The sequence below is a fragment of the Muscardinus avellanarius genome, assembly GCF_963383645.1.
Source record: "Muscardinus avellanarius genome assembly, chromosome: 11".
In the NCBI taxonomy this organism is placed as follows: Eukaryota; Metazoa; Chordata; class Mammalia; order Rodentia; family Gliridae; genus Muscardinus; species Muscardinus avellanarius.
Window position 1 is genome coordinate 72071486 of NC_137797.1, and position 69998 is coordinate 72141483.

Below are 69998 nucleotides of genomic sequence, written 5' to 3' on the forward strand. Positions count from 1 at the left end.
CAAGTTCTGGATGTTAAAGACATTAGAGGTATCCACTGCAGTTCTAGGTGCCTGGGAAGATAGCAGTGCCATAAAAAAAAAGATGAGAATCACAGTAAGAGTAGGATTGCGGTAACTATTCTGTTTCGTATTGAAGCATTTTGAGGAGTCTTTGTGACATCTCTGGTAATCAGACAACTGGAATTGTAGGAAATGAGTTTTTGGTTTGTTTGTTTGTTTCTTTGTGGTACTGGAGATGTAACCCAGGGGTCTTGTACCTCCAGGATACATCCCCAGGGATAGTTTATTTTTTATTTTGAAACAGGGTTGCTGAGATTGGCTGCAAACCTGCTATCCTCCTGTCTCAGTCTCCCAAGTACTGGGATTACAAATGTGTGCCACCACACCTGGCTGTGGATAAGGAGTTTGGAAGAAATTGACACTGTGTGTGAGATAATATTTTGTACTTACGTAGTACATTGGTACCCTCTCATTCCCCTATGTTATTAAAAGTAGACAAGAGTGGATATGGTTCCCCCTGTGTGAAGAAACAGGAAGAAAGATAGTCATATATTCAATTGTCTGACTCTTATGTTGGTGTCTGTGTCTCTAGTGATATGTCTCTTCTCTATATATGACTTTGTCTTAGGTTTCTCTGTTCATAGTAGTATGCTTCATTATTAGAGAATTTTTTAAATTATGAATTATTTACAACACACAGTGCTATGTGGTGCAGGATACAAAGTATAAGAGTTGTGGCTTCCAGGAATTTATAATCTGTTTGGGTAGATAATGAACAAAATAGCTGTAGCATCGTGGCTTTTTGTTGTTGTTGCTGCAGTACTGGGGTGGAACCCAAGGGCATTCTACCTCAGAGCTAAGCCATATTTTATCTTTTATTTTGAAACAGGGTCTCACTAAGTTGGCCATGAACCTGCAATCCTCCCGTCTCAGCCTCCTAAGTACTGGGATTACAAGTATGTACCATCACAGCCAGCTCAATAGTGTGGTATTTAAGTATCATATGATAGGTGCTATAATTTATAGAAGTAGCTGTGTCTGCACCTTTGTATAGATATTTGTGAGACTGTAGTATACCATGTGTGTATACTCCCAACCCTTTTTATTTTAAGGTCTCACTAAGTTACTGACAGCCTCACTAAGTTGCTGAGGCTGGCTTGCTATCTATTTTTTTCTTTCTTTCTTTCTTTCTTTCTTTTTTTTTTTTTTTTTTTTTGTGTGTGTGTGTGTGTGTGGTACTAGGGTTGGAACCCCAGGGGCTTTCTACCTCCAGGCTATACTCCCAGACCTATTTTCTCCTTTATTTGGAAACAGGGTCTCACTAAGTTGCTGAGAGTCACTAAGTAGCTGAGGCTGGCTTTGAACCTGCGTGATTCTCCTGTCTCAGCCTCCCAGCGTGGGGATTTCAAGCGTGTGCCACCATGCCTGGCTGCAGTCTACTTTTAATCAATAAGACTGTTGTTTCTTTAGCCTTGCCAAAAGTGCTGGGCCAACCTGATAGCGATATGCAGCCCAGAGAAGAGAGGGAGATTAAGTAGGGAGATTAAGTAGTTTCTTATTTCTCCCACCCTTCGGCACATTGCAGGAAGGAAGTTTAGAACTGTTCTGCCAGCTTGACCCTGTTTGCCAGCTAGTATTCCAGGTTGAAGCCAAAGCCTTTGACTTCATATTACTACAGAAGCTATGGAGGTATAACATGGCTTTAAGTTTGATCAGGAATATTACCCAGAACAAATGAAGCCAAACTTTTGATGTCAGTGGATGAAAATTTTCAGGATCCTTGGAGTCCTAAATAAGACTGAAATTTCCAAATGTTCCCACTTAAGGGAGCACAGTGAAGGTTTCTCTGTATTTAAAGCTCTCTCTAAGCCAGGTTTGTGGCCAGCCTCAGCTACTTAATGAGGTCCTCCACAACTTAGTGAGACCCTGTTTCAAAATAAAGAATAAAAAATAGGGGTGGGGTGTCACTCAGAGGTAGAATGCTCCTGGGTTCCAGCCCTAGTACCACAATAAAAGAATAAAGCGCACTCCATCCGGGAGTGGTGGCACATGCTTATAATCCCAGTACTTGGGAACTGATACAAGAGAATCGCAGTTTTGCAGCCAGCCTCAGCTAGTTAGGCCCTCTGCAACTTAGTGAGAACCTGTTTCAAAAAAATAAATTACCCAGGCATGGTGGCACACACTTGTAATCCCCACTCTTGGGAGGCAGAGACAGGAGGTTTGCGCAGGTTCAAAGCCAGCCTTGCTGGCTTAAGAGACCCTGCATCCAAATAAAATATAAAATAGGTCTGGGAGTGTAGCCTGGAGGTAGAAGGGTTCCATCCCCAGTACCACTAAAAAAAGAATAAAAGGGCTGGTGGTAAGCTGTGTGCGGTAGTGCATGCTTGTAATCCCACTATTTGGGAGGCTCAGACTGGAGGATCACGGTACAAGCACAGCCTCAGCTACTTAGGCCCTTTGCAATTCAGTGAGACCCTGTTTCAAAGTAAAGAATAAAAAATAGAGCCAGGCATGGTGATGCACGCTTGTAATCCCAGCATTCGGGAGGCTGAGACAGGAGGATCACGTTTCACGGACAGCCTCAGCTACTCAGTGAGGTCCTCTGCAACTCAGTGAGACCCTGTTTCAAAATAAAGAATAAAAAATAGGGCAGGGGGTGTAACTCGGAGGTCGAATGGCCCTGGGTTCCATCCCCAGACCCACACACACACAAAAAAAAATAGGGCTGGGAGTATAGCTCACAGGTAGAATGCCCCTGGTTTCCTCCCCAGTACTGCAAAAAAAAGAAAAAGAAAAAGAAAAAAGAAAAAGGCTGGTGATGAAGCAAAGAGGTCAGATGCCCCCGGGTTCAATCCCCAGTTGTGCCAGAAAATAAAGCATTCTAATCTCAGACTAATTTGGGAAATGAAGCTTAGAACAGCAATAACCCCTGTGACTCACAAGGGTGCCGAGAGGACTGGAGACCCCAGTGTCAGGACATTCATGCCCGTCATCTACTCCGCGATATTCAGGCTTGGCCGCCTAGCTGACAGTCACCTGAGGGTCTCCACATGCGGCCCTGTCTCAATGATAAGGGGTAGGTCTCTGATTGCAGTGCCTATAGCTCTACTTAGTGTTTGGAGGAAACATCTCTGATATCCATGGGGGTTTTGTTTGTTTGCTTGTGGAACTGGCAATTGAACCCGGGGCCTCATAATGCTAGGTAAGCACTTTACCACTGATCTACACCCAGCCCTTTTTATTTTATTCTGAGTCAGGTTGTCCCTAAATTGCCAAGGCTGGTCTTGAACGTGCAATTCTCCCTTAGTCTCTTTCTTTTTTCTTTTCTTTTCTCTTCTCCCCTTCCTTCCTTTTCTTTTGTTGTAGATTCAACTACCAGTAGTTGAACCCAGGGGCATCCTACCCCTGAGCTATGCCCCCAGTCCTATTTTTTATTCTTAATTTTGAAACAGGGTCTCACTAAGTTGCAGAGGCTGGCCTTGAACCTGGATCCTCCTGTTTCAGCCTCCCAAGTACAAGAATTACAAGTATGTGCCACCACACCCAGCTTCCCTCAGCCTCTTGAGTAGCTGGTGTTAAGTGTGTGCCACCATGCCCAGCATCATCCATGTTTGTGTGTGTCTGTGTGCATGTGCACGTGTTACCTAGGGACAGTATGCCTCCAAGCCACACCCTCAGCCTCATTCCCTATTTTATTTTGTACTTTTTTTTTTTTCCAGTACTGGGTATGGAACCAGGGGTATTCTATCTCTGAGCTACACCCCCAGCCCTATTTTTTATTCTTTAAATAGGGTCTCACTGAGTTGCAAAGGACCTCACTAAGTAGCTGAGGCTGGCAACAAACCTGGATCCTCCTGTCTCAGCCTCCAAAATGCTAGGATTACTAGCATGCACACTACACCTGGCTCCCTATTTTATTTTATTTTATTTTATTTTATTTTATTTTATTTTATTTTGTGGTACTGGGGATGAAACCCAGGAATTTCTACCTTCAAGTGACATCCCTAGCCCTATTTTTTATTTTTATTTTTTATTTTTTTGGTGGTACTGGGGTTCTTGGAAGCCCTTCTACCTCCGGGCTACACTCCCAGACCTATTTTTACATTTTTATTTGGAAACAGTCTCCTAAGCCAGCGCGCACGTCTGGCTTCAAACCTGCGCGATCCTCCTGTCTCTGCCTCCCAAGTGCGGGGATTACAAGCGTGCACCACCACGCCCGGCCCTATTTTTTATTTTTTGAAACAGGGTCTCACTAAGTTAGACCACAATCCTCTTGTTTCAGCCTCCCAAATGCTGGGATTACAAACTTGCGCCACCATGCCTGGCTTATTTTTATTTTGAAACAGGGTCTCAATAAGTTGCAAAGGGCCTCACTAAGTTGCTGAGGCTGACAGTGAGCATGTGATCCTCCTGTCTCACTCCCAAGTACTAGGATTACAAGTATGTGCCACCACTGGCTTCATCCATATTTTAACAATGTAGATCTTTAAAAATCTCGTGAGCTAGGCATGGTAACACACGTTTATAATCTGTACTTGGGAGGCTGAGACAGGAGGATCCTCAGGTTCATGGCCAACCTCAGCTACTTAGTGAGGTCCTCTGCAACTTAGACCCTGTTTTGAAATAAAGAATAAAAAATAGGGCTGGAGATGTAGCTCAGAAATAGAATATCTCAGCTGGGCGTGGTGGCACACGCTTGTAAACCCCGCACTTGGGAGGCTGAGACAGGAGGATCACACAGGTTCGAAGCCAGCTTCAGCTACTTAGTGAGGCTCTCAGCAACTTAGTGAGACCCTGTTTCCAAATAAAATATAAAATAGGTCTGGGAGTATAGCCTGGAGGTAGAAAGCCTCTGGGTTCTACCCCCAGTACCACCAAAAAAAAAAAAAAAAAAAAAAAAAAAAATAGAATATCTCTGGGTTCAATCCCAGTATTGCAAAAAGAGAAGAAGAAGAAGAAAAAAAAAAAAGAATCTTGTGGGATCCCAGAGTGGTGGCCAATTCCTATAACCTTAGTACTTGGGAGAGAAGCTGAGACAGGAAGATGGTAGGTTTCAGCCCAGAATGTAGTAACTTAGCAAGACATTATTTCAAAATAAAATATATATTAAAAAATGGCTGAGGATATAGCTCAAAGGTAGAATGCCCTTGGGTTCAATTCCTAGTACCACTCACACAAAGATATAATCTGAGGCCAGTCCTTAAACTCAGATTTTTTAGTCTTAGCTTTTAGGACCTAATGTTTCATTAGGCAGTGTGGTATATAAGAACATGAGCTTTCAAACCAGACATACATGTGTTCCAGTCCCTCTTTCACACTTTACCAATATGTGACCTTGGGCAGGTTGCTTAATGTTACTTGACTCAGTTTCCTACTCTTTGAAAATAGGCTAATAATAGTATTTACTTCAGGGTTGTTAGGGAAATTAAATGAGATAATATTTCGGGGGGCCTTAGAATGTTTTAAAGAAAATCATTAGTTCACAAGTCCTAATGTTGCTATGCTAAAATGGGGAGCCTTGGTTAAACTGAATCTGTTTGTCTTCCCAGGTTATTTCCGATGGCTCCTCGGCTCTGGAAAATGAGCATCCTCAAGGTAAGTTTACCTTGTAAACTGAACAGGAGGCTGGATGTGAAAATCAGCCTGATCCTCGCTTGCTTCCCCTAGGAAAATCAAAGCTGGGTCAAACCACATAGACCAGCGGTAGTGCTTCGGCAGATCACCCAGGAAAAATTCTTAGGGAAAGTGGGGATAATTAATATCTTCAATTATGAAATCACTTTAGGGGAAACTTTTGACTTTTTTTTTCTTTTTTTGGTGGTACTGGGGTGGAACCCAGAGGCTTTCTACCTCCTGGCTATACTCCCAGACCTATTTTATATTTTATTTGGAAACAGGGTCTCACTAAGTTGCTCAGAGTCTCACTAAGTAGCTGAGGGTGGCAAAGGTTCGAAGCCAGCTAGGGGAAACTTTTGAGATACAAGGAAAACTTGAATAAGCAACTCTGGACTGAGTAACCATGTTTTTAAAGTCTTTGGTGTGCAAGCTGGGCGTGGTGACACACGCTTGAAATCCCTGTGCTTGGGAGGCTGAGACAGGAGAATCGCACAGGTTCGAAGCCAGCCTCAAATACTTAGTGAGGTTCTCAGCAACTTAGTGAGACCCTGTTTCCAAATAAAATAGAAAATAGGTCTGGGAGTATAGCCCAAAGGTAGAAAGCCTCTGGGTTCCACCCTTAGTACCACCAAAAGAAAAAAAAAGTCTTTGGTGTGTGTGTGTGTGTGTGTGTGTGTGTGTGTGTGTGTGTGTGTGACCACGCCTGGCTAGGGGAAACTTTTGAGATACAAAGAAAACTTGCATAAGCAACTCTGGACTGAGTAACCATGTTTTTAAAGTCTTTAGTGTGTGTGTGTGTGTGTGTGTGTGTGTGTGTGTGTGTTACTGGGGATTGAACCCAGGGGCATTCAAACCTCTGAGCTACACCCTTAGCCCTAGTGTGTGTGTGTGTGTGTGTGTGTGTGTGTGTGTGTGTGTGTGTGTGTGTTACTGGGGATTGAACCCAGGGGCATTCAAACCTCTGAGCTATACCCTTAGCCCTAGTTTTTGAAACAGGGTCTTTATTTTGGAACAGGGTCTCACTAAGTTGCAGAGGGCCTCACAAGTTGCTGAGGCTGGCCATGAACCTATGATCGATCCTCCTGTTTCAGCCTATGTACTGGGATTACAAGTGTGTATCACCACACCCAACTTTTCTTTGGTATTTTCTTTTCTTTTTTTTTTTTTTTTTTTTTTTTTTGGTAGTACTGGGGTGGAACCTGTGTGATCCTCCTGTCTCAGCCTCCCAAGTGCGGGGATTTCAAGTGTGCGCCACCACGCCCAGCTTCTTTAGTATTTTCTGAGTGTTCCAGAAACAGTGCCACAGGATTTGGTCACCCAGCAAGTTTTTTTTGTTTTGTTTTTTGTTTTGGTGGTACTGGGGCTGGAACCCACAGGCTTTCTACCTCCAGGCTATACTCCCAGACCTTTTTTATATTTTATTTGGAAACAGGTTCTCACTAAGTTGCTGAGAGCCTCACTAAGTAGCTGAGGCTGGCTTTGAAACCTGTGTGATCCTCCTGTCTCAGCCTCCCAAGCGCGGGGATTACAAGCGTGCGCCACCACGCCCGGCACCCAGCAAGTTTAAAGCCATTGAATGTACATAGAAATTATGGAAAGGCCTTGAAAGCCCTTGGAATTTATCTGGAAAAAGGAGCTGTAAGCCTCTAAAATTCAGGGAACAGGAAAAGGTAATTCCAATGCACTCCCACATGCCTATTAAAATGGCCTAAGCCTAGGTCATCTTGAAAGAAACAGGATTGACACCTAGAAAGAGGCATCTAGAAACAGGTATCTCTAGTAAAAGATTTTCCCTAAGAACTCTCCTAGGTCTTTCTAGGATGTGTTTATGGCATTAGGGCCAGTGGGTTAAAATAGGGCTGAGTACAAATTTCAAAAGATAGTACAGTGTCAGAGAGCCTAGGACATATTATTAGCAATGTATGTGTTCTCAACTAGAATTTACAATTGTTAAAGGTAGGGCTATAGCTCAGTGGTAGAGTGCTTGTCTAGCAAATGCAAGGCCCTGAGTTTGATCCAGAGCATTGCCAAAAAAAAAAAAAAAAAAAAGAAAACTTTTCTGTTTTTATTTTATTGGTCCAAAAAGTTAGTATGGTCATATTTTGAATTATATGACTGATTCTCTTTAATTGAGTACCACATATAAGTATGTTATCAGTGATTGTTTTATGTTTCTGAGTACATTTGCATTACACCAAGGAAGGAGTTAGAAACTCAGGTGTGTGTGTGTGTGTGTGTGTGTGTGTGTGTGTGTGTGTGTGTTACTGGGGTTGGAACCCAGACTTATTTTATACTTTATTTGGAAACAGGGTCTCACTAAGTTGCTGAGAGCCTCACTAAGTAGCTGAGGCTGGCTTTGAACCTGTGCGATCCTCCTGTCTCAGCCTCCCAAGCACTGGGATTACAAGTGTACGCCACCACGCCCAACTCTTTGAAACTCAGTTTTCTACATGGACCAAGCAGTGAAGAGGACTAAAAATGATTGGGACAACCTGTAAATCTCATGTTTCATTCAAAACTAGCTGGGCTTGGTGGTGCATACTTGTAATCCCAGTACATGGGAAGCTGAGACAGGAGGATCACAGGGGCTCTCAGCAACTTAGTGAGACCTTGTTTCCAAATAAAGTATAAAATAGGTCTGGGAGTATAGCCTGGAGGTAGAAAAGCCCCTGGGTTCCACCCCCAGTAACACACACACACACACACACACACACACACACACACACACACACATTTATATATACAGAATTGCTGGGTGTGGTGGAGCATGTTTGTAATCCCAGCATTTGGAAGGCTGAGACAGGAGGATTGTGGTTTGCGGCCAGCCTCAGCTACTACTTTTAGTGAGGCCCTTTGTAACTCCTGGGATTTGATCCTGTTTCAAAATAAAGAATGAAAAATAGGTGGGGGGTGTAGCTCAGAGGTAGAATGCCCCTGGGTTCCATCCCCAGACCACACACACACACACACACACACACACACACACACACACACACACACACACAATAGAATTGGGGGTGTAGCTCAGAGGTAGAATGCCCCTGAATTCACTCCACAGAACCACACAAAAATAAAAGGAGGCAGCAGCTCTACATGAGGAGATATTTCTCAGAAATGACTACCAGTCGCCATTGTGTTTATTTACATCCTAGAACACCCAGTGATTCTTACCAGGCTCCTGAAAACATTATTGGCGTGGCTACTTACATTTGGAAGTTCTACCATGGTTCATAGAGCATCAAGGAAGTCAATCAGTATGGGTTCAGAGATGAACAAGATGGGTCCTTGCCTTCAGGGACTCATGATATTGAAGATGACCTGGGAACAGAATGGCAACATAGTATGTAAAAAGTTAAAAATAACAAATAAAAGAAGGAGCCAATGTAATCCTAGCACTTGAGAGGCTGAGGCAGGAGATCTCAGGTTTGAAGCCAGCATCTGCAACTGAGACTCTCAGCAACTTAGTGAGACCCTGTTTTCAAATAAAAACTAAAGTAGGGGTTGGGTGTGGTGGCACATACTTGGGAGGCTGAGACAGAGATTTTCTGCATATGGTCAATTAAGATCTATTTTTCACTGGGCATGGTGGCCCACACTTGTAATACCAGTACTTGGAAGGCTGAGACAGGGAGCTCACTGGTTCAAGGACAGCCTCAGTAAGTAGTGAGACTCTCATCAACCTAGCAAAACCTTGTTTCAAAATAAAAATAAAATAGGGCCAGGAGTGTAGTTCAGGGTGGAATACTGCTGGGTTCAGTCCCCAGTGAGTGTCTGTCTGTCTGTCTGTCTGTCTGTCTCTCTCTCTCTCTCTCTCTCTCTCTCTCTCTCACACACACACACACACACACACACACACACACACACACACACACGTTTTTGGCCTGTCATGATGGCTTACACCTATAATCCCAGTGACTCAAGAGGTTTTGAGCCACAGCATTCGGAGGCTGAGACTGGAGATCACAGTTCGGGGGCAGCCTCAGCTACTTAGGAGGCCCTTTGCAACTCAGTGAGACTCTGTTTCAAAATAAAGAAGAATAAAACATAGGGGTAGGGGTGTAGCTCGGAGGTGCATTTTCCCTGGGTTCCATCCCTAGTACCAAAAAAAAAAAAAGTTTGAGCCAGTCTGGGCAACTTAGGCCCTGTTTCAAAATAAGACAAAAAGGGCTGGGAATGTAGCTCAATGTTAAGAGTGTCTTTGGGTTCAATCCCTAGTACCACAAAAGAAAAAAGAAGAAAAGTAAATAGCCTATTCTGATTTTGAAAAGAAACTGAGGATTAGAATTAGGATTTTTATGTAAATCTCCATAAGTTTCTGTCAGGTAATTTAAATTGATTTTTTTTTTTTTTTTTTTTTTGTAGTGGGGATGGAACCCAGGGACGTTCTACTTCCTACTTCCAAGCTACATTCCCAGCCCTATTTTTTATTCTTTATTTTGAAACAGGGTCTCACTGAATTGCAAAGGGCCTCACTAAATAGTAGCTCAAGGCTGGGCTTGGTGGCGCATGCTTGTAATCCCAGGATTCGGGAGGCTGAGACAGGAGGATCACAGTTCGCGGACAGCCTCAGCTACTTAGGCCCTCTGCAACTCAGTGAGACCCTGTTTCAAAATAAAGAATAAAAAATTGGGCTGGGAGTGTAGCTTGGAGGTAGAATCCCCGTGGGTTCAATCCCCAGTACTGCAAAACAAACAAACAAACAAACAAATAGTAGCTCAAATGCTGGGATTACAAGCATGCACCACCATGCCTGGCTCCTATTTTTTTTTTTAATTTGGAAATAGGGTCTTACTAAATTGTGGAGGGCCTCACTAAGTAGCTGAGCTTGGCCATGAACCTATGATCTTTCTGTTTCAGCCTCCCAAGTACTGGAATTACAAGCGTGTGCCACTATACCTGGCTTTTCCCGGTGCTTTAAAATTAATTTAAATCATAAAATTAAAAAATCATACAACATATATATATATATATATGATGGCTGGGCATTTAGCTTGGAGGTAGAAGGCCCCTGGGTTCAATCCCCAGCACCACAAAAATAAATAAATAAATAAATAAAAAAGCTAGCTCCTAACTATCCCACTCTGTGCAGAGACCATGGAATCCAACAATAGTGTGTATACTTCCTTCATGAAATCTCATCGCTGCTATGACCTGATTCCCACAAGCTCCAAGTTGGTTGTATTTGATACTTCCCTGCAGGTGAGTGGAATCCTTTTTTCCTCTTCCTCTTCCTTAAAGCCTCTGGTTCAACACCTCTCATCCTATCTCAGCCCAAAGATGACAGCCTTGTCCTTCTATGGGGCTAGTCTCATGTTTTCCCCAAAATGCCAATTCCTTTCTTACCTCCTCCTCCCTGTGAATTTCCTTTTGTGATTATTACTTTCTTGACTACAGGTAAAGAAAGCTTTCTTTGCCTTGGTGACTAATGGCGTACGTGCTGCCCCTCTGTGGGATAGTAAGAAGCAAAGTTTTGTGGGTAAGCAAAAGTTTCTGGAACATGGTATTATTGACATCCTGTGCAGGCCAGGGACAGCAGCTTTGGGCAATGCTGAGAGCTCTTGTTTGGCCTCTAGGTATGCTGACCATCACAGATTTCATCAATATCTTGCACCGCTACTATAAGTCAGCTCTGGTAAGCAAATTTAGTCCAAAGAAAACCATTTTCCCTGCTCAAGGTCCCTTATTGCCATTTATTTTCCTCCCAGCAAGCTATAAGGGGTTAATGAAATGGGGAGAGTAAGTCTTAAATTCTGTTGTTTCTGCTTCCAGGTACAGATCTATGAGCTAGAAGAACACAAAATAGAAACTTGGAGAGGTACATAGAAAAGTGGGGGTTGTGCAAGGATGGAGGGATGGAAAGCTTCCTGGGAAAGGCTTTTCCACTGTAGTATTTTGTGATCTATCCCTTTTCCTTTCAGAGGTGTACCTACAGGACTCCTTTAAACCACTTGTGTGCATTTCTCCTAATGCCAGGTGAGTTCTAGCTATCCATTTATTCAAAAAGAAGAACAGCCTTGCTATCAGCATAGCTAAAACCTTAAACACCCAAACATCTAAGAAAAAGGCAAAAGAGAGAAAAGATACTTTTCCCAACACGCACATACACACTCTCTTTTTAGTCTGATCTGAACACTGCCACCCTCCCCTAACGACCAGTTTTCTGTGTTTATAAACACTCTATAAAGAGCTATGTAACTCAGCCCTAGCACCATGTACTTACCATTTCCTCCCACTTTCTCATAGCTTGTTTGATGCTGTCTCTTCATTAATTCGAAACAAGATCCACAGGCTTCCAGTCATTGATCCAGAATCAGGCAACACCTTGTACATCCTCACTCACAAGCGTATCCTCAAGTTTCTCAAGTTGTTTGTAAGTTCTCCTCAATCCAGTTCTTATTTCTTACATACTGGGTTAGAGGGGTGTCCAGGGGTGGTTTGGGGCATAAAAAGTCAAGCTAATGGTTCTTTCCTTAGATCACTGAGTTCCCCAAGCCAGAGTTCATGTCTAAGTCTCTGGAAGAACTACAGATTGGCACCTATGCCAATATTGCTATGGTCCGCACTACCACTCCCGTGTATGTGGCTCTGGGCATCTTTGTACAACATCGAGTGTCAGCCCTGCCAGTGGTAGATGAGAAAGGTGAGAGATTAGGAAAAGAAGAGGGAGGGCTCCAGGGGTCGGGAGGCACCGTGAAAATCTGCCTTCCCCTCAGCTCAGCCTGAAGGGCAATTCTGTGGGTAGAGGGGGGTTTGAATGCCAGATCTCCTTGCTGAGCTGCCTCTGTTTCCCTAGGGCGTGTGGTGGACATCTACTCCAAGTTTGACGTTATCGTGAGTGACTGTGGACGGGCTGGGTGGGAGGGAGGGGCAGAGGATGTTGAATGTGAAGAGGGAGAAGAAGGGAGTCTCTTCTCGGGCTCAGGGTCTGGGAAGCTTCCGAGCTTTCAAATCCTATTTGAAAAGGAATTGAATGATTTGGCTGTGGGTTGTGGGCATGGCTGACAATCACCCTGAGCTGTGGTAAGAGTAGGTGGGTCCAGGGCTGGTTCCCCTGCTTCCCTGCAAGCCCTTCCTCTCTCTTCCCAGAATCTGGCAGCAGAAAAAACCTACAACAACTTGGATGTGTCTGTGACCAAAGCCCTACAACATCGATCCCACTACTTTGAGGGCGTTCTGAAGTGCTACCTGCACGAGACTCTGGAGACCATCATCAACAGGCTGGTGGAAGCAGAGGTAGGGAGGCTAGCAACCCCAAAGGCTGTGGGAAGGGGCCTCTAGTGTGGGCTTTAGCAAGGAGGGCAGGGGCTGAGGGACCCATCTTAACTGAGGCTGGTGCTAAACATTCCTTCTCCTTGTTCTGTGCTAGGTTCACCGACTGGTAGTGGTGGATGAGAATGATGTGGTCAAGGGAATTGTATCACTGTCTGACATCCTGCAGGCCCTGGTGCTCACAGGTGGAGAGAAGAAGCCCTGAGCAGAGGGAAGGGGCCGGGCAGCATCAGGGACATGCCCCATCGCTGCCTGCTGGAAGCTGTAGGAATCAGATGAAACCTTGGGAGAATTGACTTTTTCCTGCTTAGGAGCCCCCCTACCCTCTGTCTGGGAAGGAGAAAAGGTTTTTAGTCTCCCTTATCCTCATACATACACTTGAGAAAAACTTTCAGCCTAGCCAACCCTAGCCCCTGTCCTCTTAGACATAGACCCTTTGGGGTAAACGACGGGCTCTGTGCTCCGCAGGCCAGTTCTGATCTCTGGGAGATCCCTAGACCTACCCTGCCTCTTCCTTTGTCTCCGCCCCGACCCTGTCCTAGGATAATAGCACACACACAAAATCTCTTCCTAAAGGTATTTGTGTTCATCCTATTTCATGCCGTTATGAAGGAGGCTGAGGCCATTCAGTGACGTTTCTTCCCACAATTCGAGTGTGGAGGACTGTGGGGAGGAGGGCCTTTGGGTTCCTGTGTTGTATGAATATGAAGTGAAATGGTTTGATGGAGGAGGATGGCAAAATTGGTTAGCCAAGGTTATTGCTTTTCATGGCAAAGCTAATTAAATGAAAAAAATCTCATTATGGTATTACAGTGTTTGATTTTGCAGTTAATAGATATTATTTCACTAACCTACTCCATATGGCTTCCACTACTCACTAATTAATAACACATATCTGTGTGCCAGATATCATTCTTAGCCCTTTACCTATATAGATTGTGTGTCACCCAAAATGCTTAAGACCATAAATGTTTTGAGTCTGGGATTATTTCAAATTATAGACTTGTGAGGGGGGTGGTATTGGGGATTGAATTGGGTGTGCTCTACCACTGAGCTACACCCTCAGCTCTTATTTTATTTATTTATTATTTTTGTGGTACTGGGGATTGAACTCAGGGACATTCTATCTCCAAGCTACACTACCAACCCTATTTTATTTATTTTTTATTTATTTATTTATTTATTTATTTATTTATTTATTTATTTATTTATTTATTGTGGTACTGGGATGGAACCCAGGAGCATTCTACGTCTGAGAGACACCCTCAGCTTTATTTTTTATTCTTTTATTTTGAAACAGGGTCTCATTGAGTTGCAAAGGGCCTCACTAAGTAATAGCTGAGGCTCTCCTTGAACAACCTTGATCCTCCTGTCTCAGCCTCCAAAATGCTCAGATTACAAGCATGTGCCACCACACCCGGCTCATTCTTTATTTTAAAACAGGGTCTCAACTAAATTGTGGAGGGCCTCACTAGATGAGGCTGGCCCTGAACCCTGATCCTATCTCAGCCTCCCAAGTACTGAGATGATAAGTGTGCACCACCATGCCCGGCATTTTTTGTTTTGTTTTGTTTTGCTGAGACCTGGGATCATGGGTTTAAGGCCAGCCTCAACACCTTATTGAGACCCTGTTTTGTTTTGTTTCGGGGTTGTTGTTGTTGTTGTTGTTGTTGTTGTTGTTGTTGCTGCTGCTTTTTGCTTTTTTCTGGAACTGGAGATTGGATCCAGAATCACTGGACTTCTGAGCTACACCCCCATCCAAGATTTTTATTTCTTATTTGAAAGCAGGGTCTCACTGGATTGCTGAGAGTCTCGCTAAATTGCTAAGATTGTCTTTGAACCTATGATCCTCCTGTCTCAGCCTCCCAAGTACTGGGATTAAAAGTGTACACCACCATGCCTGGTGAGACCCTGTTTTAAAATAAAAAGGATTTGGGTGTAGCTTAGAATGCTCCTAGATTCAATCCCCAGTACCACATGTGCTACACATACACATATACAATAAACACTTAGAGAATAATGCCAGGTATAGTGGTGCATGCTTGTAATTTCAGTACTTGGGAGGCTGAGGCAAGACGATCACAGGTTTGCGGCCAGCCTCAGATACTTAAGCCATCTGCAACTTAGACCCTGTTTCAAAATAAAGAATAAAAAAAAAAAAATAGAGCTGAGCGTGGTGGCGCACGCTTGTAATCCAGCATTCGGGAGGCTGAAACCGGAAGATCGCGGTTCGCAGACAGCCTCAGCTACTTAGTGAGGCCCTTCACAACTTAGTGAGACCCTGTTTCAAAATAAAGAATAAAAATAGGGCAGGGGATGTGGCTTGGAGGTCAAATGCCCCTGGGTTCCAACCCTACTCTCAAAAAAATAAATATAGTGAGACAGGAGGATCGCAGATTCACAGCCAGTCTCAGCAACTTGAGAGGCCCCTCTACAACTTAGTGAGACCCTGTTTCCAGATAAAGTATAAAATAGGTCTGGGAGTGTAGCCTGGTGGTAGAAAAGCCCCTGGGTTCCATACCCAGTACCACCAAAAAACCCCCCAAAAAAACAAAGAATAAAAAATAGGACTGGAGGTTTTGTTCAGAGGTAGAATGCCCCTGGGTTGAATCCCGAATGCTGAAAAAAAAAAAATAGAGCTAGGGGTGTAACTTAGAGGTAGAATGCCCCCCGAGTTCAATCCTCAATACCCGGAGAAAAAACAAACAAAAAAACTAGAGAGTAGGGAACAGAGAAACAGCAAGACTATGGTTCCTCATGAGACCCATCCCCTGTGCTTAAAAGGTGTGGACTGAAACAGTAGTCAGCACCAAACACCACAAGGACTACTAGACTGCGGGGTGTGAGCCAAGCTCTGGGTGCTATTTCACCACTGCCTTGCAGGTAGAATACAACTTCCCATTCAAACCAAGAGCAATTCCTTGGCTGTCCTCCCACTGCACCTAAGCCTTCTGATGAGCCCCAAGACTTTCCTCTCCAAGCCAGGCTTCATGATGAGAAACCATCGCAGCACTTGCCAGTGCTTAGCCCTCGGTGCTGCGCCCCAGCTCTCCCTGCTTCTGCACTCACCTCTTCACAGCTCTCTCAGCACATTCCCAAGCCTGGGGGAGGGAGGCTTCCAAGTTATTAGAATTAAGAGTATGTGTGGGGGTGGGTCCATGGTGGGAAGGACAGATGTTTCCTTATGTCACATTCCTTCATGAAGGAAGATTTGTCTAGGGAGGAGGCAAGAGCTTTAAAAAGCTCAGATTTGAGGGATCCAGGGTAGAAGGAAGCACCTTTGAGGAGAGCCATCAGCACAGCTGGTAGGTGCATGGAATCAAGGGGGAGGGTGGACTGGTTAGAGGATATTTGGATTCTCTCTACAGGTCCTTCTTAGGGAACAGAAGGCTTGGGTTTGCTGGGCATGGGGGTGCAGGCCTGTGATCAGATTACAGGTTTGCGCACAGCCTCGGAAATTCAGTGAGGCTCCCATCAACTGAGACTCTGTTTCCAAATAAAATAGGACTGGGGTTGTAACTCAGAGGTGGAATGCCCCTGGATTCAATCTGCGGTAACACACACACACACACACACACACACACACACACACACACACACACACGCCTAGGTTTTGTGCTGCTTCTCAGTAAGTCCCATCTCCATCCCACAACAGCCACTCTGGCCCCCATCTTCTTAAAAGGAGAGATATGTACCCAAAGGGCTCCATGGGCTTTTGTGGAAAATTGAGATCTCTTGCTTCTATTTCCCTCTAAAAGCTAACCAGTTAGAGGACAGAGCTGAAGGAAGGACTAGGATAAAATGTGGGCCCCTCACAGGCTTCTGCTCTTACCCATTCCTCTCAGGAGAGGCAAATTGTCCCCTATTCCTGAGGAACCATTGACACACACACTCTTCCCCTCCCTGCACCCCTCCCTTCCACTAGAGCTGCTGCCATGGTTGCCAGGCATGGTTGCTAAGTCTTTGCATGGAAGGGTTGGCGTGGGCTGTGCTGCCACTAACATTACCATGGTGAATCAGGGGACACCTGGTAAAGGCTTAGGGGGAGGGATCATGTGGATGTAAGCAACAGTCTCCTAGAACAGAATGAGCCCAAAAGGTGAGCCCCACTTCAGACAGGGGCTGAGTGATCTCTACATCTGGTAGCAGTGAAGGGGAGCCCTGCACTGGAACTACAGGCCACTTTTATCATTGCAGTTGCTAGAGGGATTTGTTTTGCAAAGGGACCCCCCCCCCATCCTCCTCAGCAAGAGTGCAAGTGCATAAGCACTCTCTTCCATTCTCCGGAAGGCTAGGCAGAGCTGTGTGGGTACAGAACAGTGTAACCCCCAGATCCTGGCTTCCCGACTGAGGAAAGAGCCTGCTGCTAGGAGTGGTGGGGGCTCCATGGGTACCCAAGGACAAATACCTAAAATGAGGGTCGGTGGAGCAGCTTAGGTGGCCAAGACAAGATTCCACAGCCAGCCTTACCAGCAGCCCTGAGCCTGGGCGATGAAAGGTGAGATAAGTGTGTAAGGGGTCACCCTCTTTGAGTTAGGGGAGCAGCTCTCCCCTAGAGTCTCATAAAAGCTTCCTGAAAGCCACCGCCTCCTCTCACCACTGCTTGGGAGCTGGTTACTCATCTCATCTCTGCACCCGAATGCCACTGCCGCTAAAAATAGCCCCCCCAGCCGCGGCCCAGCCCCTCCTGCACCCCAGCCCTATGGAAACCAGCAGAATGGCGGCAGGGACCTTGAGTTCTGTTCTCAGCCACTCCCCACCGGGAAACAAGTCCAAAGCAGGAAGTGAGGGAAAGAACCAGACAAGCAGGAAAGTAAAGGGTTACACGGGCAGGAAGGTTGAAGAAATGGGGGGGCACTGTCAGCTTGACAAAAATCTGAAGTTCCTCCCCCGCCCACTCCCATCAGGCTTGGGGGACAAGAGCAGTGGGAAGGGGCGTCCAATCCCGGGCCCCAGGGGGCGGCCGTGTACATGGGGGAGGTAGCGGCGCGGAGCCGGCCGCGCCGTGTCACATGCGCGCGCGCACACACACAGACAGGCACACACGTGTGCCTGGGTATATATAGTTCCCAGCCCCTGGGCCCGGCGCTCTGCAGTGGGCGCCGGCTCCCTGGGCTGGGAGGGGGCTCCCGGGGCGGGTGGGAGGGTGGGGGGCCAGGGTGGGGTGGGGCAGGATGCTGGATGGCCCGCTGTTCTCCGAGGGGCCCGACAGCCCCCGGGAGCTCCAGGATGAGGAGTCTGGCAGCTGCCTCTGGGTGCAGAAGTCCAAGCTGCTGGTGATCGAAGTGAAGACTATTTCCTGTCATTATAGTCGCCGCGCGCCTTCTCGACAGTCCATGGACTTCCAGACCAGCCCCTGGGCTCGCGGGCCCCAGAGCCGCACGTGAGTTAAAGAGGGGTGAGGGGAAGCAAGAGGTGGGACGAGGAGTGGGGTCCAGACCTCCCCGCAGGCACCAGCGAGCACCGCTGGTCCCCCGTCTCTTTCGCGCGCCTCCCTCCCCCATCCCTCGAGGGCTGGAGCCTGATTCATTCAACGTTGTTTGGGGGGGACAGGAGTGGGCGTGAGAAAGGGCAAGAGGTGAGATGGGGCAGGCGCTGTTAAAGTATGCATGGAAAGATGACGTGGAGTCCCACTTCGACTTCAGCCCTCGCATACACGGACGTGCACACGCGCACACATTCACACTTACCCCTCCTTGTGGCTGCCCCAAGTGGTCTCCAATGCTCCCAGCTCCCCGGACCTCAGCTCCCTTCCCCCACAAACTGCTCACCTGGGTTCCTGCTCATTGTCCCAGGTGTAGGCCGCGCCCGGGATCCCCTGAGCCTCCGCCCCGCCGCCCCTGGGCCTCCAGGGTCCTGCAGGAGGCCACCAACTGGCGGGCAGGGCCCCCGGCCGAGGTCCGAGCCCGGGAGCAAGAGAAAAGGAAAGCGGCGTCGCAGGAGCGGGAGGCCAAGGAGACCGAGCGAAAAAGGCGCAAGGCTGGTGGGGCCCGACGGTGCCCCGTGGGTCAGCCCCACCCGGAGCCCCGGAACGCCCCTCGAGTGGCCCAGCCGTCAGGGCTCCCCGTTCTCTCTCGGCCGGGGCGACTCGGGCAGGTGGGGCGAGCGCCGCGTCCATCCACGCAACCGCACAGCGACCCCGGGGCGGTGTGGGTGGGGCCCTGGGGAGGCCAGAGGCCAGGGCCCCCCAGCTACGAGGCTCACCTGCTGCTGAGAGGCACTGCAGGAATGGCCCCGCGACGCCGCTGGGACCGGCCGCCGCCCTACGTGGCTCCACCTTCTTACGAAGGCCCCCACCGGACCTTGGGGACTAAGCGAGGCCCCGAGCTCCCCCAGGCGCCCGCCTCATCAGCCTCGGCTCCGACCCCGGCCAGGACAGAGGGAGGGCGCGCAAAGAAGAGGCTGGATCCTCGGATCTACCGGGACGTCCTCGGGGCGTGGGGTCTCCGGCAGGGGCGGGGTCTCTTAGGGGGATCTCCGGGCTGTGGAGCGGCCAGGGCCAGGCCCGAGGCCGGCAAGGGGGCCTCGGATAAAAGCTTGGGCCTAGCTGCCGCTGGCCTGAACGGCGGTGGCGACGGCCTTTCCCAAGCCAGAGCTACCACTGGTAGCCCAGGCACGGAGCCCGCTCCTGCCGGGTCTGTGCCTGCCACGCCCGGCCCCCCGCGGCCGGCTCCCAGGTCCAGGCACCACTTCAGGAGCTCAAGGGAAGAGAAAGAAGGGAGAGAGCACGTCCGGCTGCCCAAATGTTGGATTCCCTCCCCTAAGCAGCAGCTGCCCCGGCAGAGCCAGACCCTCCCCAGACCCTGGGCTCCAGGAGGCACGGGATGGAGAGAGGCCCTGGGCTGTAGAGAGGGCACCGGACCCGAGGCCCCGGAGGGGTGGAAGGCGACCCGCCGCGCCCACACCCTGCCCCGCAGTTCTCGGGGCGCCGCTCGTGGAGAGGGTGTCTTTGTCATTGACGCCACGTGCGTTGTGATCCGGTCCCAGTACGTGCCGACCCCTCCAGCCCAGCAGGTGCAGCTGATGCCCTCTGGGGAGCGGCGCGACGTGGGGGATGCCCCGCGGCAAGCCCCGCCCGGCCGGGAGGAGGGCGAGGCGTCCGCGCCGGCTCCCTCGGCCTGCCGCACGCCGCCGCTGAGCGGTCGCCGTTTACACCCGCTGGGCGGGGGCCGCGGATGCGAAGCCGAGGGCCGGCGCCCCGGGGACTCCTTGCTGGAGGAGCGCGCCCCCGGCCCGCCGGGGCCCCCGGGCGAAGCGAGCCCGCGGGACGCCCCCACGCCGCCCGGGAGCCCCGAGCGCCGGGCCGCGGGCCGCGCCCCGGGGCCAGAAGTGGCCGCCGCCCCGCGGCGCGCGGGCGGGGGCTGGGCGCGGGCCCCCGGGCCCTACGCGGGGGCCCTGCGGGAGGCCGTGTCGCGCATCCGCCGCCACACCGCCCCGGACTCGGACTCGGACGAGGCTGAGGAGCTCGGCGTCCAGAGCGGCTCCTCGGATGGAAGCGACACCGAGGCCGCGGGCGCCTCCTGGCGGAGTGAGAGGACCCTGCGGGTGGCTGGGCACAGCCGGCCACAGGATGGCGGGAAGACAGCGGAAAGGAGCAACAATATCCGAGAGATTCTAGATGCCGTCAACCAAACGGAGCAGACCCTCTTCGGGGCGAAGGACCCCAAGGGGACCCCGCAGGGAAGCAGGGAGAGGCAGTGAGGGGCCCTTCTTGTATCTGTGTCCATCCTTGGGCCCACCGGCCTCCCCCTCTTCGCTTTTTTCCTCCGTTCTCTCCCCGTACCCATTCCCATACTTGAAGTATAGATGAGAGGAAAGGGAGCATGTGCCATTTATGGTTGCTTCCAGAGAGGTGAGGGTGAACAGATGTGACGCCATCTTCAGCAGAGGTGGATTCACAGGGCCTAGCCAGGGTCAGCCAGTCGGGCAGGGATGGGGCAGGAGGACAGGGGCTGGGCAGGGTGAGAAGCTATGCAGAGGCTTTAGCCCTACAGACAGGGTGGCCAGGCAACGGAGGGGTTCTTGGCAGAGAAAAAATGGGCTCAGAAGCAACCAGCAAATCTGGCTGGAAGAGGGCTCACCTCCTAGTCGCAGCTCTTGGGTTTCAGGACCAACTCTGCCATCTGCTTGCCAGCTACTTTAGGCATCCCGGGTCCCTGGTACGAAAAACGAGGGAGTTCTATGTGCCCTCCTTCCATCTCTGCAATTGCGAGGTCTTTGGGAAGGTCTGTATCTCATTTCCACCTCAACAAGCCAGGAAAGAGCTTTGGGAATGGGCGGACCGGACCTGAGTGTTCCCAGCAGCCTCCTCGCCTGTATTCACCCTCAACTCGGGAGATGGTTTAGGGTTTGAAGAAGAGCTGGGTGGACAGGGACCCCTATCCCAGTCTACACCAGGTTAAGGTGAGGGCTCCCCAAGGCAGGGCAGGATAGACTCTGGTATGTTCCTGGCCTGTGGTGGTCCGAGCTGGGGAGGGAAGGCAGCCAATGAATCAGCTTGGGACCTCTTTAGGCCTTTCCCTTTGCCTCCACCCCCATGGCCCCTAGTGATGCTCTGACGCATTGCTAAGGTTTCTCAGCCAGGTGGTATGGCCCACCCAACAAAACCCTAGAATCTACATCTCTGCCTCTTCCAGAAACCCGCCAGGCTTAGGGTGTAGGTGTGGGTGTGATACTCGCTGTAGCCACCATGGGGCGCGCGCAGGTCGCGGATTTCCTCGGTTGCTAGTTCTTGAGTCCCCCACGCCACCCCAGCTCGGCTTTGCGGGTTCATCAGATCCCTAGCTACGACGCGCTGTCGCCTTGCGGCCTCCAGCCGAGCGAGGCCGGGAGCAGGCCTCCGGCCTCCCATACTTTTGGAGCGCGCCGAATCCCTGCTTGTATTCATCCACTCTAACCAGCCTGGGATTCAAACACTGGAAAAAAAAAATTTATTTTTTTCCCCCTCACCGATCCTGGACACCTCCCGTCTCTGCCACTTACCAGCCTTGTGAGCTTGGCCAAATTACATCACCTCCCTGAGCCTCAGTTTCCTCATCTGTCAAATGGGGGTTTATAAACACCTACCTCGCAGGGTTGTTGTGAGGACTTAATGCGGTAATGTATATAAAGCGCCCTGCACAGTGCGTGGCACACAGTAGGCGCTCAATAAATCTAAGCTTCCCTTTGTCCAGCTCTGGCGTCTTTCTTTCGCTGACCCTTTCCCCGGAGTGTCCCTCCCCCAGGGCTCTGCATGTGGGGGGGCCGGAGGACTCCTTTCTTCGGTGGGAACTCCTGGCCCACCTGTCTCCCCAGGCCGGGACTCTCCCTCGCCCCCCGCCCCACCCTGCCGGCGCTTCCCCCCGCCCCCCATTCCGGGCAAGGGCTGAGTCAGCCCGGGTAAATTTAGCCGCCGGCTGGACAGGCGCGGGGGCTTCGCCCAGACTCAGTCGCCGGGCCCCAGCCCCGCCTCTGTGCCCACTCCCACCGAGTCTGGCCAACCCCGGCTCCCGCTCAGCGCTCAGGTCCTAGCCTGGCTCTCAAACCACTTACTGTTTTAGTCTCCAATTATGTCGACGTCACTCCTTACCCTAACGCGAAGACTCTGGGCGGGACGCGGAGGGGGCAGGACTGCCGGGAGGCTGGCCGTGGTTCCCAGGATGGGGGTCTCCTCCTTAGGGTCCCGAACCCGAGGGGAGAACTCCAGTCCTGGCTTCCCAGGAACGTCCACCCCAGCGCCCACCGATCCCAAGGAGTCCTGGGGGGATGGGGGGAGCCGAGTCACCTTGAGTGGGGCTCAGAGGTTCCTGCCCTTTCTACCACCTGCTCTGCGAGTCGTCGTGCTGGGCTTCAGGATAGAGACGCAAGGCCTTGCGTGACAGTGGGGCGAACAGGCACAAACCGTAGTGCTGAGCAGTGTGTGTGTTAAGTACTGGACGGAGTCAAACAAGGGGAGTTGTCATTTTACTCTTTTTTTTTTTTTTTGGTACTGGAAATTGAACTCAAGGACATTCTTCCTTCAAGCTACAACCCCAGCCCTACTTTGTATTTTGATTTGAAACAGGGTCTCACTAGGTTGATGACAGTCTCACTACTTCCAGAGGCTGGTCTTGATCCTGTGATCCCTCTGTCTCAGCCTCCCAAGTACTGGGATGACAGGCATGCACCACCACGCCTGGCTAAGGGAAGTTGTATTTCATAAGATCCCAGAAGGTTCTGTGGAAGAGGTGGCATCTGAGAGACAATTTGGAGAAAAGAGCATTTTATTTATGTATTTATTTATGTGTTTGTTTATTTATTTATTTATTTATTTATTTATTTATTTATTTATTGTGGTACTGGGGGTGGAACACAGAGGCTTTCTATCTCTGAGCTATACTCCCAGACCTATTTTATCTATATCTATAGATATAGATATAGAGATATTTTTTGGTGATACTGGGGTTCCTGGAAACCCTTCTACCTCCGGGCTACACTCCCAGACCTATTATATGTATATATATATTTTTTGGAATCAGGGTCTCTTAAGCCAGCAAGGCTGGCTTCTAACCAGCGCGATCCTCCTGTCTCTGCCTCCCAAGCCCGGGGATTACAAGCCTGCGTCACCACGCCCTGCCCTATTTTATATTTTATTTGGAAACAAGGTCTCACTAAGTAGCTGAGACTGGCTTCGAACCTGTGCGATCCTCCTGTCTCAGCCTCCCAAGCGCGGGGATTACAAGCGTGCGCCACCACGCCCAGCAAAAAGAGCATTTTAAGTAGAGAGAACAAACGCGTTGATGGTGCCTGCCTGTAAGTGTATGGCCTGTAGTACTAGCTATTCCAGAAGGTACGGCAGGAGGATTCCCTGAGCCTAGGGCAACGTAGGGAGATCTCATCTGAAAATACAAAACAAGAGACAGAAGCGGGGGCATGGTGGCGCACACTTGTAATCCCAGCATGTGGGAGGCTGAAACAGGAGGATCTCCATTCAAGGACAGCCTCAGCTATGTAGTGAGGCCCTTTGCAACTCAGTGAAACCCTGTTTCAAAATAAAGAATAAGAGCCGGGCGTGGTGGCGCACGCTTGTATTCCCAGCATTCGGGAGGCTGAGACCAGAGGATCGCGGTTCGCGGACATCCTCAGCTACTTAGTGAGGCCCTCTGCAACTCAGTGAGACCCGGTTTCAAAATAAAGAATAAAAAATAGGGCAGGGGGTGTAGCTCAGAGGTCAAATGCCCCTGGGTTCCATCCCCAGACCCGCAAAAAAATAAAAAATAAAAGTAAAAATAAAGAATAAAACTATAGGGCAAGGGTGTAGCTTGGAGGTAGAATGCCCCTCAGTATTCCATCCTCAGTACAGGAAAAAAAATGGAGGGAACAAACTAGAAAACTAGAAGTGTGGGTGCAGGAGCAGGGTATTTAGAATACTATTCAATGGTCTAGTGTGTCTCCTATTGAGAGGATAGTCAAGGGGACTGTTAGACCAGGAAGGAGTGAGAACTGAGGCTGACCCTGTGAGCCTGGCACGTGTGTGTGTGTGTGTGTGTGTGTGTGTGTGTGTGTGTGTGTGTGTGGTACTGGGAATGAAACCAGGGGCTTTCTACCACAGGGTCTCACTAAGCTGCTGAGAGCCTCACTAAGTAGTTGAGGCTGGCTTCGAACTTGCGTGATCCTCCTGTCTCAGCCTCCCAAGTGCTGGGATTACAAGCGTGCGCCACCACGCCCGGCTGAGCCTGGTACTTTGGATCCTGGGGCTTGGGAAGAGGATGGGCTTCAGGCTAGGAAGGAAATTAAAGAAGCCCAGGGCCCAGAGGCAGGCAAGTTAATCACCTTCTCTGGGCCTCAGGGTCCTCAGTTACAAAAACCAAAAAAGGACTAGAAAAAGTACTTTTCTCCTAGTCGAGTGTGGTGGTACACTCCTGGAATCCCAGTACTTGGGAGGCTGAGACAGGAGGATCCCAGGTTCAAGATCAGTCTCAGCAACTTAGCAAGACCCTCAGAAACTCACTGAGACCCTTTTTAAAAATGAAATAAAAATAAACAGGACTGGGAGCATAGCTTGGAGATAGAATGCCTCTGGGTTAAGTCCCAATACAAAAAAAAAAAAAAGGTATCATAAAAGTTCTATTCTCATAAGGTTATTGAAAACATTAAATGATTCAATGTGCAAAGTACTTATAAGAATGCCTGGTACACCGTGATGTCTAGGTATTAACCCTGATTATTTCTCTGCAGGGCTATTTCATTAGTGATGGAGCATGGGAACAAGAGGAGGGAGAACAGGGAAGTAGAAGAGGAAAAAGAGCAGCAGCAGTCACATCCAGAGGAGCCCTGGCACGGGCCAGTGGGTTTGCAGAAGAGCTCAGTGGATGCAGGGCTCCTATCCCAGTCTCCCAGGTTTAGGTGAGTGCTCCCGGTGGTTAGGGTGTCAGAGCAACAGGTCCCTTCTTCACGAACTTTCTCCATTTTTGCCAATGGGTAAAGTCAGCACCAGCTGCCAAAGTTCTGGGGAGAAAGGAAGAGAGAAGAAAGAGGAGGAGCAATTGCAGTTCTGGGGCCAGCAACTGGTAAGCCGTATCTCAGGCCCGCCCTGCAGGACCCTGTGGGTGGGAAGCTGGAGGCTCCCTGCTGCGAAAATGACTTCTAAATCTGGCTGTGTCTGCCAGCCGGCCAGCCTCGCGAGCCCACAACCACCCCCTACCTTGGGACAGCCTCACGGTTCAGGAGTGGGGGCAGCAGATGTGGGAGGACATGGTCAGTTCAGGACAGCAGACCTTAGGTTACTGCAGGACCTTGTGACTCTCCCAATGGGGCTTTAGAGGAGCCAAGAGCCTTCTCCCTCTTTCAGACTCAGGAGAGTCCTGAAACTCAAGATCAGCTACAAATGGGTAAAGGACACCGAGAACCAGGCCATAACTCTGAGCATCAGGGTCTGGAGTGCGTGTGCGTGTGCGTGTGAGAGAGAGAGAAAGAAAGGGGGGCAGGAGAGATGACAGCCGAACCCCAGGACTCGGGAAGTGTGCAGTGTGTCTATGAGAAATGGTGTCGACGTTCACTCAATATTTCATTTGTTCACTTGTCCAGCAAACGTGTATGCAGCTGGGTGCATCGGCACCTGCCTATAATCCCAGCCACTCAGAAGGCTGAGGCAAGAGGATGGAAGGTTAGCAGCTAATCCTAGCCATTTAGCAAGACCTCATCTCAAAATAAAAATAAGCCAGAGCCAGGTATGGTGGTGCACGCCTATAATCCCAGTACTTGGGAGACTGAGATAGGAGGATTGCAGGTTTGAGGTAATCCTCAGCAATTTAGTGAGACTCTAAACAACCTAGAGAGACTTTGTTTCAAGACAAACAATAAAATAAAAAGTACCCATTAAGACGTAAGACTAGCGGGGTGTGGTGGCGCATGCTTGTAATCCCAGCATTCGGGAGGCTGAGACTGGAGGATCGTGGTTCGTGGACAGCCTCAGGTACTTAGTGAGGCCCTTTGCAACTCAGTGAGACCCGGTTTCAAGATAAAGAATAAAAAGTAGGGCAGGGTGTGTAGCTCAGAGGTCAAATGCCCCTGGGTTCCATCCCCAAGCCCCCCCCAAAAAAATGATGTAAGACTATAGAGCCAGCTGTGGTAGTGCATGTTTGTAATCCCAGCATTTGGGAGGTGGAGACCAGAGGATCACAGTTCCTGGATGGCCTCAGCTATTTAGCAAGACCCTTGCAACTCAGTGAGACCCTGTTTCAAAAATAAAAAGACTAAAAAATAAGGCTGGGGGTGTAGCTTGGAGGTAGAATGCCCCTGGGTTCCACCCCTAGTACTGGAAAAAAAAAAAAAAGATGTATGACTATAATGTACCAACTAAAAAAAAAAGTTCTGGGTTATGGCTCCAAGATATCAGTGCCTCTGGGTTCAACCCCCAGTGCCTACATAAATAAATATATAAATAAATAAGCTGGGGCTAGCTCAGTGGTAGTATACCCCTGAGTTCAATCCCCAATTCCAAATAAATAAATAAATGGAACTGAGGGTGTAGTGGTAGAGTGCCCTGAGTTCAATTCCCAGTATCACACACACACACACACACACACACACACACACACACACACACACACACGTGCGCGGGCCCAGGGCACAGAAGAGACTCAGGTGCATGGTCTACTTTCAAGACGCCCCCATTCTAGGCTATGTGTGAGGAAACCCACATAAGCAGGCAGCACAGCATCTTCATAAAGGCATTCCTTAGGGCACAGGAGAGCAGGACTTGTAGGGAGTGAGAATATATCCTGGTTTCTTCTGTGAGACAAGCTGCTGGGGGTGCATATGTTAGTGAAGGCAGAGCAGCCTGCACGCTGTCCCTGCCTCTGTTGACGCAGGGTGGGCGCCCTTCCTTGAATCCCCCGAGTGTTTTTGTGGATGGATGTGCTGCACATGCGACCATTCAGTGATCCATCTCTCTCTGCATCCCACTTATCTCCTGCCACCCACCCGACTCACCGGCCACCCATATGGACACCCTTCCACACCCACCTCCCATGCATCCATTTATTACTCATCCCTGCAGTCCACCCATCCATCTATTCATAATTTAGCGAGGGCATCTGTTGCGCTGACTCAGTGCTGCAAAGGATACCAAGATGAAGAAAACAGAGCCAGTGTCCTCCGGGAGCTGAAGCCTAGAGCACAGGGCACGCAACACACATGAAAACCAGCAATGGGGCGGCCCCACCAGCTCAGTGACAGCCCCACCAGCACAGGGCTTCAGGACCAAGGCCTCTCTTGCCCTGGGAGATCAGAAGAGTCTTCACGGAGGAGGGGACATTTGAGACAGACTTCAACAGGGAGATGGCGAAGGGGTGCCTCAGGGTGTGGGAGAGCACATGGCTTCCCTGGGGAGCAGAAGCCTGGGAAATGCACAAGTGGAGAGGGGTGGGCTTCTGGGGAGATGTGTGGGAGCCACACCGTTTAACTGATTTTCAAACGCGAGGATAACACCTTTGACCTTTAACCATGCACAGTGGCAGTTGACATGGTTCTGGCAGGAGAATCACTGGAGCCTAGGAGTTCCAGGACAGCCTGGCCAACATAGAGACCATGTCTCAAAACAAGCAACGAACAAAATCATTTCAGCTTTAGTGAGAGGAATGAATGGAGAATCAAGTAATAGTTATTGAGCTGGGAGCATTTTAGTCCCTTCTTAGCACCAATGTGATTTTTCCTGACACTTGATTATGACCCCTTTTTTACCGGGGTGCCTGGAAACCTTTCTACCTCCAGGCTACACTCCCAGACCCATTTTTATATTTTTATTTGGACAAGGTCTCTTAAGCCAGCAAGGCTGGCTCTGAACCTGCGCGATCCTCCTGTCTCCGCCTCCCAAGCGCGGGGATTACAAGTGTGCGCCACCACACCCGGCTGATTATGATGCTTTTGTGTGTGTGTGTGTGTGTGTGTGTGTGTGTGTGTGTGTGTGTGTGTGGTACTGGGGTTTAGACCCAGGGGCATTCTACCTCTGAGCTATACCCTAGCTTCATATTTTTTAATATTTGTTTTAAAACAGGGTCTCACTAAGTTGCAGAGGGCCTCACTAAGTAGCTGAGGCTGGCTGTGAACCAGATCCTTCAGTCGCAGTCTCCTAAGTACTGGAATTATGAGTGCGCCACCACACCTGGCTCCTTTTGGGTTTATTTGTTTGTTTTGTTTTTGGTACTGGTGGTTGAACCCAGGGTGATCTACCTCTAAGCTACATCCCCAGGCATTTTTTTTTTTTTATCATGCAGGGGGTTTGAACCAAGGGGCTTCCTACTTCTGAGTTATCCTTCCCCAGCCCTATTTTTTTTTTTTTTTGGTGGTACCTCTGGGCTATATTCCCAGACCTAATATATATATATATATATATATATTTTTTTTTTTTTTGTGGTATTTTGTGGTATTTCTGGGCTATATTCCCAGACCTAATATATATATATATATATTTTTTTTTTTTTTGTGTGTGTGGTATTGGGGTTCCTGGAAGCCCTTCTATCTCTGGGCTACACTCCCAGACCTCTTTTTACATTTTATATTTGGAAACAGGGTCTCCTAAACCAGTGCGCATGGCTGGCTTCAAACCTGCGCGATCCTCCTGTCTCTGCCTCCCAAGCACGGGGATTACAAGCGTGCGCCACCACACCCAGCTACTATATTTTTATTTGGAAACAGAGTCTCACTAAGTTGTAAAAGCCTCACTAAGTAGCTGAGGCTGGCTTTGAACCTGTGAGATCCTCCTGTCTCAGCCTCCCAAGCGCTGGGATTACAAGTGTGTGCCACCACATCCTACTTGTGTGTGTTTGTGTGTGTGTGTGTGTGTGTGTGTGTGTGTGTGTGTGTGTGTTACTGGTGATGGAACCCAGGGGCATTTTGCCTTTGAGCTGCACCCCTACCCAGCCCCCCCCCTTTTTTGCGGTACTGGGGATGGAACCCAGAGACATTCTACCTCTGAGCTATACCCCCACCCCTATTTTTTAAATTTTTTACTTTGAAACCGGGTTTCACTAAGTTGCAAGGGGCCTCACTAAGTAGCTGAGGTTGGCCGCAATCGTGATCCTCTGGTGTCAGCTTCCCAAATGCTGGGATTACAAGCAGTGCCACCATGCCCAGCTTCTGCACTGTGCCGATATTTTTTTCTTTATTTTGAAACACAGTCTCCCTAAGTTGTAGAGAGCCTCACTAAGTAGCTGAGGCGGTTCACGAACTTCAATCCTCCTGTCTCAGCTTCTAAGTACTGGGATTATAAATTTGCACCACCACACCCAGCTTTTTTTTTTTTTAATCCATTTAAACCAGGTTTTGCTCAGTTGCTGAGGGTATAAGTTTCTTTTTTATATACTTTTTTTATTGGTGCAATGTATTCATACATCATAATGGTATAAAGAAAATACTTTTGTAGACATACATGCACACATCGCCCAGTTAGCCCCTACCCGATCCCCACCCCAGTTCCTCCCCATCCCTCCTTCCCATGCTTGGCTTAGTGGTTGACATCTAGTTTTATAGCAATTTATCCAATATTAACGATGATAATCTCACAAAACAGTTTCATTTGTCTGATACCAAGCTTTTGATGACTAAAAGATAACAGTTCAATATTTTTTTTTTGCTTTCTTTCTTACCAGAGAATATTTTTTTCTTTTTTTTTTTAGGTGAAGCTATCCTACATTTATTTATTTATTTTTCAGAAAAAAACCTATCCTGATATGGAATATGGACTCTAGATACCCAAAACAATCTCGAAGAAGAACAAAGCTAGAAGATGTATATTTTCTGATTTCAAACCATATAAAGCTACAATAATTGAAACAGTGTAGTACTGTTCTAAAGGCAGATATATAAACTATTGGAGTTAAATAAAAGCTTAGAGATAAATTCTTCCATATATTGTCAAGTTATTTTTGACAAGGTTTCCACGAACATTTGGTGGTGGAAATAATAATCTTTTAAGTAAATATTGTTGAAAAATAATAATTACATGAAAAAGAATAAAATTGGACCCTTACCTAACACATATACAAATATTAACTCAAAATAGATAAAAGACCTAAATATAAATCTTAAGACTATAAACTTTTAGAAGAAAATCTGGGTCATAAAACCTCACAACATTAAAATTGGCAGTGATTTCTTGGATATGATTTCAATGGCACAGGCAACAGAAGAGTATACAAACTCCCTAAAAAATAAAAAAAAATAAACAGAGTTAAATGTTACTGATAGAATGGGATAAAATATTTCCAAAAGCTATATCTAAAGGTATATTAATATTCCAACTAGAAATCCTAAAAATAGCAACAATAAAAGCAAACAATACAATTTAGAGATAGGTAAAAGACTAACATAAATAATGAATCTCCACAGATAACCAATCTTAGTTGTCTGTTGGATGGAAAATCTTGTTTCTCTGGTTCTGGTGTGTGTTACCTATTTCTTCTTTGTAGTTAATCTCTTTGAGTATTTTCTCTAGCGCTGGTTTTGAGACATAAATTCCTTCAGTTTCTGTTTGTCGTGGAAGCTTCTTATTTCCCCATCTAATTTTTTTTTAATTTTTTTTATTGGTGCATTATATTCATACAACTTATTGGGGTAAAAAACTTGTGTGTACAAACAAACATGTACTCATCGCTGATTTAACCCCTACCCAAATCCCACCCCATTCCCTCCCTGTCCCTCCCTCCCTTGCTTGGCTTAGTGATTGATTTCGATATGTTTAAGTACATTGTGAGCTTTAGAGATTTTCCTCTTCCCCCCTCCTTTCTCCTCATTTAGGTTGTCTTGTTTGCTCCTCTTTTCTCCCAAAGGCTCACATATTAGGGAAAGCATCTGATTTCTTATTTTTTGTGCCTGACTAATCTCACTTAGCATAATGTCCTCCAGTTCCATCCATTTCCCTGAAAATGATGTAATTGAGTTTTTTTTTGATGGCTGAGTAAAATTCCATTGTGTACATATGAGGGTATAAGTTTCTGAGGCTGTCTTTGAACCTGTGATCTTCCTGTTTCAGCCTCCCAAGTACTGGGACTACAAGTGGGTGCCACCACTCTGGCTCCTTTTTTTTTTTTTAATCCGGTACTGGGGATGGAACCCAGGGGCATTCTACCTCTGAGCTATACCCCCAGCCCTATTTTTTATTCTTTATTTTGAAGCAGGGTCTCATTGAGTTGCAAAGGGCCTCACTAAGTAGCTGAGGCTGTCCAGGAATTGCCATCCTTCTATCTCAGCCTCCCAAATGCTGGGATTACAAATGTGCGCCACCACGCCTAGCTATCTGTATCCTTTTGGTGTTAATACTTTGTGGAATCCTCTGCTGGACCATAGCTAATCAAAGGTGGGGCCTTCGAGTTAGTTCTGTATTACCTCCAAGCCTGACACAGAGCAGGTACTCAGATAATACTTGCATAAAGAAAAAGCAAATGATAAAACTGTCTACAGGAACACTGGCACAATGATTCAGTAACAGATAGATAGGAGGAGAGATGGCTTCTGCCTAATGTGATTCCCCTCCCCCCCATTCCAGAGATGACCCTGCCTTCTGTGCGAGGGTCTGTCCAGGAACTCTCCCAAGAGGCACCACAAGGTGGCGCTGTTCCAGCCATAGCTCCAAACTCTGCTAGGGTCCCTAGCGTTTCAGCTGGTGAAGTGCCCAGCCAAGAACTGTCCAGGAATCCTCCAGACATCTTCCAGCAAGTCCTGTGAGAATGAAGAGCCTGAATGCAGCCAAGAGGATAGCTGGCAGATACCACCTCACAGCAAGTACAGGCTTTATCGATCCAAGCATTCATTGATAATGCCTACCATGTGCAAGGTACAATGTTAGGGTCTTATAAAAGCAACAGAAACCAGAACACAGTTCTTGCCTCAAAGACCCAGCAGTCTGGTCCTGCCCAAGTCTTTTTTTTAATTTTTTTTTTTTTTTTTTTTTTTTTTTTTTTTTTTTTTTTGTGTGTGTGTGTGTGGTACTGAGGATGGAACCACCCAGGGGCTTTCTACCTCCGGGCTATACTCCCAGACCTATTTTATTTGGAAACATGGTCTCACTAAGTTGCTGAGAGCCTCACTAAGGCTGAGGCTGGCTTCGAACCTGCGCAATCCTCCTGTCTCAGCCTCCCAAGTGCGGGGATTACAAGCATGCACCACCACGCCCGGCTCCAAATCTTCCTTTCTTCTCTCTCTTGTGTATACACACACACACACACACACACACACACACACACACACACACACAGCACTCAGTTCCCAGGGCCAATCCCTTTGACCTAGGAAGCCATCTACTCTTTGGTACTTCTTGGCCCTGCTCATATGTCCAATCCAAGTTTCTCCCTGAGGTTGCTGCATGGCCACATTAGTGCTGGTGCCTGGGATGCTCCTTCCCTGGATGCTCCCTCTTGCCCTTCCCCTTAGCTCCCTGGTATACCCTCTTCTCCCATGCCTTCCCAGTAGGTGCACAGCAGCTCCGCCAGCCCTGGTAGCTTGCGGGGCCTCTCTGGAGTAGACGTGGAGTATCTAGGGCCTCCTAATGCCCTAGAGCTCTGGCAGCTACAAGGACACGAGGGTGGATCCACAAGAGGCTCCTTTGAGATCCTAGTGCCCCTCTGCGGTCTGAGGGCTTGGCCACCAGACCTGTCTCCTGACCTGCCCTGGGAAGACCAGGCTTCGCGTTGTTGGATACAACTCCATTGTGGCGGTGGCTGTGGGAGACACTTGGTGGTGGAGCACTATGGGACATTGTCCACTTTCCCAACGTGCTCCAGGGCCCATCTTAGCCCGTGGCGGGTTTGGAAGGGAGGGAGGGCTGGTGCCGAGAGTGGGAGCCAGGCCCGTTGAGGCCCCAGGAGTGAATGCTGCATTGTTGGCCAGGCCAGAGTCACAGATAATTACCTCAATTAGTGACAATGGGAGAGTAATAAATACAGGCTTAGTGTCTCCTACCCCACCAGGGCTCCGAAGATTAATCCAGGCTGGCGGGCGGGCCCTGAAAGGCGTGATGGACAATTCATTAAACTCCCCAAACGCGGCACAACCTGGGCGTGAAGGCTGAGTTAGCCCCCCGGGGACCGCGCCTTTGTCCCGATTGTGTGTCTCCGCCACAGCAGAGCCGAGCAGCCCCCAGAGAGTGGGGAGGTGAGTGGGGCTCCCCCGGCCAGGCCAGGCGGCGGGGGGATTAGGCCTCAGTCCGGCCCTGGTTGCCCTGGCACACTGGCCCGGCCTGGCTGGAATGTCCGTGGGGGGGAGCCGGCCGAGCGGAGGGGCGGGGCCGACAAGGTGGGGTAAGGGGGGCACACAAAACCAGGGGCAGGAGGAGTTAATTAGACGCCAGCGGAGGAGGGCGAGGGGCCACAATAGGGCCGAGGGGCCGCCAGGGACGGCCCCTTCACTTCCGAGGATTAATAGGGAGGAGGGAAAAGGGAGGGCTTTGGGCCTGGGGGAGGAGAGCTGGAAGCTTTCCCGGGTGGCACTGCCCCCTCTTGCCCAGGCAGCCATCTACTTGGCAAGTAGCCGAGGCAGGAGGCTCTGCTAACCTGGGCAGGTGCCCTCAGCATCCCAAGAATGGCTTTCTTACTCACATGGAACCTACCCAAGGAGGACAATTGGGCAGGGAGGAGGAGAGAAAGCGCCTCCTCACTCTGCTTAGGGGCCTCGTCCTCAGCCCCTCTTGCCCACCTCCCCATATAAACTGCTTTGCGGCAGATGCAGGAGCCTAAAGCTGTACCTTTCCAAGAGGGCTGCCAGGTTAGAGCCAGGACCTCCTGGGGGTGGAGCTGGAGCTGATGCTGAGCACCCAGGAGTAGAGGTGGCGGCCCCGCCCGGGCATTTGCTCGTGCATGCAAGTGTACCCGTTCGCAGGGCCTCTGGCAGGCCCTCGGGAAGGCCTGCTGAATGAATGAATGGATTTCCGTTTGGCTGACAGTAAAGGGGTTCGAGGAGGAGCAGTGGCACTGGGCTGCACTGTGACCGGCACGGCTGGCTCCTTCATTCTAAGTTTCCAGCCATGGCCAGGGAAGGTGGAGACTTCATCTCTGAGGAGATGAGCAAACGTCCAAGGAAAATGGAGTAGAGTGGCAGTGGCTCTTCATCTGGAAAAGTAAAAAAAAAAAAAAAAAAAAAAAAAAAAAAGGCTGCTGGAAGCCCCATTTCCTCCCGGGTCTCAGGAACAGGGCAGCCCTGGCTCCTCCAGAGGAGCCACCCCACCCTACCCCCTCCCAGGGGTTGACAGGGGAGCGAGTTGGCGGCAGTTCCCTGGGCATATTTATAACCTGCTGCTCGCTCACCAGCGTCTGCTTTTAGCCCAGACGGGGGAGGGGGCAGGAGGGTGGTCTGTCTCATGCTGGGCGCCCTGGCTGGGTGTGGAAAGAGTGAGTAAGGGTGAGTGGTGGGCAGCGCTGCATGGATATTCCTGCTCACGCCACAGCCAAACAGCTTATTTTCTCCTCATTTTGTTATTTTTCTCTCTCTGGCCTGGAGAGGAGAACCAAGCTAGCCTGGGGCGGGTGGGGGGACCCTAGGGTATTTGCAGTCCCACTGACAGGGTTTTTCCAGGGTGCGTGTGGCAGGGTGTGTGCGGGTGCTGGCTTGCTGACCCCCCTGGGACTGTGTGCTGCTGGTGTCTAGGTCCTCTCAGCTTTTCCGCTCCCCCTGGGATATTTCAGTCCCTCACTTACTGAGGCCAGCCTTGTATGCAGGGTCCCTGCCAGCCTCAGATTCCCCCTGGGTGTGTGGCACCTGACGATCAGAGGTGGGTGGAGCCAGAGCATTGGGCATATTCCTGGTGACACTGTCCTGCGGCCACCGCTCTGGGCTCTGAGAGCTTTGTAAGACTCTTTCTAGGCATGCTGTTTTTCTCCCCAGGATCTACCCACTCTAGCCCTGAACTAGAACAGCACAGATGATCATAATAACAAAGCAATTAGCTCCTGCGCAGTTCTTTGCAGATTCTACAGCCCTTTGACTTGCTGTTTTCCCTAATGTTAGGGGTGGAACCCAGGGCCTTGCTCATGCTAGGCAATCTCTCTACCACTTTCCCCAGCCCTTTGACTTGGGTTTTTCTTTTCTTTCCTTTTCTTTTGATTAGTGTATGTTCTGTTAGGGCTCAGCCTTATTCTGCACTTTTCTGCAGCCCCCCTCTTAGAAGTCACAGGCCCTGGAAAAGAAGGGCCTCCCTGGTGAGGGCTTGGGTATGAGAATCTGTCCTTATGTGTCATGTACACACATGAAGAGGGCTTTACCCTTCAAGAGCCTTCATTGCACTTTCCCCATGATACTGGCCTTATCTGTTGATGTGCTAGATTCCCTGGCTGGACTGTAAACTTCTCAAAGCAAGAACCATGGATTGGCTGGGCATGGTGGCACATGCGTGTAATCCCGGTGCTTGGGAGGCTGAGACAGGAAAATTATGGATTCAAACCTACGCTTGAAAATATAGCATGCTTTCAATCCGGACGCGGTGACGCACGCTTGTAATCCCTGTGCTTGGGTGGCTGAGACAGGAAGATTGCACAGGTTCAAAGCCAGCCTCAGCTACTTAGTGAGGCTCTCAGCAACTTAGTGAGACCCTGTTTCCAAATAAAATATAAAATAGGTCTGGGAGTATAGCCCAGAGGTAGAAAACCCCTGGGTTCCACTCCCAGTACCACACACAAAAAAATTAAAGAACCATAGCTTGTACATTACTGTATCTCTGGCATTTGGAATATGCCCAATACAGAAGGGGTTCACTATCAAATGATCCAAGCCAGAGCTGGGTGTGGCATCCTGGTTCCAGAACAGACCCAGCAAGTAGTGAGACCCTGTTTCCAAATGAGAAATAAAGCAAGCTGGGGGTATAGCTCAAAGGTACAATGTCTCTGGGTTCAAAACCACAAAACAAAACAAAAAAGCCCAAGACTTCACGGGCATGATATCATCCAAACCTCATCCTCTCCCTAACCAATAAGTAACACTAACCATTCCTGTTCAATGGTCAGGGCACCAGAAGTTGAGAAGGCAAGAGATGTGTTGACTAGTTAGGGCAGAAAAAATTTCAGTGTTTTCCCTTGCTCTTCCTCCAGCTCGTCAACACCCTAACTTCCAGGCCTGAAAGCTCCATTTCTTAGTTAGGAGTTAGATGAAGCTGGTGTGGTGGCGCACACTTGTAATCCCAGTACCTGGGAGGGTGAGACAGGAGGATCAAGGTTCAAAGCCAGCCTTGGCAATTTAGCAAGACTCTCAGCAACCTAGTGAGACCCTGTTTCCAAATAAGAAATAAAATCAGGTTGGGGGTGTAGCTTAGAGGTAAAATGGCTCTGGGTTCAATCCCCAGTACTAAGAAAAAAGAAAAAAAAGAGAGGAGTTATGTGACAGTATTTAGAGACAGCTGCCAGCTGTAATCCCAGCTCTTGGGAGGCTGAGACAGGAGGAATGCAATTTCAAGACAGCCTCAGGAATTTAGCAAGACCCTGTTTCAAAATTGAAAAAAGCAAGCAAGCAAGCCAGGCATGGTGGCACACGCTTATAATCCCAGTTCTTGGGAGGCTGAGACAGGAGGATCACAGATTCAAGACCAACCTCAGCTACTTAGTGAGGCCCTCCACTACTTAATGAGACCATGTTTCAAAATAAAGAATAAAAAGCCGGGCGTGGTGGCGCACGCTTGTAATCCCCGCGCTTGGGAGGCAGAGACAGGAGGATCGCGCAGGTTTGAAGCCAGCCGCGCGCGCTGACTTAGGAGACCCTGTTTCCAAATAAAAACGTAAAAATAGGTCTGGGAGTGTAGCCCGGAGGTAGAAGGGCTTCCAGGAACCCCAGTACCACCAAAACATAAATAAATAAATTACAAAATAAAGAATAAAGCCGGGTGTGGTGGCGCACGCTTGTAATCCTCGTGCTTGGGAGGCAGAGATAGGAGGATCGCGCAGGTTCTAAGCCAGCCAGGCTGGCTTAAGATACCCTGTTTCCAAATAAAAAAATATAAAATAGGTCTGGGAATGTAGCCCAGAGAAGGGTTACATCCCCAGTACCACACACACACACACAAATTATTCAAAATAAAGAATAAGCCGGGGTGGTGGCTCATTTGGGAGGCTGAGAGCAGAGGATCACGGTTTGCAGACAGCCTCAGCCTCATTAAGTAGCTGAGGCTGTCCAGGAATCCAGATCCTCCTGTCTCAGCCTCCGGAAGCTGGCTTTTTTTTCTTTTTTCTATTTTTTAGTGTGTGTGTGTGTGTGTGTGTGTGTGTGTGTTGAACCCAGGGCATTCTATCTCTAAGCTATACCCCCAGCCCTACTTTATTACATTTTTATTTATTTATTTGTTTTGGTACTGGGGATGGAACCCAGGGGCTTTCTACCTCTGGGCTACACTCCCATCCCAGACCTATTTTGTATTTTATTAGAAACAGGGTCTCACAGCCGGGCGTGGTGGCGCACACTTGTAATCCCCGCGCTTGGGAGGCGGAGACAGGAGGATCGCGCAGGTTCGAAGCCAGCCGCGCTGGCGTAAGAGACCCTGTTTCAAAAATATAAAATAGGTCTGGGAGTGTAGCCCAGAGTTAGAAGGGCTTCCAGGAACCCCAGTACCACAAAAAAAAAAAAAAAGAAAGAAAAAAAAGAAACAGGGTCTCACTAATTTGCTAAGAACCTCACTAAGTAGCTGAGCTTGCTTGGAACCTGTGTGATCCTCCTGTCTCAGCCTCCCAAATACTGGGATTACAAGTGTGGACCACCATGCCCGGCTCTATTCCTTATTTTAAAATAGGGTCTCACTAAGTTGTGGAAGGCCTCACAAGTTGCTGAGGCTAGCCTCAAACTGTGATCCTTCTGTCTCAGCCTCCCAATACTGGGATTACAAACGGTGTCACCACGCCCAGCTTTTATTTTTTATTTTGAAACGGGGTCTCAATAAATTGCTGAGGGTCTCACTAAGTTGTTAAGAGTGGCCTTGAACCTGTGATCCTGGTTCAGGGTCCCAAGTGGTGGGATTATAGGTGTGCACCAGGGTCACATCTCTGTAGAATGTTCTCTACTGGAAACCCAAGGCTTTTCAGGGGCCTCCTACCTGGGATCCATAAGGCTTTCATCCCTCCCCAGGCTGCCCATCAGAGCTGAGACGGTGCTGGCTCAGCAATAGAGGGAAAGAAATGTCACTGTGGGGTTGCACAGGTCCTGGCTCCACTTTCCTATCCCACACATCTCCAAAGGCCAACAGAGGTCAGAGTTCAGACTCCAGGGAAAGATGGGAGGCAGGGACAACAGCACAGGAGTCCAGGGAAGAAATTCCCATGCTGGCTGGGACCAGTTGCTGCCCTTGGAGGGGAGGTGCTTCAGCAGCTCCCTGCCCTCTGGTCCTCTCCTGGAGGGGAGGGGGTAGAATTAGGGGCCGACTTTAGAGCTTAGGAAAGGGTTAGTGTCTGTCTGGAGTTAGGGTTAAGGCTAGGGTTGATCTAGACTGGGGACATAGGGAGGATTAGTTAGCATAGGCTCTGGGTAGGATTAGCACTCCTGCTGATGCTGGTGAATATGCACAGAGGTAGCCTGTAGGTGTCCCTAGTAACAGAATCCTCATCCAGGTTCTTAGTGGGAATGGCCAGCTTAATGGTTTGGTTATGGGAACACTTGGGTTTCCCTTTGGTTGCACTGGTTTATGCTTAGTCTGTATTTGGATTCTAAGTTCTTCTCTCCCACATCATCTCTAAGCTTTTGGGTCCAGGACCACAGCACATTGCCCATTTCCTGGATCCTCCCGAGCCCAAGGTTGGAGGCTGGAGCCCTAACAAAGTGCTTCCCTGACAGATCCTTCAATGCTGCCCAACGCCCTGACTGGTGGAGGAAGACAGGCTTTAGGAAGCAACAGCTGTTCAGTAGGGCAAGAGCACCCTTTCTGCTTGGGTTTCTCTTCCTCCTGTTTGGAACTTGGTCACAGCTATCACTCAGTTGTCTTGTAGGGAAGAAAGCAGGCTCAGGGTGTGTTTAATCCATTCATCAAGTGGGGCACTTGTCTTTATCATATTTATAGCTGCTGTTCAAATAGGAAGAAGAGCCCTGCAGGAAGTTTTGGCTGCTGACCAGGTTTTTCTGTCAGAAGACTGGATCTCAGCCAGGCATGATGGCGCACGCTTGTAATCCCCACGCTTGGGAGGCTGAAACAGGAGGATCGCACAGGTTCGAAGCCAGCCTCAGCTACTTAGCGAGGCTCTCAGCAATTTAGTGAGACCCTGTTTCCAAATAAAATATAAAATAGGTCTTTGAGTATAGCCCGGAGGTAGAAAGCCCCTGGGTTCCACCCCCAGTACCACCAAAATAATAATAATAATAATAATAATAATAATAATAATAATAAAAATAAAATAGAATAAAAAAGACCTGGATCTCCACTGGCCTCATTAGGGTCATGCAAAAGTCAGAATCTCAGGGTCCAGCTGGGCATGGTGGCGCACACTTGTAATCTCAGTACTTGGGAGACTGAGACAGGAGGATTTGCAGGTTCAAAGCCAGCCTCAGCAACTTAGTGAGGCTCTCAGTAACTTAGCAAGACCCTGTTTTCAAATAAAACATAAAATATGGGCGTGGTAGTACATGCTTTTAAGCCCAGTACATAGGAGGCTGAGACAGAAGGATTGGGTTCCTGGCCAGCCTCAGCTACTTAGTGAGGCCATCCACAACTTAGTGAGACCTTGTTTTAAAATAAAGAATAAAAAATAGGGCTGGGTATGTAGCTTGGAAATAGAATGCCCCTTGGGTTTAATCCCCAGCAAAACACACACACACACACACACACACACACACACACACACACACACACACAAATATGCCTGAGGATATAGCCAAGAGGTAGAAGGCCCATGGGTTCCATCCCCAGTACTACAATACATACATACATACATACATACATACATACGTACATAAATAAGATAGGGCTGGGGGGTGTAGCTCAGAGTTAGAATGTCCCTGGATTCAATTCCAACACAACACACACACACACACACACACACACACACACACACACACACACCTCTCAGGATCTTCTTGCAGGACCAGGAAATCAGTTCCCCAACGATGCACTCTATTTGCTTAAGAGAAGTAAGCACCTAAGCCTAAGAGGTAGGGGACACCATATACCATGTTATGTTTTACATTCAAGGAAAAACTACCAAGTCATTGATAAAAATAGAGATTTTATTCTGCAGAGGAAGATATTACATTGGTGGGGGCGAGGAGCCACTAATAGCTACAGTGGAAGGAAATACTGATTCCGGTAGGCAAGGCATCTCTGAGAAACAGGAGAGGAGAGGAGGTTGGAGGGCAAAAAGAGAGTGGAGAGCGACTGAGTTGGGGTGAAGGTGGTCTCTGCAAACCAGGCTGGAACCCAGCACAATAAATAGTTTTTATTTACAACAACCAAACTCGTGGCTTTGTATCCACGTTTCAGTGCAAATTATTTACACACTGATGAGGAGGCAGGACAGGAAGGGGTAGGAGGTGGCCCAGGGAGGCAAGGCTCACAGCTGTTCAATGGCTCCACCACAGAGGCTGGGAGAATGGAGGCCTTTCTGCCCCCTCCCACCCCCGCCTCATTTTCCACATCACCACAGCTGCCCTTTCCCCTTGGACCCTTCCCACTTCGGCTGCAGGTGAGGAGGGGAAAGGCCCTGATGCTTAGGTGTGTGTTCAGGGTTTGTGCCCTGGGCTGGAGAGTGGGCAAGGGCCTCCTAGGACGCTCCTAGGTGTACTGGGAGAAAAAGAGGACGAGGGGGGAGGAGAGCGGCAGAGGGCCCTGGGTCAGGCAGGGCAATGCCTTCAGGACCTGACCCCCTAGAGCCGGGGACAACACCTTCTCTCGCCGCTGCCTCCCGGCCAGACAGTGGGCAGTGCAACGCGGGTCTCCTGCAGGGAGGGAGGGAGGTAGGCTGGGGCAGGTCCATCAGGATGGCAAGAGGGTTCTTGCCGCCCCAGGCAAGTGGTTTGAGGAGTCCCCAGGTAGGAGGAGGTGGGCGAAATGTATGAATCGCGAGGAATGTGGCTTGGAGGTACTGGGGTGGGCAAACCTCAGGGTCTTGAGCGCCAGCAAGGCGTGGGAGGGCTGGAGGAGGGCGACCCCGGGGAGTCCGCGCCGCCGGTCACAGGCACTCGTGCAGGACGCGCGTGTGCGTGCAGTTGCGGCAGCTGACGTGGCAGCACCAGTGGAAGGTGCAGTTGCAGCGCTCGGTGACGCGCTGCGTGCGGGTGCGGTGGCCCCGGCCGCAGCAGAGCAGCTCGCAGCCGTCCAGCGCGGGCGACGAGCTGTTGCAGGAGCGGCCAGCCGTGCCCGCCGTGCCCAGGCGCCCGCTGTACGTGCAGAAGTTGGGCGACTTCTCGAAGTAGACGAGGTCGTGGGGGGAGGGCGGCTTGTGCGCGGGGTCCTCGGGCTCCAGGCGCAGCAGCTCGGCCCGGGAGGCGCGGTTGCTGCCGCGGTTGCCGTACAGGACGCGGGAGGCGCCGTCGAAGCGGTCGCGCAGCACGTCCCCGACCGCGCGCAGCGTGGGCAGCCGCATCCAGCAGGTGCGCACCGTGCACGAACCAGACATCCCGTGGCACTTGCACTCCTGGCGCATCTCGGAGAACACCGTCTGGGGAGGGGAAGAGGGAAAAGAGGCGTCCCAGGACGGTCAGCCAGAGCCCTCCTCCCAGGTGCCGCCCCCTCCCGGACGCCTCGGGGCCGCTGCGAAGGCTCAGGCTCCCCGAGCCCGGGGCGAGGGAGGGCGCAACGTCCCGCTGAGATCTGTACACTTGGCCAAACCGAGTGGGTGACGCCTGGCCTCTCGGCCTATTTATTATTTTTCCTGTCTCTGCCAAGGAAGGGCCGTATGCAAACCATTCGATGCGTTGCATAACTTGCGACCTCTTCCGCTCTATCTGCCCCCGGCCGAGGCATCCCTTTGCCCCCGGCCACTCCCCCCCCCCTTCTAAGCCTCCCGCTGCCTCAGGGCGCCCGGCCTGGCCACCGACGCTGCTCCCCCAGCGCGCGGTTAGCCCTGCCACCCCGCTCCGGGCGCGGGGGGCGAGGCCGGCTCACCGTGCGGCCCGCCTCGTTGTTGTGAAGGTTCATGAGGAAGCGCAGGTCTCGCCCCTTCTCCCCGGAGTCCACGAACTCCCGACCGAAGAGGCGGCCGAAGTCGATGTTGTCGCTGCAGCCGCCCCAGTGCCAGTCGGGGCCCCCGGGGCCGCGCCGCCGGTAGTCGCACGTGCAGGACTCGATGGAGCCTTCGGAACAGGAGCGCGCCACCGAGTGGGTGACGCCGGCGGAGGTGATGGCGAAGATGAACGCCGTTTCCCGGCAGCCTGGGGTGCAGGGAGCGGGACCTGTGAGCGTGCGGGGCGGGGAGCCCCACCCCGGGCGAGCTGGGCCCGGCAGGGTTGGGAAGCTGATCTTCAGGTCTCCCCGAGAAAGCGAGAGCGGGGCGCGCACCCAGGGCACACCCACGGCCTCGCCCTGCTGTCTCTGCAGGGCTCCTCTTGGCCCTAGAGTGGACGTGGAGCGCCCCACGGGAGAAAAGCACGAAAAGTGGGGAGCGGAAGAGCTCTGCCACGCCAAACCCTCTGCGCAGCCCGCAAGCTTGTCTGGGCGCGAAGCAAGACACTGGCCCGTAGAGAACAGCTTCCCAGGAACCTGGAGCGAGCTGGGGCAGCGGCGGTCAGCGGGCGTGCACGACGGGGGATTCCCTGCCCCGGGCCAGTGGCGCACACGCGTGAAGCTGCGTGCCCGGGTGCGCGGCTGCAGAGCGCCGGGAGAGCCTGGCCCGGAGCTGGCGCCGGGCGGCGCGCGGAGCGGGTTTATGGTGCGGCCCTGCGGCGCGCGGGACGTTTTCCCCCACTCCCCCACCGGTGCCCTCGGCGTGACCCTGCGCTTCCCTGGTCCCGGAAGCGTCGCCTTCCTGGGCACCCACCTCGGTTGACGATCTTGCCGAAGAGGTGGGGCCCGGGAGCGGTGGGGCAGTTCCAGCGGCGGTTCCGGAACTGCCACTTGCACTCCCGCACGGCGCTCTGCAGCCCCCCACTCACGCTGTGCAGTATCCCCGGGTTCTGGCGGATCAGCCGCCGCTGCTTGCGGCTCAGCAGTTGCAGACTGGGCTCCAGCACCAGCTGCAGACTCTTGGAATCGGTCAGCAGGTTCGTGGAGGAGGCTATGTTCACGATGCCCCTGGTGAGACGCATAATGGGAGTCAGGGTGCGGAAGGGGACCAGCATCCTAATCATAAAGCCCACGCCACCTGTGCTCTGAGGCTGCGTGTCCCCCAGGGTGCAGCCGGAGATCACTGATAGGTAACAAGTCCGCGCTCCCAGCTTACTCTTTTGAAAGAACTGGGCAACCAGACCTTTGAGTGCCCAGAGTTGTGGGGCCACTCCAAGCCCTGGGTCCAGGAACTGGACCCAGGAGACATGAGGGAACTTGGGGACCGCGTGTCTACCAGGCTCTCCCAACGTCCTCGGGTCAGCTCCAGGAAGGAAGTCCTGGCCTGCAGCCCCTGCCCACCCAGAGCGTGAAATGCCTAGCAGACGCCCTCTCTTCTTGCCTCCTTTCTAAACCAGCACCTGGCCCTTCCTTCCCAACGTGCGGAGCCTGTGGTGCAGCTACCAAGGTGAGGCTGGAACTGGGGCTCAAAGGGGGAAGGGCGCTGCTGGACGGGAGTGGGCTATCCGCCTCTGCAAGCGATCAGTGGTTCCAATTCCACAGAAACGGAGTCTCGGGCCAGCTACCTGCTAGAGCACCTCTCGGTGTGGTAGCGCCAAGTCGGAGCTGGGGCAGTGTCTGTGGGCTAACGGGTCCCAGAACATAAGAGCTGGCTAGGGCTGCCCCTGGCTCTATCCCAGAAAAAGTGGAGATCCCGCACCAGCTCACTTACCACCATCGGCCACTGCTGTTGGCGGCCAGGGCAGCGGGCAAAGCGGCCAGCGCCAGGAGCAGTGAGGCAGAAACCCAGCTGGGCAGCAGCGCCCAGCGCCCCATGGCCCGCCCGGCCGCCTCTGCTGCAGGTCCCGCGGCTTTGGCTGCGGCCCGCGACGGTGGGACCGGACGCGTCGGTGGTGGCCGCAGTGGCGAGAGTGCGCAGTCTGGCTTTAACAGCCCTGGGGGCGGTCGGCGGGCAGCATGGCTCGCGGTCCCGGCAGGTGGGCTGAAGCGGCCCCGGCGGGCAGCACCGCCTCTTATACTTGCGGCGCGACCGGAGTGACGAGAGGAGGCTGCCCCGCCGGCCGCGCTGTGGCACCAGGGCGCAGCGGCCAGGGGCGCAGACAATGGGCGGCCAGCCGGGCCGTGGCTCCCGCCCGTCTGCGCAGAGCGCCTCCGGGCCGGCCGTCGGGGCTCACCCCCGCCCCCTGCCCAGTGGCCCCCGCCTCCGGGCCGGCACTGGCCCCGACCCCTCCCCTCGGGACGCCCTCCCACGCGCGCCCGAGCCCGTCGGGGGCCGGCATCCGCCAGGGGGCGCGGCGGCAGATCTGGGGGCGAGCCCGCCCGCAGCCCAGACTGCCCCTCGGGCGGCGCGGCGGTCCCCTCGACGTCACCCCGGCCCCGCCGCTGTCCCTGCTCTCCCCCTTCCTGAGTGGCGGAAGGAAACCTGTGGTTCTGGCCTGCGACTCTGAGGAGATGTTTCCCCACCCAGGAACCCCCAACGTCTGGACTGAGAAGGAAAAGGGGGAGACGGGCGTGGGTGGGGCTGTGGTCTGGGAAATCCCGGGGACGCGGGGCCTGGGCTGACCAGACGGAGCCCGGCAGTGCAGAGAAACCTGAAGCACGTGGGCCGGAGGAGAGGGCAGAGGCTGTGTGTGTGACAGTGTGGGTGCAGGTGAGAATGTACTTAAGTTCTGAGGATGCATGCCCCTGTGTATTGGCATGTTCAGAAATTCCTAGTTTTTGAGCCCAGTATGGTGGCTTACACCTGTGACCCCAGTACTTGAGAGGCCGCGACAGAAGTATTGCAGATTGGAGGACAGCCTCAGCAACTACAGCAACTAGTGAGACTCTCATCAACCTAGCGAGACCCTGTTTCAAAATAATAATTAAGAGCCTGGTGTGGGGGCGCAGGTTTGTAATCTCAGCGCTTGGGAGACTAAGACAGGAGGATCTCACAGGTTCGAAGCCAGCCCCAGCTACTTAGTGAGGCTCTCAGCAAATAAAGTATAAAATAGTAGAAACGTCCCTGGGTTCCACCCCCAGTACCACCAAAAATAATAATAATAAAAAATAGGACTGGGGGTATAGCTCACAGGTAGAATGCCCCTGGACTCAATACCCAGTAATCTCCCTCTCCTCTCCTCTCCTCTCCTCCTCTTCTCTTCTCTTCCCTTTTCTTCTTCTTCTTCTTCTTCTTCTTCTTCTTCTTCTTCTTCTTCTTCTTCTTCCATCTCTCCATCTCTCTCTCTCTCTCTCTCTCTCTCTCTCTCTCTCTCTCCTAGTTTTAAGGAAAAAGGTTAGAAACTTTTTGCAAAGAATTTTGCAATTTAGCTTGGGTTAGAAAAGATCAAGTGCCGGGTATGGTAGCAGTACTTTGGAGGCTGAGGCAGGAGGATCACAGGTTCAAGACCAGCCTCAGAATTTATCAAGACTCTTAACAGCTTAGTGTGACCCTGTTTCAAAGAATGCCTCTGGACTCAATCCTCAGTACAAATTATAATAATAAGTTTTTCAGAGTCACTGCCTGGGGCAGTGTGTCTGGAAGGAAGAGACCCTGGAGCTTTAGAGAGGAATGAAGGGTGTCTGGAGTTGTTTGGAGGTGGGCGGATGAGTGTGTGCTGGGGTGAATAAATATGTGTGTGTCACCGTGACCGTATGTACCTTGTGTCATCCTATGGTGTGTGGTCTGTGAAATGTGTCAACCTGTGCATGACACTGGGGAGGGAGCTGAGTCTGCAGTGAAGAGGGAATAAAGATGGGCCAGACCTGAGTGGCTGAGTTGCTACAGCCAGGCTTAGACAGGATGGGAGTGGAGTAGGTGTCAGTGTGAGGGAGGGAGGACTGGGAAGAAAAGGGCTGTGGCTGAGCTGAACCTACAGTATGATATCTGTGCCTTCATGTCTTTGCTTCTTTCTGGTTGTTTCTGCCAAGTGTCTCCTGCCTTTGAAACTCTTTTTTTTTTTTTTTTTTTGCAGTACTGGGGATGGAACCCAGAGGCATTCTATCTCCGAGCTACACCCCCAGCCCTATTTTTCAGTCTTTTATTTTTATTTTTTATTATTATTTTTGCAGGTCTGGGGATGGAACCCAGGGGCATTCATCTTCCAAGCTATACCCCCTGCCTTATTTTTTATTCTTTATTTTGAAATAGGGTCTCACTAGGTTACAGAGGGCCTCACTAAGTAGCTGAGGCTGTCCACGAATCGTGATCCTCAGGTCTCAGCCTCCTGAATGCTGGGATTACAAGTGTACACCACCCCGTTCGGCTTTCATTTGTTTATTTGTTTGTTTGTTTGTTTGTTTATTGGTGGTACTGGGGTTCCTGGAAACCCTTCTACCTCTGGGCTACACTCCCAGACCTATTTTCTGTTTTTTATTTGGAAATAGGATCTCTTAAGCCAGAGTGGCTGGCTTCAAACCAGGCGATCCTCCTGTCTCTGCCTCCCAAGATCAGGGATTACAAGCGTGCGCCACCACATCCAGCTCAGTCTTTTATTTTTGAAACAGGGTCTCACTGAGTTGCGAAGGGCCTCACTAGGTAGCTGAGGCTGTCCATGAACGGTGATCCTCCAGTCTCCGCCTCCCGAATGCTGGGATTACAAGCGTGCGCCACCACGCCTGGATCTTTCTACTTTTGCCACACAGTGATAGTCTGAATGCCTGAGGTAGTCTGATGCATTGTACACTTCTCTCCCAGGGACTTCAACTCAGTTTAACAACCACAGTAGCCTCCAGGTGAAGAAGTGCTGTTAGCCAAGCATGGCTGCACACATCTGTAATCCTAAGATTTGGGAGGCTGAGACAGGAGAATCACAGTTTTGCAACCTTCTGCAACTTAGCGTGACCCTATTTCAAAATAAAAAAATTAAAATAGGACTGAGGGTATAGCTTGGAGGTAGAATGCCCCTGGGTTCAATTCTTAATACAACACATACACACACATACATACACACATGCACACATGCACACATACACACATACACACATGCATGTGCATGCACACACACACACACACACACACACACACACACACACACACAGTGGCTGCTGTTCCCTATGCGGGGTATGGGGGCACTGCCAGCCTGGTTATCATGCCCCACCATCACATAGAAATGGACCCTGGAAGGAGGGAGGTTCTTCTTTAAGTGTCTTTCCCATTTTACAGAAGAAACCGGAAGTGAGGCAGCTGTCCAAGGTCACAGCTAATGGATGGATGGTAGAGCCAGATTAAAATCCAGACCACTCTGGGCATGGTAATCCCAGTATTTGGGAAGCTGATAGAAGAGGATCTCAGGTTAGTTCTTGCAGCTAGCCTCAGCTACTCAGTAAGGCCCTCTGCAACTTAGTGAGACTTTGTTTCAAAACAAAAAATAAAAGCAGGTGGCACACATACTATTGTAATTCCAGTACTTGGGAGGCTGAGAAAGGTGGATCACAGGTTCATGGCCAGTCTCAGCTACTTGGTGAGGCTCTTCAAAACTTAGTGAGACCCTGTTTAAAAAATAATGAGCCGGGCATGGTGGCACACGCTTGTAATCCCCACACTTGGGAGGCAGAGACAGGAGGATTGCGCAGGTTCGAAGCCAGCCTCGCTGGCTTAAGAGAGCCTGTTTCCAAATAAAAATATATTAAAAAAATAGGTCTGGGAGTGTAGCCCGGAGGTAGAAGGGTTTCCAGGAACCCCAGTACCACCCAAAAAAAAAAAAAAAAAAAAAAAAAAAGACTGGGCATGGTGGCTCATGCTTGTAATCGCAGTGCTTGGGAGGCTGAGACAGGAAGATCACACATGTTCGAAGCCAGCCTTAGCTACTTAGTGAGACCCTGTTTCCAAATAAAGTATAAAAATAGGTCTGGGAGTATAGCCCAGAGGTAGAAAAGCTCCTGGGTCCCACCTCTAGTACCACACACACACACATACACAAAAATAATGAATAACAGTCATGGTGGCACACAGTTGTAATTCCAGTACTTGTGATAGGAAGATCACAGGTTCTAGGACAGCCTCAGCAAGCAGTAAGACACTCACTAACCTAGCAAGACACTGTTTTAAAATAAAAATAAAAATAGGACTGAGGGTATAGTTCAGAGGTGCCTGTGGGTTCAATCTTCTGTACTGGACAGAAAGGAAGAGAAAAAAAGAAGGAAAGAAAGAAAGAATCAGTATGCTTTGTCTCACCATTCCAAGAGGAATTTTTTTTTTTGTACTGGGGATTGAACCCAGGGGCATTCTACCTCTGAGGTACAACCCCAGCCCTAATTTTTAAATATTTTCTTTTGAGTCAGACATGGTGGTGCACATCTATAGTCCCAGTATTTGTAAGGCTAATTGAGGATTGCAGGTTCGAGGCCAGCATCAGCAAGTTAGGAGGCCTTTTGTAACTTAGTAAGACCCTATTTCAAAATAAAAGAATAAAATTGGGTTGGGGGTATAGGTTGGAGGTAGAATGCTCCTGGGCTCAATCCCCAGTGCCACAAAAATAAATAAATAAAAATAAACAATTATTTTTGGTGGTACTGGGGTAGAACCCAGGGGCTTTCTACTCTGGGCTACACTCCCAGACTTATTTTTATATTTTATTAGAAACAGGGTCTCAGCCAGGTGCGGTGGCACACACTTGTAATCCCAGTACTTGGGAGGGTGAGACAGGAGTAACACAGGTTCTAAGCCAGCCTCAGCTACTTAATGAGGCTCTCAGCAACTTAGTGAGACCCTGTTTCCAAATAAATTATAAAATAGGGTATAGCCTGGAGATAGAAAGCCCCTGGGTTCTACCCTCAGTACCACCAAATAAATAAATAAATTTTAAAAAATAAAAGAAAGCCGGGCATGGTGGCACACGCTTGTAATCCCAGCATTCGGGAGGCTGAGACTGGAGGATCGCGGTTCGCGGACAGCCTCAGCTACTTAGTGAGGCCCTCTGCAACTCAGTGAGACCCGGTTTCAAAATAAAGAATAAAAAATAGGGCAGGGGGTGTAGCTTGGAGGTCGAATGCTCCTGGTTTCTATTTCCAGAACCACAAACAAAACAAAGCAAAACAAAAAACCCAAACCTGTATAATCCTCCTGTCTCAGCCTCCCAAGTACTAGGATTACAAGTGTGCACCACCATGCCCAGCTAAAATAAATAATTTTTTAAATTTTTGAAACAAGGTCTCACTAGGGTGCTGAGAGTCTCACTACTTGCCAATGTTCTCCTCCAACCTTCAATCTTCCTGCCTCAGCGTCCCAAGTACTAAGATTGGAGGCATGTGCACCACACCAGGTTAGGAGAAATTTCTTCTTCCTCATTTCCCAGAAGAAGAGGGGAAAGAGGGAAAGGGCTCTAGGTCTGGGTCACACTGTCTATGACTTGGCTCAAATTTTCTATTTTGATCAAATGATCACTCCATCAATTGTTCCCTCTTTCTTCATATATTCCCCTCTCTACTGGGAACAGAGCCATCAACATGCAAACATGCTATAATGTCTTCCATTTGAAAACTCAAAAACTGGCCCCACATTACCATTCAAGACAGTCCCATTTCTTTGCTTTCTTTCACTACAAAACCCAAAAGTTGCTTTCGTTAGTAGTGCAATTTTTTTTCCCTGTTTCTACCTCATTTGCACCTTTGTGTTCACTACAATTCCTTTTCAAAACCATACGTGAAGCTGGGCGTGGCAGCACAGGCACACGCCTGTCATCCTAGTACTTGGAAGGATAAGACAAGAGGATTTCAGATTAGAGGACAGGCAGCCTCATCAAGTAGTGAGACGCTTAGCAACCTAGTGAGACCTTGTTTCAAAATAAAAATAAAATAGGGATTGGGGGTGTAGCTTAGAGGTAGAATGCCCCTGGGTTCAATCCCCAGTATTACACACACACACACACACACACACACACACACACACACACACGTAAAGAAAAAAAAGAAAGAAAGAAAAATTTATGAAAGCTGGGTATGACAGTGCACATCTGTAATTCTAGGACTTGGGAGCCTGAGACAGGAGGACCACAGGTTCCAGATCAGCCTTAACAATTTAGTGTGATACAATCTTTTTCCTTTATTTCTTTCTTTTGCATTGTTCTTAAATCTGTTTCCAAATAAAAAATAAAATACAGCATGGGGTTTAGCTCAGAGGTAGAATGTTCTGGGTTCAATTTCCAGCATCAAAAAAAAAAAAAAAGCCAATGATAAGGATCTTACTTGAAAGGCAAAGTCTTTGCAGTGGCCTACAAGGCCACATGCCATCTGATCCTGTTCCTTCCTCATACTCCAGTTTATTGCCTACGACTCCCTCTCATGTGTATTCCTTCCCTCTAGTCACACCGTTGGCCTCCCTTGAACTGTACTAAGCATCTAAGCATGCTCCTTTTATTTTATTTATTTATTTTTGCAGTATTGGGGATGGAACCCAGGGGCATTTTACCTCTGAGCTACACACCCAGCCCTATTTTTTATTCTTTATTTTGAAACAGGGTCTCACTGAATTGCAGAGGGCCTTGTTAAGTAGCTGAGGCTTCTGTGAACCGTGATCCTCCCGAATGCTGGGATTGGAGAGTGCGCCACCACGCCTGGCTAGCATGCTCCTTTTTCACAGTCTAGGCATCTGCTTTTCCATCTTCTGGATGCCCTCCCTCAAATAGCTCCACACGTGTACACACACACACACACACACACACACACACACACACACACACACACCACCCGGCGTCTCTCTCTCTCTTTTTTTATTCTTTATTTTGAAACAGGGTCTCATGAAGTTGCTGAGGGCCTTTGCTACGTTTCTGAGGCTGGTCTTGAACCTGTAATTCTTCAGTCTCAGCCTTCTAAATACTAGGATTATAGGTGTGAGCTACCATACCCAGCTTTCTCTCTTCTATAAAACTGAATGTCATAGACCCAGGCATGGTGGCACACGCTTGTAATCCCAGCATTTGGGAGGCTGAGACAGGAGGATTGCAGTTCACGGCCAGCCTCAGCTACTTAGTGAGGCCCTTTATAACTCAGTGAGATCCTGTTTCAAAATAAAAGAATAAAAAATAGGGCTGGGGGTGTAGCTTGGAGTGGAGGTAGAATGTCCCTGCGTTCAATCCCTAGTACCACAATAAATAAATAATCAAAATAAAGAATCAAGCCGGGCGTGGTGGCGCACTCTTGTAATCCCCACGCTTGGGAGGCAGAGACAGTTGGATGGTGCAGGTTTGAAGCCAGCCGCTCGCGCTGGTTTAGGAGACCCTGTTTCCAAATAAAAATGTAAAAATAGGTCTGGGAGTGTAGCCCATAGGTAGAAGGGCTTCCAGGAACCCCAGTACCACCAATAAATAAATAAATAATAAATAAATAAAAATAGAGAATGAAAAATCGGCCAGCATGGTGGCCATGCTTGTAATCCATGCTTGTAATTTGGGAGGCAGAGACTAGAGGATCACAGTTCACAGACAGCCTCAGCTACTTAGTTAGACCCTCCTCAACTTAGTGAGATCCTGTCTCAAAACAAAGAATAAAAAAAAAAGTAGGGCAGGGGGTGTTGAATGCTCCTGGGTTCCATTCCCAGACCCGCAAAAAAAAAAAAAAAAAGGGCTGGGATAGGGGCTCAGAGGTAGAATACCCCTGGGTTCAATCTCCAGTACTGGGGGGGGGGGGAGAATGTTGCCATTAATCTTTTTTTTTTTTTTGCAGGTCTGGGGATGGAACCCGGGGGCATTTGACCTCCAAGCTACACCCCCAGCCCTGTTTCTTATTCTTTATTTTGAAACCGGGTCTCACTGAGTTGCAGAGGGCCTCACTAAGTAGCTGAGGCTGTCAGCAAACCGTGATCTGCTAGTCTCAGCCTCCGAATGCTGCGCCACCACGCCCGGCACTATCAAACTTCTTTATCCTTGCTTTATTTTTCTCTGTATCTTTGACCACAGATAACATTTTTGGGGGGGAGTAGTACTGGGAAATCCAAACCAGAGCCTCACACCTGATAGATAAGTGCTCTGTCATTGAGCCACGTCTCCAGCCCAACCACCCGAAGGTAACTTTAAAGGTTGAAGTGGAAAATCAGTAGCAAAACAATCCCTGGAATAGGGATAGGAAAGAGATGCTGGGGAAAGGAACTGCTCTGACCTTGAGATCTGTGGAGGTACCAGGGGACCAGGGCAGAGGAACCTACTTCTTTAGAAGCATCAGGAGGAAGATTCACCAGCCCCAAGTAGAAAAGGGAGTAAATTTCAAACTAGGGTAATCTTTGTTGGGGTCAACTGCTGAATGCGGGAGGGGGGGGGGGGCTTCCTTGGAGATGAGCAGTCTGGCTGCAGGCCCTTTGGCGCCTCCAGGTGGTGGCCTGTGGTGCTGCAGCAGAAGGCAAGCGAGGCGGAGGTTAGGCCGCACAGCTGAGCTCACCGCGGCGGGCGCATCCATCCCTCCCGGGCCTATAATTTGGGTTCCCCGGCCTGGCCGCCCCTATCAGCGGCTTAGCAACTGATGAGTCACCCGAGACCCCGGGCCAAGGCAAACATGGGGGGAGGAGGATGAGAAGGTTCCCGAGGCTACGACTGGCTTTAGCCACCGCCTCAGTTCCTTGATCCCCCAATCTCCAGGGACCCCTACTCTTTTCTTGACCCCCGCCCTCCAGGGCTACAGTGTTCTTCCCACATTGCTCTGCCATCCAACCTCATGATAGGAAGAGCAGCCTTCTACTCTTCTCATGGAGGGGAAAGGAGACCAGCTCACTCTCCCTCTCCCCCTGCAGGGATGACAGCCCCCTACATTCCCCTCTCCTTTCACGGCCCCAGCCCTCCTCAAGGTCTCTCTGGTTCCCGCCCCTCCCCTTTCCTGGAGCTGGCCGCGTGCTTGGGGTATTAGGCAATGGGCGTGCACCGCAGCCCTCTGCAGGCCCCGCCTGTCCCACTGCCTTCTAGCTGCCTGCGGGTCAGTGCTGAGGCCAGCTGGTCGGGCTGAGGGCACTGTGGGCCAGCGCAGGCCACCCAGTCGGCCTGTCTGTGGTGTCCTACCCCAGAGTTAGGCTTCAGCAGGGAGAAGGAGCAGGAATATGGGTCCTTGGACTTGCAACAGTCCACCCTGGGGAACCCCTGGTCACTGAGAAGTAGAAACCTATGGTAGTAGTTCTGGCTCCAGCCCCTTCTCATCACCTACTGTTTACTGGAGTCTTATCAGGATAGAACCAAAAGGCAAAACCCAAATCAAAGCCAGTGTGATGGGGGCACTCTTGTGATCCCAGTACTTGGGAGGCTGAGACAGGAGGATCTGGGTTCTCATCCAGCCTCAGCTACTTAGTGAGGCCCTTTGCAACTCAGTGAGACCCTGTTTCAAAAATAAAAGAGTGAAAAATAGGACTGTGGGTGAGCTCAGAGGGAGAATGCCCCTGGGTTGCATCCCCAGTACTGCAAATAAATAAATAAATAAATAAATAAATAAATAAATAAAGGGCTGGGGGTGTAGCTCAGAGGGAGAATGCCCCTGGGTTCCATCCCCAGTACTATAAATAAATAAATAAATAAATAAATAAATAAATAAATAAATAAAAAGGCTGGGGGTGTAGCTCGGAGGTAGAATGCCTCTGAGTTCCATCCCCAGTACCTCAAACAAAACAAAAGTAAGACAAAATTCAAAGCTTGCGGGGAGACTAGAGATTTGTGGAGAAATACAAATGTCCATGAGGTCCCCATGGAGTAAAGAGATAGGAAGCCTCAGCTCTCTCCTCTAGGGACCTGGATGGAATTCCAGACAACAAGAAAAAGGATGAGGACGCTGGTAGTAACCACTGAATTGAGATGTAAGGGTAGAAACGACCGAGACAGTTTGCAGATTTGGGTGGCCTCAGCAGCCTCACATGGTTTGGAAGGAGAGTCTGGAGCTCTTGGGGTCCTTTTCCCCACCCCAGAGGGGAATCAGAGGAAAAGCAAACATCAGTGGCTCTGGGTGCCCAGTGTCAAGGACCATGGCACTTTTACCTCCCCAGCTGCCCAGGGTCTGGCACATAAAGATTGACAGTAAGCCTGGCTCAGTGGTGTGCATCTGTAATTCTAGGACTGAGACAGAAGGATCATAGGTTTAAGGACAGTCTCAGCAAGTCATGAGACTCATCAACCTAGTGAGACCCTTTTTGAAATAAAAAGGGGGCTGGGAAGGTAGCTCAGAGGTAGAATGCCCCTGGGTTCAATCCCCAACAACACACACACACACACACACACACACACACACACACACACACACACACGTGGCCAGCAAATACCCCACAGAATAACTTCCTGGTCTCTGTTAGACTGCTGTGCCCCCTGGCCAGTAGTGCCCCCTTCCGGCAATGCAGGACCTGCAAAGACCTGAGGCCGGCGCCCAGCAGGCCTTTACCACCACCAAGAAGGGGTGATTGTGGCTGTGGGTATCAGCCTGGTGCTTCTGCTTAGTGAGAGGTGGTCCCTTAGTCAATGTGCCTTGGGTGTGCAGGGCCATTGGTGCCTTGGGCTGCGGTCTGGCAGGGGCTGGGGGCGGTTGGGAAGCCTGGGGCCCCTCTCTGGCAAAAATAGTCCACAGTGGTTAGAGCTCCAAGGGTGAGTCAGGCGGGGGTGCGGTGGCGCCTAACCCCTTCGCTGCTGGAGCTCATGACTAGTTTTGCCTTGCCAGTGTACCCCTAGATCAGGTTCTTTCTGGTCTGCCCTCGAGCTGTGATTAATTTGGGATTCCTCAGCCCTCCTCAGCCCACAGTGAGACAAGTCCAAGAAGCAGGAGCAGGAAGCGGGCCACCTGAAGGGCAAAGCCAGTAATCCCCGGAAGGGCTGGAGACTTCTGTGGGAAGGGACACCTACGAGGGGACGTGAGTGCCATGAGTGCGGGGGGGGGGGGCAGGGTACGGAGCTTTCAGACTACCAGAGCCTTTTGGCTAGGGCCAAATTCCCAGGCCAAAAGGGGCAGGTACAGGGCTGAAGGTGGGCGGGCGCCAGGCCACAGAGCCTGCCTCCCCTCTCTTCTAAAGGCTCCAGGTGCCCTGCAGTGCATTCACGCTGTGGATTCTACAAAGGACTGTCCAGCGCCTGAAGCCAGAAGATAGTCCAGCTCCATTTCCATCTTGTCCAAGAGCTCTCCAGCCACCCTGCTGAGAAACCGAGGCAAAGAAAAATGAAGGTTCTGGCTCCCTACTTTGTCAGGCACCCTCCTTACTTGACGACCCCAGAGCAGGTGAGAGGAACTCGGGCCACCTCCTCTTTTGGCAGGGAAGAGCCAGAACTCGGGCGTCGGGGGAGAGGGTGTGTGTGTAGCTGGGAAGAGGGGGAGCGTTGCGTTCCCCTGGTCAAGGGGTGGGGTGGGGTGGGGATGCCCCGGGCTCGGGGAGGGGCCGCAGCTCCTTTCAGCCTCAGCAGAACGCCCGGGAGCTGGGCGAGCAGAGCCCCCAGCGCTTCGCTCGCTCGCCGGGTGCTCTCTGGCTCTCCCGATCCTCCCCCCTTCTTTCCTCCCTTCCTCCCCGCGGCCGCGCGGCGCTGGGGAGCCGCGCAGAGGAGTGGCCGGGCCCTGGAAGAATGCGGCTTTGCCGAGGGGGCAGCACCCGACGCAGCCTGCCCACCGTGTAAGCAGCCTGAGCGGAGCCCGGCGCCCAGTCGCGCGGGGGGCGGACTCTGCGCCTGAATCGCTGGAGGTACTTGAACCTGGGAACGCAGGGAGGGCAGGGACTCGCACGCGGAGACCAGACAGGCAGGCGGGTAGTGGGACGGGCAGACAGACAGACAGACAGACACGCACTCACCCACAAAAGCACAGGCGCTGAAGGAGCCAGAGATAATGCTTGAGATAAGCACAGAGAGTAAAGGAGCGTCCAGATTTATTTAGAGCAGTGAGCAAGAGCGAGGGGTGGGGACCCAAGGCTGGCGCTGGGGACCAGGCGGCGGGCGCTGAGGAGGGGAGCCCAGGGTCCAGAGGAGGCTCAGCTGGCCCGCCGATGCCTACGGGAGGGCACCAGGGTCGGCTCCTGGCTCTGGCTGCACCCCGAGCCTCTCCTATTTCCTGGGGGTACAGTGGGGCGGGAAGTGGGGTCTTTGACCTTTCTGAAAGAGCCTGCCTGCCATTGCTGGCACCTGGAGGTGACACCCCCCAGGTGGTGGGGAACCCCCTCCGATCCCGCCCCCTAGCCCTGCCAGGGCGGGGAAGCCGGTCTGGGGCCCTCCAGAGGGAGCAGTGGGCGAGGTCGTGGAGTGAGTGGGAGCCTCACTGGGGCAGTTGCATGTGAGTGTGTCTGTGCGGGGCCTTGGCTCTGACGGGGCAGGGGTCCAGGACTCGGAGGCCTGGGCTGTGAGGCCTGGACTCTTCCTCTTTAGTGCCCCAGGACTCCGGAATCTTAGGGTGATTCTTATTGTTTTGTTTAGAGAGGGTGGGAAGGGTCAGTGGGTGGCACCGGTGGCTTGGGAGAAGTAAGGCACCCTTCAGGTCCTCAGGGAGTATTCCAGGAATTGAATCAAATCCCCCCATCTTTAAGGCGCTGGTCGACCTGCCCACCGGAGCCTCCGGGCTTGGACATGCTGGAGGAGCCCCAGCCTCGGCCTCTGCCCTCGGGCCTCGCGGGTCTCCTGCTCCTGGCCTTGTGCAGCCGGTGAGCAGTCCTCCCACCCCACCCCATCCCTGTCTTCCAGCCCGTGGGAGAAGCGCCGACCTGGGTGGGGGAGTTGGGAGGGAGGTGCGAGGCCTCGACCAGGGAACCCAGCCGTCCGCCTTCTCTGTTGGCAGGGCTCTGAGCCATGAGATTCTGGGCCTGAAGCTGCCGGGCGAGCCGCCGCTCACAGCCAACACCGTGTGCTTGACGCTGTCGGGCCTGAGTAAGAGGCAGCTGGGCCTGTGCCTGCGCAGCCCCGACGTGACGGCGTCGGCGCTGCAGGGTCTGTACATCGCCGTCCACGAATGTCAGCACCAGCTGCGCGACCAGCGCTGGAACTGCTCGGCGCTCGAGGGCGGCGGCCGCCTGCCGCACCACAGCGCGGTGCTCAAGCGCGGTGAGCGGGGGCCGGGGGCCGGGCGGGGCGGGGCGGGGCCGGGGGCCGGGCGGGGCGGGAGGGCCCGGGAATTCCCCAGCCGCCGGCCGCCGCCGTCTGGGCCTCGGAGGGCTCCTCCTGGCTTCCACCTGCACGCTGCTGGCCAGGCAGCTGGTCCCGGCTCCCCTAGCCTCGCCCCCCTTTCCTGCCGCCTCCCAACTGCACCTGTGAGCAAGAGGTGCCCCCAGCCCTTGAAGCTTCAAAAGCCCCTCCAGTCCCTCCCCCATTTTCCCTCCCCTCCCTCTCTACCCGGACAAGCCCAGGCGGGCGTCCCCAGCGGAGGTGGGGTGACGCCCCCAACCGTTTAAGGGTTAAACCTGCTCCCCTAATTGCTGGGGTTCCCAGGAGCCAAAGCTGGGAACAAAGACCCTGATGGCTTTGAAGCTGGGGGGCAGCCCCCTCCTGGTTCTGTGGGGGCCCCAGGTGTCACTCACCTGAGCAGGTGAGGAAGGGCTGGAGGGGCTGAGGACAGGTCACTGCTGGCCTGGTCTGGAAAGCGTGGTCTCCAGGCATCATGCCTCTCCTGTGCCTTGCTGGAGTTTACTCCCTGGGGAGTAAAGACCCAAGGGGGCTCAGCCCTGGGTGGGGAGTGCTTTGGGGACTATGGGGTTAATAAGCAGCTGCCATCTGTAGGGGAATTCCCAAGACTTGTGCAAACAGCTTCACCCTTGGAGGGTTGGGGTTGGGGGGGGGGTCGGGAGGCTGGCCCAGGAGTCCTGGATTCTAGTGTAAGAGAGTCTTGGGCTCTTAGAAGGCGCTGCTTTCCATCTTCTCCGGGCTCCAGAGAGCCCTGTGGAACATGAAGCAAGGAACCCCTCCCTCTTCACAAGGCCTGGGGTAGGGAAGGCTTTACCATATACCTAAGCCTGGGAAAGACTTGTCATCCTGAGTCTGGTGACCCCAAAGCATAACAGAAAGGCCAACCTTTTAAGAGGGCCTTAGGGAAAATCACCCCCCCCCTCCTCCCAGTGTTTTATAGGGTAATAGCAGGTTAGGATAAACATGAAGGGCAGTCTTGAAGGGCAAATATAAAACTAGAACCTGGGAAGGGGAAGGGAAGCCCCATAGATCCAGTGCTTTGGGGTGTTCAGGTGGAGTGGTGGAGAGTAGGTTGCTTAAAAGAATGTTTTAGTGGGGCATGGTGGTGTACACTTATAATTCGGGTGGTGCACACTTGTATTCGGGAAGCTGAGACCAGAGGATCGCAGTTCATGGACAACCTCAGCTACTTAGTGAGGCCCTCTGCAACTTAGTAAGACCCTATTTCAAAATAAAGAATACAAATTAGGGCAGGGGGTATAGTTCAGAGGTGCAATGCCCCTGGGTTCCATTCCCAGACCTGCAAAATAATAATAATAATAATAATAATAATAATAATAATAATGTTTTAAGATGGGTGTGGTGGCTTGCTTGTAATCTTGTAATCTCAGTCTATGGGAGGCTGAGAGAGGAGGATCACAGGTTCATGGCCAGTCTCAGCTACTTAGTGAGACCTGTTTCAAAGTAAAGAATAAAGCCAAGAATGGCGGTGCACATGTGTAATCTCAGTACTTGGGAGGCTGAGACAGGAGGATCCAGGTTCACAGACTGTCTCAGCTACTTAGTGAGGCCCTCAGCAACGTAGTAAGACCTTGTTTCACAATAAAGATTTAAAAAATAGGGTTGGGGGTGCAGATCAGAGGCAAAATGCCCTGGTCCTAATCCCCAGTACCAAAAATAAAATAAAATGTTTTAAATAATCCTACAGAAAAAAAAAATCTCAAAGACCTCTCCTCCCACCCCACCCAAGCTCCCTGCAGGGCTGGGGAATTTCTAAGGTTTTCAGCTGTAGAACTTTGAACACATCTTCAAAGATCTCAGAGACTTCTCTTAGTCATCTCCCAACCCAAGGGTCTCTCCTTCTGTGGAGACTCTTTTGTCTACACCTGAAAATCACAGACTTGCAGAGTGAGCCTGGACTGAGAGGTCATATTGACCCACCAACCTCCCTTGTAGATGTGATAGCTGAGGCTCTGTGCTGTTTTTTTCTGTAACTTTCTCCCAAATCACTCAGCTGATACATGGCAGGGTCAGGATTCAGTTAGGAATATGTTTGTTTATTTATTTATTTATTTATTTATTTATTTATTTACTGGGGATGGAACACAGGGGCCTTCTACCTCCAGGCTACACTCCCAGACCTATTTTATATTTTATTTGGAAACAGGGTCTCTTGAGCCAACTGAGGCTGGCTTCGCACCTGCGCGATCCTCCTATCTCAGCTTCCCAAGCACCTGCGCCACCACGCCCGGCAGGAATTTCTGGAATTGTAAGGTGGCTTTTTATTTCCTCCTGGCTCCCCCCCTCTCAGCTGCCTGTCAAGCTGACCTCCAGTGTCACACTTTCTCATCCCCAGGTTTCCGGGAGAGTGCTTTCTCCTTCTCCATGCTGGCTGCTGGGGTCATGCATGCGGTGGCCACGGCCTGCAGCCTGGGCAAGCTGGTGAGCTGTGGCTGTGGCTGGAAGGGCAGTGGTGAGCAGGATCGGCTGAGGGCCAAACTGCTGCAGCTGCAGGCACTGTCTCGGGGCAAGAGTTTCTCCCACTCCCTGCCCAGCCTCCTCCCAGGCTCAGGCACCAGCCCTGGCCCCCAGGACACATGGGAATGGGGTGGCTGTAACCATGACATGGACTTCGGGGAGAAGTTCTCTCGGGATTTTTTGGATTCCAGGGAAGCTCCCCGGGACATCCAGGCACGAATGCGAATCCACAACAACAGGGTGGGGCGCCAGGTATGTGTGTGCATCTTGCCATGGGTCTTACTTGCTTTGAGGGCCTGGCAAGAGTATGAGAGGCTCAGCAAAGTAACAGGTTGAAATGTGGTGGGTGGTCCCCACTTGCCATCAGCAAGTCCCCCAGCCTTGGTTTCCCATTTGCAGAAAGAGCCTGATGGTAACCTACCTCACAGCGTCATTAAGGCTGACCTAGCAAATAATGCATCCTACCTGATGCCTCCTTGTTGGCCCAGGACATGGTAGCTGTTATTGCAGCTGCCTTCTCTACAGACTTAAGGGGCATTCTGGGCTGCGCTCCCCATTTTACTGGTGCTTACTCTGGAAAGAGTACTAGATTAGGAGTCAGGACAACTGGAGTTGAGCCTGGTTCTATTAACCAGCTGATGATCACAGATGTTCAAACTACACTGCTCTCCCGTCAATCAAAACGAGGGTGTAGCTGGGCGTGGTGGCGCAAGCTAGCTTTCGGGAGGCTGAGACCTGGAGGATCACGCAGACAGCCTCAGCTACTTAGTGAGGTCCTCTGCAACTCAGTGAGACCTGGTTTCAAAATAAAGTATAAAAAATAGGGCAGGGGGTGTAGCTCGGAGGTCAAATGCCCCTGGGTTCCATCCTCAGACCCGCAAAAAAAAAAAAAAAAAAAAAAAAAAAAAACAAGGGTGTTGAGGTGGGTGAAGGGGCACACACCTGTAATCCCAGTACTTGGGGGGCTGAGTCAGGAGGATCAAAGGTTTGAGGCCAGCATCCGCTAATTTGTGAGGCCCGGTTTCAAAACAAAATAAAACAAAACAAAAAACAGGGCTAGGGTGTACTGCTGCTGGGTTCAGTCCTCAGTACCCAATACTTTGAAATGCCCTGATATTCTGTCTTTTGTCCCTCCCTGTGTTCCCTGTCCCCTCCCCTCTCCTGTGTTCACTTTCTGCCTTCCCTTTGGCCTCTTGCTCCGCTGCTGATACTCCAGGTGGTCACTGAGAACCTCAAGCGAAAATGCAAGTGCCATGGCACCTCAGGCAGCTGCCAGTTCAAGACGTGCTGGAGAGCTGTCCCGGAGTTCCGGGCTGTGGGGGCAGCCTTGAGGGAGCGGCTGGGCAGAGCCATCTTCATAGACACTCACAACCGCAATTCTGGAGCCTTCCAGCCCCGCCTGCGTCCCCGTCGCCTCTCAGGAGAGCTGGTCTACTTTGAAAAATCCCCTGACTTCTGTGAGCGCGACCCCACTGTGGGCTCCCCTGGCACGAGGGGCCGCGCCTGCAACAAGACCAGCCGCCTGTTGGACGGCTGTGGCAGTCTCTGCTGTGGCCGTGGGCACAATGTGCTCCGGCAGACGCGGGTTGAGCGCTGCCACTGCCGTTTCCACTGGTGTTGCTACGTGCTGTGTGATGAGTGCAAGGTCACGGAGTGGGTCAACGTGTGCAAGTGAGGCTCGGCCTCCCCCTGGGGCTGAGGGTCCTGTGTGAGAGGGGCGCCTTCCGGCCTTTCACTCTGATTTCTGTCTAGGGTCAATTTTAACCCCTTCAAACTCAAAGTATCTACCTGGAAGCAGCTGTGGGGGCAGTGGGGACAGGTGAAGCCTGTGGTGCACAGCTCCCTCCCCACAGTTGGAGGACCTATGGGGGACGCTGTCACCCCTCCTCTGCTCCAGAAACACCTGAATGGACTAAGATTAAATGGACTGTATTGAACCCCTCTATTTGGCTCCAGGGGCCCTTTAACCTTGATTCAGCTCCCCTTTGATTGGGGAGTCCTTATAGTTTGGCCACTCTTCTCCCTTGAGACATACCCCAAAGCATTGTGTGGAGTTATTAAAACCTATATCTAGAAAGGACCAGCCAGGCATGGTGGCGTACACTTGTAATCCCAGTACTTAGGAGGCTGAGACAGGAGGATCCTGCAGGTCCGAAGCCAGCCTCAGCTACTTAGTGAGGTTCTCAGCAACGTAGTGAGACCCTGTTTCCAAATAAAATATAAAAATAGGTTTGGGAGTGTAGCCCAGAGGTAGAAGGCCCCTGGGTTGCATCCCAGTACCACACACTCCTACTTACCTACACACTCATGTACCACAGTCTCCTCTGTGGAGTCACGGGAGACAGTAGGGGTAGAAAGGTTTTTCTGGGGGATGAGTTCTGCGTGGCACACTCTCCTGAATCCTCAGAAAGCTGTCTGTCCAGACCCTTAGGGAAGCTGTCTCCTTCCGCCCAGATGTTAACAGGGACCCTCCAAAGGAAGGGTTTTACCTAAGATTATTGGAGCCTTTTTTTCCTTCAGTAGAAGGGATAAGACTGGATAATTTATTGTACTGAGACTTGTTTTTGGTTTCTGTTTGAAACTAAAATAAATTAAATTACTGGACTGGTGGTGGATAGAGATGGTGGTGATATATGGATCCACACTTGGGATCCTCCATGGTTTCTTTTCTATGTGAATTCCCCTACCTTCCTATTCTCAATGACTTTATCTATGGATATCCTGCTGAATATCACAAAGGATCTGAAATGGTCCTGAGTGACTTAGTTGGCAACTTAGAGTTTGTGAAACCAGAGGAACTTCTAGGTGGGAAGGGTTAGAGATCCTAACATGGGCCCTATTTACTCTCTATGCACCTCAATTCCAGATAGCACCTTGATAACAGGGAAGGGTTGGCATTTGCTTTTTCTGTAAAGGGCTAAATAGTAAATATATTAGGCTGTATATTGTGGTTTTGTCTCAACTACTCAACTCTGTCCTAATTCCTCCTCTGATGTTTTAGATCAAAAGCAGCCACAGGCCATACATAAATGAATGGGCATGGCTGTGTTCAATAAAATTTAATTCACAAAACTGGGCTGCAGGACCAGATTTGGTTTTTGGCTGTAGTTTGTTGACCCTGCCACTTAGTATGAGGTTCATTTGTTTGTCCTTCCTCCTTTTATTCTTTTTCAGTACCTCTCAGCTCTTTTTTCTAATATTTAATTTTTTTTTTGCAGTACTGGGGATGGAACCCAGGGGCATTCTATCTCCAAGATACACACCCAGCCCTATTTTTTATTCTTTATTATGAAATAGGGTCTCACTAAGTTGTGGAGGGCCTAAGTAGCTGAGGCTGGCTGCAAACCTGTGTTCCTCCTGTCTCAGCCTCCTGAGTACTAGGATTACAAACCTGTGCCACCACACCTGGATTTTTATTTTATTATATTTTTAATTTTGAAACAGTATATCACTATGTGGCTGAGGATTTGGCTAAGTTGTTGAGGCTGATCTCAAAACTGCAACTCTCCTATCTCAGCCTCCTGTGATTACAGGTGTGTGTTCCACCACACCAGGTTTCTCTGGGGTCTTTTTTTTTCTTTCTGGTGGTACTTGGGGGTGGAACCCAGAGGCTTTCTACCTCCAGGCTATACTCCTAGCCCTATTTTATGTTTTATTTGGAAACAGGGTTTCACTAAGTTGGTGAGAGCCTCACTAAATAGCTGAGGCTGGCTTCGAACCTGTGCGATTCTCCTGTGTCAGCCTCCCAAGTGTGGGGATTACAAGCATGCGCCACTACACCTGGCCTCTCTCTGGGGTCTTAAAGTCCTACATGTATCTTAGCAGCAAACACAGTCCTAAAATAACAAATAAAAACTCAGTGGCTACAAACCAGAGAACTTAGGAGGAGATGCAAGACTGATGAGAAACATATAAAAGGGATTCCTGTGTTCAAAATGGAGTTTTTGTTTTTGCTCTGGAAACCAGCATATTCTCCCATTGAATTATTTGCCTGTGTATTTTTTTTTCTGAACTAGGAATTGAACACACACACACACACACACACACACACACTCACACATACATACATACATATACATACATACATGCATATATATGTGTGTGTGTGTGTTACTGGGGATGGAACCCAGGGACATTCTACCTCCAAATGACAACCTCAGCCCTATTTTTTTATTCTTTTTTTTGTGTGTGTGGTACTGGGGGTGGAACCCAGGGGCTTTTCTACTCTGGGCTATACTCCCAGACCTGTTTTATGCTTTTTTGGAAACAGGTCTCACTAAGTTGCTGAAATCCTCACTAAGTAGCAGGGATTGGCTTAGAATCTGTGCCATCCTCCTGTCTCAGCCTCCTATGTGCTGGGATTACAAACATGCGCCACCACGCCTGGTTTATTCTTTATTTTGAAAGGGAGTCTCACTGAGTTGCAAAGGGCCTAAGTAGCTGAGGTTGTCCATGAACCCGGATCCTCCTGTCTCAGCTTCCCGAATGCTGAGATTACAAGTGTGTGCCATCACGCCTAGCTCAGACCCATATTTTGAAACAGAGTCCACTAAGTTCCAGAGGGCCTCGTTAACTTGCCAAGGCTGACTTTGAACCTTCTCTCCACCTGTCTCAGTCTCCCAAGTATTAGGATTACAAACATGTGTCATCATGACCAGCTCCGTATTTATCTATGTATCTATTTTGTGATGCTGGGGATTGAACGTGAGGGCATTTTACCTCTGAGCTGCACCCCCAGTCCTATTTTATTTTTATTTTGAAACAGGGTCCCACTAGGTTGATGAGAGTCTCACTACTTGCTAAGACTGTCCTCAAATCTGTCACTCTCCTGTTTCAGCCTCCCAAATACTGGGATTACAGGTATGTACCACCATGCCTGGCTCTGTATTTAATCTGTGTGTGTGTGTGTGTGTGTGTGTGTGTGTGTGTAATCCCAAATGCTGGGATTACAAGTGTACGCCACCATGCCCAGCTCCTTTATCTTTTAAGAGATAACCAGAGAAAACTTTTTTTTTTTTTGCTTCAGTCTCTCTATTTCTAGCTCAGTATCTCTGAAAATAAATCTATCCTCCCAAGATTCAATACTGAAAAGGGATATGCATTTAGAACTTTACAAATGATTGCGTACTTATGGACAGGAAGATACTGACTCTAACATCACCTTGGCCAGGGTATGTAGAAATAGTTTCCTCTGTTTCTCTAGACAGTAGATAATATATGCTATACAAATTATCCTTAGATCAGATGAAATGATAATAGCACCAAGGTAGCAGGGAAATTTTGAGTAGTATTGGGTTAGGGCAGTACTTTGTGGCATTTTGTGTGTGTGTGTGTGTGTGTGTGTGTGTGTGGTGCACGTGATCAAACCCAGCATCTCAAGTACACTAGGCATGCACTTTACCAGTGAGCTATATCCCCAGTCCTATGGAAACATTTTATGTCCTGAATTTTCACTTGAGCACTGAGAATTCTAGGTTTGGAAGTTTGGTGGTGCCAGGAGATCCCACCCTTATTTCAGGCATTTGCTGTATGTAAGGGAGAAGAACGCAATTAGAAAGGGCATAAGATTTGAGAGAGAGGCCGGGTGTGGTGGCGCACGATGGTAATCCCAGCGCTTGGGAGGCAGAGACAGGAGGATCTTGCAGGTTCGGAGCTCGCTGCACTGGCTTAGGAGACCCCGTTTCCATTAAAAAATATATAAAAATAGGTCTGGGAATGTAGCCCAGAGGTAGAAGGGTTTCCAGGAACCCCAGTACCATTAAAAAAAAAAGATATGAGAGAGAATAATGACAAAGAATATCCACAATAGCGACCACAATAGCGAAAGTGAGGCGTGGTGGCACATGACTGTATTTTCATATTTGGGAGGCTGAAATTGGAGAATTCCAAGTTTAAGGCCAGCCAAGCAATTTAGTGGTAGCTGGCCACAATTTAGTGAGACCCTGTTTCAAAATAAAAAATAAGCCAGGCATGGTAGTGTATGCTTGTAATCCCAGTACTTGGGAGGCTGAAAGAGGAGGATCACAGGTTCGGAAACAACCTCAGCAAGTAATGAGATTTTCATTAACCTAGCGAGACTCTGTTTCAAAATAAAAATAAAAGCAGGGCGTGGTGGCTCATGCTTATAATCCCAGCATTCTGAGAGGGGTTCATGGACTGCCTCAGCTACTTTGTGAGGCCTTTTGCAACTCAGTGAGACCCTGTTTCAAAATAAAAATAAGCCAGGCATGGTGGTACACACTTGTAATCCCAGCATTTGGGAGGCTGAGACCGGAGGATAGTGGTCCGTGGACAGCCTCAGCTACTTAGTGAGGCCCTTTGCAACTCAGCGAGACCTGCTTTCAAAATAAAGAATAAAAAATAGGGCAGGGGGTGTAGCTCAGAGGTTGAATGCCCCTGGGTTTCATCCTCAGACCCGCAATGAAATGAATAAAAAGTAGGGCTGGGGGTGTAGTGTGGAGGTAGGATGCCTCTGGGTTCAATCCCCAGTACTGCAAAAACAAAAACAAAAAAATGCTGGGTGTGGTGGTGCACGTCAGTAACCCAGTATTTGGGCAGCCAAGGCAGGAGGGTCTCCAGTTTGCGGCCAGTCTCTGCTCCTTAGTGAGGCCCTCCGCAACTTAGTGACTCCGTGTTTCAAAATAAAAAATAGAAAACAGGGCTGGGCTATAGCTCAGAGGTGGAGTGCCTTAGGTTCAGTCCCCAGGACTGTGCACATGTGCATGTGCCCCCCCCCCATGAATAATATACAGAATGGCAATTTTTCATATTCAGGAAAAGGAAAGGGACTGTCCAACAGAGTTGCAGCAAGATCATTTTAGCTTCGGCTTCCTTCCTCTGGGTCCCTTTGGCTCCCTTTCTAGTTTTCCCTCTTCTTTCATCACTCTGTGGCAAACTTAAGCCTCAAACCACAACCTTGACAAATTCCAAATGGATTTTGTCAGCAAAGCCAGCCCCCTTTCTAGCACACACGTTCAGGACTAGACCTGGGTGACAAGGTGGGAGCACGCAACCCACAGAGCTGCTGGCTATAATTTGAGCTTTTATAGGATCCAGAGGGAGAAAAGAGCCTGATGAACTTTAAGTCAGGCCTTTGGGCCTCCTTCTTCTGGGTGAGCTCTCCCTCTACTCTTTACCAAGCAGCTTGGAAGTTGGGGAGTGTCAGGGGCCAGCCAGGCAGCACTCCTATTTCTGCTCCTGTTCGCTCCATGGGCAGCCCCTTTTGATGCTACAACAAATATTTTCTCCTCCAGACTCCAGAGAGGTGAAAGACAAAAAAAGATTGGAGATTCCCCGGTCTTATTCGTCAGTCCTGAGTCAAATACCATGATATTTCTTGCCAATCACATTAGGCTGCCACCATTTATTTCCATCCTTCTGTCACACTTTGGATAATTTGAACTTTTCCATGGGTCAAGGTACTTGTGACTGAACCCAGGGGCATGGCGACGCACACTTGTAATCCCAGCATTTGGAGGCTGAGACTGAAGGATCACGCAGGTTTGAAGCCAGCCTCAGATACTTAGTGAGGCCCTTTGCAACTCAGTGAGACCCTGTTTCAAAATAAAGAATAAAGCCGGGCATGGTGGCACACACTTGTAATCCCAGCGTTTGAGATGCTGAGACTGGAGGATTATGGTTCGAGGACAGCCTCATCTACTTAGTGAGGCCCTTTGCAACTCAGTGAGACCCTGTTTCAAATTAAAGAATAAAATAGGGCAGGGATGCAGCTCGGAGGTAGCTGCTCAGATCCCCCTCAAAAAAGAATAAAAAATAGGGCTGGAGGGTGTCGCTTGGAGGTAGGATGTCCCTGGGTTCCATCCCCAGTTCTAAAAAACAAACAAACAAACAAAAAATTGTGATCCTCCTATCTCAGCCTCCTAAGTACTGAGATTACAAGTGTGCACCACCACGCCCTGCTCTATTCTATTATGAAATAGGGTCTCACTAAGTTGCAGGGAACCTTGCTAAATTGCTAAGGCTGGCTACAAACCTGAGATTTTCCTGTCTTAGACTCCCAAGTACTGGGATTACAGGCTTGGTCTACAACATCCAGGTGATAATCTTGAGGGGATCTAAAGTCTTGGGCAGGAACATCCATAGATTCCATTTCTTTTTCAGAATCCCACAAGGCATGTTGTGGCTAGGGTACCAGGGAAGGGTGGTTGGAAAGCATAATTTTGGTAGTATAACATGGTGGGGTAATACTAGACATTTCTAGGAAAAGGAATGAAAAGAGTAAAGGTATCACAGGGCCCATTCTATTCATGTGTAGTAACACTGGAGGAGTCTTTTTTTTTTTTTTTTGGTACTGGGGATGGAACCCAGGGGCATTCTACCTTTGAGCTAAACCCCTAGCCCTATTTTTTATTCTTTATTTTAAAATGTTTTATTTATTTATTTATTTATTTATTTATTTATTTATTTTTTGCGGGTCTGGGGATAGAGCCCAGAGGCATTTGACCTCCAAGCTACATCCCCTGCCCTATTTTTTATTCTTTATTTTGAAACAGGGTCTCACTAAGTTGCAGAGAGCCTCACTAAGTAGCTGAGCCTGTCCGTGAACTGTGATCCTCCGGTCTCAGCCTCCCAAATGCTGGGGTTACAAGCATGCACCACCACACCTGGTTTATTCTTTATTTTGAAACAGGGTCTCACTGAGTTGCAAAGGGCCTCACTGAGTAGCTGAGGCTGTCTACGAACCCGGATCCTCCTGTTTCAGCTTCCCAAATTCTGGGATTACAAGTGTGCACTACCATGTCTGGCGCTGGAGGAGTCTTTTGCCTTTAAAAACACAGAGCTTAGCCGGGCAGGCGTGGTGGCGCATGGTTGTGATCCCCGCGCTTGGGAGGCAGAGATAGGAGGATCGTGCTGGTTCGGAGCCAGCTGGCTTAAGAGACCCTGTTTCCAAATTAAAAATATAAAATAGGTCTGGGAGTGTAGCCCGGAGATAGAAGGGCTTCCAGGAACCCCAGTACCGCCAAAAATAATAAATAAATAAAAACATAGAGCTTGGGCTGGGATGTAGCTCAGTGGCAAATTGCTTGCATGGCAAGTGCACCTTCCTGGGTTTGATCCCCAGTCCAAAAAGATAAAAAAAAAAAAAATCTCCTATTTAAAAACAAAAAACAAAAAACAAAAAAAACCCCACAGTGCCAGGTGTGGTGGGAGGCAGAGACAGGAGGATTCCAGGTTTGAGGACAGCCTTAGCAAGTAGACTCTCATTAACCTAGTGAGTCCATTTCAAAATGAAAATAAAATAGGGCTGGGCGTGTAGCATGGGGGCCTTTTTTTGTGGTACTGGGGATTGAGCTCAGGGGCACTCTACCTCTGAGCTATACCCCCATTTTTAGGTTGCTGAGACTGGCTGCAAATCTGTGATCCTCCTGTCTCAGCCTCCCAAGTACTGTGATTATAAGCATGTGCCACCATGTTAAGCATAAACCCTCTGTTCTTAGCATTACTAGTGGCCTTCTAGTACAGCTGTGACTGTTCCAAAGCAGTTTCACATGTGTCTACCAGATACTAAAATAAGTATGAGAACCAGGTCTGGTGGTGCACGCATGTAAACCCAGTACTTAAGAAGATAAGGATTGCAGGTTCAAGACCAGACTCAACAATTTAGTAACTCCCAGAAATCTAGAGCGATCCTGTTTCAAACCAAACATTAACAAAGGGCTGGGGGTGTAGCTCAGAGATAGAAGGCCCTGGGGTTCAATCCCCAGTATCATAAAACAAAACAGAGTGAGGGAAGAGGGGATAGGCAGAAGTGAGAAGCAAGGGTGCAAAGTCTTTCAACTAAAATCTGAACTAACCGAGATATACACTCCTCACACCACGTCCCTGAATGACAGGCTTCACTCCTTTGTCAAGCTCCAACTTCCAAACTGGCTCAGAGTCCAGTTGTTTCCTTTAGTTTCTTAAATTCATTACTCTACCTCCTCTTCTTTATAAGAAATGATCTCTTAATTCAGACCTGTCGAAAATTC

At 50.2% G+C, this 69998-nt stretch overlaps 4 protein-coding genes across 5 annotated transcripts; 3 read left to right on the top strand and 1 right to left on the bottom strand.

Moving 5' to 3' along the window:
- Positions 1-399: 399 nt before the first annotated feature.
- On the top strand, positions 400-13093 carry PRKAG1 (protein kinase AMP-activated non-catalytic subunit gamma 1; the record flags this gene model as incomplete). 2 transcript variants are annotated; one of them, XM_080705740.1, is made up of 12 exons in its annotated part: positions 400-423; positions 5556-5598; positions 10709-10818; positions 11014-11095; positions 11193-11251; positions 11389-11434; positions 11538-11592; positions 11863-11989; positions 12094-12259; positions 12413-12450; positions 12706-12852; positions 12986-13093. In XM_080705740.1, the coding sequence occupies exons 3-12, from the start codon at positions 10714-10716 to the stop codon at positions 13091-13093; spliced, it is 933 nt and encodes a 310-aa protein (XP_080561866.1). In that variant the 5' UTR covers positions 400-423; positions 5556-5598; positions 10709-10713. The 2 variants fall into 2 exon arrangements, with proteins under 2 accessions (XP_080561866.1, XP_080561865.1); XM_080705739.1 differs by lacking the exon at positions 400-423 and having other exon boundaries at positions 5565-5598; positions 11014-11091; positions 11156-11251.
- Positions 13094-18062: 4969 nt separating this feature from the next.
- On the top strand, positions 18063-20589 carry DDN (dendrin; the record flags this gene model as incomplete). Its single annotated transcript, XM_080705722.1, has 2 exons — positions 18063-18271; positions 18684-20589. 2 exons carry the CDS (start codon positions 18063-18065, stop codon positions 20587-20589), a joined length of 2115 nt encoding a protein of 704 aa, XP_080561848.1.
- Positions 20590-41462: 20873 nt separating this feature from the next.
- On the bottom strand, positions 41463-44329 carry WNT1 (Wnt family member 1; the record flags this gene model as incomplete). The annotated part of the gene is made up of 4 exons (XM_080705733.1): positions 41463-41951; positions 42398-42663; positions 43269-43522; positions 44226-44329. 4 exons carry the CDS (start codon positions 44327-44329, stop codon positions 41463-41465), a joined length of 1113 nt encoding a protein of 370 aa, XP_080561859.1.
- Positions 44330-56982: 12653 nt separating this feature from the next.
- WNT10B (Wnt family member 10B) lies at positions 56983-61684 on the top strand (the record flags this gene model as incomplete). The annotated part of the gene is made up of 4 exons (XM_080705732.1): positions 56983-57056; positions 57191-57453; positions 59888-60261; positions 61226-61684. 4 exons carry the CDS (start codon positions 56983-56985, stop codon positions 61682-61684), a joined length of 1170 nt encoding a protein of 389 aa, XP_080561858.1.
- Positions 61685-69998: the final 8314 nt, after the last annotated feature.